This window comes from Eutrema salsugineum, unplaced genomic scaffold, assembly GCF_000478725.1.
Source record: "Eutrema salsugineum unplaced genomic scaffold, Eutsalg1_0 scaffold_22, whole genome shotgun sequence".
Lineage (NCBI taxonomy): Eukaryota > Viridiplantae > Streptophyta > Magnoliopsida > Brassicales > Brassicaceae > Eutrema > Eutrema salsugineum.
Window position 1 is genome coordinate 580,033 of NW_006256812.1, and position 57,535 is coordinate 637,567.

Genomic DNA, 57,535 nt, shown 5'->3' on the forward strand with positions numbered 1-57,535 from the left:
GTCCGATAACATAAACCATCGTTGGAGCTATTTACAATGATGACTGACGCATTCACCTTTCTTAAAAACTTTTAACAAAAAATATCTTTATAATATATGCATACGTATAAGTAATAACTACGAATACACATAAATTTCGATATATAATAAACTTTTAACATAATATCAGATAAATTATGCAGAAACAAAAATTAAATCAAATATCTACTTTTTATATTGGATTCGAACCAATATTTACTATAAACAAATTTGAAAATTGTTTTGTCCTGATTGAACCAATTTCACTTTCTATTCTGCCAAAAATATATATTATTTAGATTTCTATTGGATGGTGAAATTATGTTCTCACTTATGAATCGGATTCACAAAGAAGGCACAATCATCTTTATAATATTTAAAAGAAGAAACTAGTATTATATAATAGCTATCACTCGGAGATCCATTAATCTTTCATGGCCTTCTTAAAAGAAAAAAAAATCCCTTTAGTTTTTGTTAGGTATATACGAGAAAGCCCTTTAATTTTTCCCACAACAACGTGGAAAAATTGTCCCGAAAGAAGAAAATGTCCAATGTAAATGACACTGATATTTGAGCAAAAAAAAAATGACACTGATATACAAGCCCATTGGAAATACTACGAGTGAAAAAAAATATATAAGAAAAGAAATATGTATATATAACAAACTGATGGCTTTTGTGGTGTGAAGTGTAGTAACTTGTGTCCACAAATATATTAATGGTCACGTTGGTTTGATATATCCAAAACGATATTTAAATCGGGCATGCAAGTACGTGGTATAACCAAGAAACCTAAATAGGTGCATGCAATTTTTGTTTATTACAGAATAGGAAATTAGACCCCAATTGGTTGGAACACCAAATCACTTTATTTGTTTAATCACTTTGATCGTATCCCCAACGAAGATATTTTCCATGCATTCCATGTGTATCTTCTCATCCTTAGTATTTATGGTTTAGCGTGTAAAGTGCAACTCTTTTTACAAGTTAGTTTTCTGACTTTTATAGTCTATATCATTCTATTTACTGCAAATAACGTCTAATCCGTGAGAACATTGAGAACCGAAAATTGCTAAAGGTTTTTTTATGACTGGCGAGTTCCACGTGGGTAACATTTCAAATGCATTTGAAACGATGTAGTAATGTGAAATGCATAAAGTATATAGTGTTAAAACATTCTTTCAAAAACCACGAAGGTTATAAATACAATATAAAGAAAATAATCGATAATGTAAAACAGCTAAGAGTCTAAGAGGCTTTATAAATTAAAATAGTCTATTTATAGAATTATAGGTTATCTACAGGTTATTCAAAAGCACGAAACTAATCATATATATATATATATATGCATGTGTGTATGAAAATCAAATAGTAGTAAGTACATCACTCACGCCGCACTTCTTTTATTCCACACATTTTGTCCGAACAACACATCATTCCAACTTTTTAATTTAATTGGACTTGCTATATAACCCGCGATGTAGCCAAATAAACTATATTTCATCGCGACGACCTCTCTTTATGTCTTTTTCATGTTAATTGACTAAAATAGTATGTGTTCGATCTTACATATGATAGTGTTGTGACTTATGAGTAACCAAGGAAACGAAAAAACAAAAATTATAACCAAACTAATGGTTTTTTTGAACAATGTAACCTAACTAATGGTTTCAGTATGGTTCCCTAATTATGTTTATTGATATCGGAATATGGAAAATGTATTTTCAGTAACTATAAAGTCTATAATATCTTATTGCATATAATAATTAAGATAAAGACGTAAGATATAAATTGTACTTTGATTGAATATAATATTTTAAATTTTTAGTCCATTTTCTACTAAGATTATGGGCCTTATGGCTCCAAAAGACTGTTTGGCATTAGCTAACTCTGAAACAATTATTTTGTAGAATAACGAATTCTATTTAAATGATAATTAATACTTGCATCACGTTTTTATCTTCGAACTTTAATATGTCAAGCAGATCATCATCTTTCTTGTATTCTGACAACTATCTTTCTTTTAGTGTTATATCAATTTATTATATCAAGTACGTTAACAGAGAAAAATAGTATCCTAAATTCCTAATGATATACAAATATTATCGTTTATCAAATTTTGTATTGAAAAAGAAATATTATTAATTTCAAAGTTTTATCACCATAATCAATGTAATACGTTTGAACTTAAACATTTGGATTTACGAATAAGAAAGAGTATAAGACTTACCAAAACGTAGTAAATTTTTTGGTTTAAGAACAAAAAAAGGTAGTAAATTTTATCGTAAATTTTGCCTCTTGTAAAGTTATAAGGTTGTGTTTTATCGAAAAGCCGATATGAGCCGAGCCGGCGATACTTCCTCACGTGTCAAAACGTTTATGAGCCGTATCCTTGGAAAACTCCCACGTGTCCACTGCAATCAAATCTTGGTAGGAGGCGACGGTCAGATATTTATCTCCATCAGCACTCTTTTCTCTCCTCATCTCAGCCGTCCATTGCTCTCTCTCTCTCTCTCTCTCTCTCTCTCTCTCTCTCTCTCTCTCTCTCTCTCTCTCTCTCTCTTGTATCTCATTATCATACAATTACTTTTTTTTTCCACCAGATATCCGGTAAATCAATGAATATTGTTATCTTATACTACTACATTTTGATAGAGTTTGCGGGTTAAGATAAGTCACATTATAAAGTAATAACGTAGAAGTATTGGTGATCACTTGATCTCAAAAAATTGATTTCACATTCTTTTTTTGGGTGCATGTTAGTAGTTAAGTGAAAGAAAAAATAAAAACAGAGAGCTTACGTGTTCCACGTAATTATGAAAGACTGTTCTCATTCTTCATTAAATATACAAAACCCAGCTATTGTTGTTAGCTTTCTATTTTGGTGTATTTATTGCTTTTACATACACAAAACTCCTTTATACACACACAATATATGGCGTACCATTGTGTATATATGTGGGCATTAGATATAATTTTATTTTTTTTAATTGTATACTTTTATAAGCACAGTCCACAAATTTCAGAGTCTTAAGTCTTTCCCTTTCAAAGATCTCTCTAACTCCACTATAGATCCCCAAATTTTTCTCACTATAAAAGGAACACATTTCCTCTCTCTCTCTTTTCCATCAACTTCTCCCTACTCTCTTCATCTTCTTACACCAAATACTGTCTTCAAGAACCAAAGAAACTTCACTCTTTAAAAACTTCGATTAATCAGATCAATAAATTAAAGCAGACACACTTTCCCCAACAATGAGAATCTCTCTTTCTCCCATACGTCCGTACAGTGTAGTACACTCATTACCAAACCACGACGTCGTTTCTCACGTTAATGTTACCATGTCTAATCGTCACTGTCGATGCGTACTTACTCTCCCTTCACCTACAATTTCTACTTCCCGATCACCGGTTATGCCCAAACCAGATACCTGGGAGAGTTTGCTGCTAAACCAGGACCACACTGTTCCCGTCGAATTGTCGTCGTCTGGTTCGAATTATCCGGTTAAGCTCGGCCGGAGATGGATGGAGTACCAAGGGCTTCAGAATTGGGAAGGTCTTTTGGACCCATTGGACGAAAATCTCCGTCGAGAGATTCTCCGGTACGGTAAATTCGTCGAATCGGCTTATCAATCCTTCGATTTCGATCCTTCCTCTCCAACCTACGCGACGTGTCGGTTTTCGAGGAGCACGTTGTTAGACCGATCCGGTTTACCTAATTCCGGTTATCGACTCACGAAGAATCTCCGTGCCACATCAGGTATAAACTTGCCACGTTGGATTGAAAAAGCGCCTAGCTGGATGGCTACACAATCCAGCTGGATTGGTTACGTGGCAGTATGTCAAGACAAGGAGGAGATCTCGCGCCTGGGGCGCAGAGACGTCGTCATCTCCTTCCGCGGAACCGCCACGTGTCTCGAGTGGTTAGAGAACCTTCGCGCCACGCTGACTCATCTCCCTGATGATGGGCCTACCGGACCGAATTTAAACGGGTCTAATTCTGGGCCCATGGTCGAGAGCGGGTTTTTGAGTTTGTACACTTCAGGGGCCCACAGTTTGAGAGACATGGTACGAGAAGAGATCGCTAGGCTGCTCCAATCGTACGGCGACGAGCCGTTAAGTTTAACGATAACGGGACACAGCCTCGGAGCGGCGATCGCGACGTTAGCGGCGTACGATATCAAAACGACGTTTAAACGTGCGCCGATGGTAACGGTCATATCTTTCGGAGGTCCACGTGTCGGAAACAGAAGTTTTCGGAGACTCCTTGAGAAGCAAGGCACGAAGGTTCTGAGAATCGTTAACTCCGATGACGTCATCACAAAAGTGCCAGGTGTGGTTTTAGATAGCAGAGATCAGCAAGATAACGTGAAGATGACGGCGTCAATGCCGAGCTGGATACAGAGACGCGTGGAGGAGACGCCGTGGGTTTACGCGGAGGTGGGGAAAGAACTACGCCTGAGCAGCCGTGACTCGCCGTACGTGAACAGCATCAATGTTGCCACGTGTCACGAGCTGAAGACGTATCTACATTTGGTCGACGGGTTCGTGAGCTCCACGTGCCCGTTCAGAGAAACGGCTCGAAGAGTCCTCCATAGATGAAGATTCATCAGACATAACAGTTTAATTTTGTGCAGAGAAACATTAATTAAACCGAGGAAAGAAAATCAATAACCGTATGGTTTGATTCCGGTTAACAGGTTAATTTCGCTACATGCATCTCTAACTGATCATCATTGGTAGAACTAGAAAGTAAGTAGAAAGACAGCTCTAAAAGAGCAAAAAGTGAAATGAAGTTGGAATAATCTGTAATAGTACATATTTTTTATAAATCATAAAAATTTAGACGTATGCGTTGGGCATGTGTTTCTTCTAAATTTTGAACTCCTAAAGTGAAAAATTGTCTTAACTTGACTGAAGGAAGGTGAAAAGACAAGAGTATCCCTATCTCCGTCCAAACTTTAAGAATTTCGCTTTGGTGCCACTGCCACGTAAGCACCGACCGTTTGAAGAAATTGACCGGAAAAGGACATAGCAAAAGATTAGAAAGATTCAGTTACTTGTGAAATCTAAATCCAAATACCAAATAAGAACACGCATCATGCGCCGTCCATTTATACTTATTTTCCTCGTTACTAAGGGGAAATCACCTTCGACGCGTCCAATACAACAACATCGTTTTGGTAATGCAAAAAACAAAAGGCAATCGTACGTGTGATCCAATGTATTTGTTATATCTGTAAAAGTAATTACATTTACTATGATCGAATAATTCATTCAATACAATATTCGAGTACTGCTTTTTTTATTTTGCAAAATTAAGGCTGGCGCCCATATATCATTATTATATCCTCTCAGTCTCTCACAAGTCATAACAATTGCAAATTTCTTGTTAAAAACCAATTTGCGATTCTAATGACTACTTTCCATGTCATATTTTTGTTCAACATGTCTTTTACAATCCTGGCTTGCTTGATTTTTATTCACTTATTAGATTATATTTTATCTAAGTGTCTCGAATATCGAAGTGTATGAATGGGATATCTGAGTATTGGACGAGGCCAGAATTTACAACATGAAAACCGCATTCAAGATTACGGAAGTAATGAAAATCAAGAAAGAACTAGGAAACTGACTATAGTATGCTTCCGGTTTTAGGTCACTACAGATTACTGAAAATGTAATCATCAGAAATCTTTTAGCCATTACCAAAACAACAAAATTATGTAACCCGATAAATCCATGCATGAGAACAGTCAGCGTCAGTGCGTCACTATTTTCTTATGGTGAAACCGTGAAAGCTAGAGAAGGAGAATATATGGCATGCATGATCCAAGCCGTATATGTACATATAGACACGTCGTAGTCTCAAATATATATGTCCAAAAACTGGTTATGTCGCATAACCGACCCATACCTATAATTCTAGATTTTGAAGATATATTCCCTACATTTATATATATATATATATAGTTGTAGAAAGTGATGATCATTACCTGTACTTTGCTAGAGCTACAGCATTCCTCTGTCAAAATAAATAAATAAATATTTGGAATGAAAACCGTTGAAGTTTTATTTGCGTACAATAAGTTCATTCTTTTTTTTTTCTAATAAATACTTGGAATGGAATCCAGTGAAGTTTTTTTTGTTTCTGATAAAAATATAAAAAAATCACGACCGTCCTAAATTGATTGTTCCTATAAATAAATTGGATTTTTTCTTTGACGTATAATAAACTGGTTTATGACATTTGAAAGAGAAAAGAAAAGAGATAATTTTTTTTTCTTTGACATATGATAATAAACCGGTTTATAACATTTAAGGTAATCAAACTACAGTTTCTTGAAATAACAAGTTGTTCGCTGGATACAAATTAACTTGCTGTATTCGAAAAAGTTTATAATTTATTATATACAAATATACATTGGACAAGGACACAATAAAATAAGTTTTTCTCTTAATTTCACCTTTTGTGTGAATCATGTGTGATAGAACCAAAATTTCAATATGACATCTTGAAGCTTTCAGCCGGTTTTTGAACATGGACCAATAACAGCCTACGCTATTCGGAAACCACTACAATAATGATATACAGTATTATATACCACTATATTTTGGATTTCACTGGTCTGTGAGATGAATTACGAAATAACGAAAGCAATAAACAAAAAACTATTATTTTAATCAAACTTAAAACAGAACTGTAAGTCAATTGACTGATATTTGTTTTTTTTTTTCTAAACTAGTAATCATTTTGAATTTACATAGTTTTATGTTCTATCCGTCCATTTATTATGAAAACTATGTACCTAATTTGCTACTAATAACAGTCTGATAAATGGCAGTGATAATTTACATTGAGAAAAAGACAACGGTAGATTTTCAATATACTACAGAATATACATGAATGATGGCGTCTATATGACATAATTATTAGAATACGTATTTGAAAAAGAAAAAAAAACAACTAGAGGGAGAGTTGGAAAAAAAAAAAAGAGTGTGTGTATGCCATTATGCCTCCTACATCTCAACATTATGCAAAATTGCGGCTGCCCAACAACCACCCAAAAGAATTAGTCAAATAATCAAAAATCAATTGATGTCCTAATCTCTCTCTTACCCAATTCTCACCTTCATTTCAACTCCCCTGCACTTTTTCGATCAATCTATTTATTATTATAATACCATGTGTACACTACGCTAAAAAAAATTCCAATATTCTAAATAAATTGGTCAATCATTCGATTAATTTCTCTTGTGTATGTTCAACAGTATAAGTGGTGTGGAGTTCCACGTAAGACCATTTCCATCCTTCATACCCTATGGGGTTCTTAATTGTAAAGTGGTATTAAAAATAAATCAAAAACTTTAAAATTATTAAAAACTAGTGTTTAAAGTTCTAATATAAGGACCAATCTTTAAGAGTTTTTAAGGCAAGTGTCAGTTTTATATTGATTGCTGGAAGGATCACAAATTTATTATGGTTAATTAGTTGTAAAATGGATCACAAATTTGTTATTGAAAAAAACTTAAGAACTCTATAGAGTATGAGGGATGGAAATGCTTTAAATGGTGTGGAGTAAGGCGAAGATTGTCCTAAAGGAGAGACTTTAAAGTAAAGATTAAAAGCAATAAGAAGACGCAACGACATTATTTTCATCTGATCCAATATTCTAAGTTCACATTTCATGGTTTTTTGTTGTTGAACGTGGGTCATAGACTCATAAAGTATATTGAGTAATTACCGATCAATGATTTCCTTCTGACTTTTCTCCACAATGATTCGATCAATGCAATATGTCATGTGTAGATAACTCCCCGATCCCAAGTACATCTTCCCATCAAAATTCAAGTTTTTCTAAACAACCGGAAAAAAAAACTTTATAATCTAAATAATTCCCTACATTTTCTATTAAAATGCCCTATTGCCCTAATATGAGATTTAATTTGTTGAGTAAGGGCAGAGCCGTTATGGAGACCCTAAACAGTAGATAGAAAAATTATTTTTGCTAAAATAATAACAATCGTCATTCCAATTAAATATAAAACTATACTATAAATTTAATGTAAGTTTTTAGCTAAAAAAAAATTAGTGCAGGTGTAATGTTTTGTTGTCAAAATTTTTTTAACATATTACTGGTAAAATAGCTGTGAGTATGATATATGTCAATGGGTTAGTTACTTTATTTTTATAATATCTTTATTTTTAATAATAATTTATACTTTTTGAAGCCTCTCAAAAAATTATGTTTATATTTTAACTTTAATAATATTTTGTCTCTAATATTACTATAATCACAAAAATTTAAGCATAATTCTCTTAAAAAAAAAGGCTCTGAGTAAGGGGTGAAACTCTTGTCAGTATTTAGACATCCTTAACTATTGGATATTACTAAAATAGTTAATTACACTCATGAACTAGATAGCCGTAAAAGTTAAGTCATTTGTATAACAGTTTTTATAGTCACTAACCACAAATTTTTAAAAGTTAAAAATCACATACAAAGTCACCAAACTGAATAAAACGATTGTATAGTTCTGCATCCCAAATGTAATCAAGCTTATGTAAAATTAAATTAGTGGACGTCTATGCAATTTACCATCTATTATTATAGTTTAATCAATGGTATAAGGTTTTATTAAAAAAAAGAAAAAAAAAGAATATTAGCAAGGATATATACATTGTTTAATAGAAAAAATAGTTGACGTTTTTGACAAAACCATTTTAGTCTATCATCTCATTTTCAAAACCATTTTAACAAATAAATCTATTGAAATATTATTATTATTATTTTTGAGTTCATAGCTCCAAATTGATACACTGGAACATTATTATTATTTTTAAGTTAGCCATTCTACTCTGGAAAATAATGCAAATGTCATAAATATTATGACAATCGACAAAAAAAAAGCAGCAAACCTCCAATTGATATGCTTCGGTGAGTAATCTACCATGTTTTACATTACGCTCATGACGTGACATATTGTAATCCTGAAGTTGCAATGTGCACTTTAAAATTTACAAGCTATTCCTGAAATTCGAAGCTAGACGTTTGATCATTCTGTTGGTATCCTAACTTCATACAATGAGTAGCTTTCCATTTCAAAGGCATTGGGTAATCTGAAATATCAAAACAAATCAAATGGTTTTAAAGAGAAATAAAAGAAAAATAGAAGATAGTGATCTTAATGAAATAGATACCAAATATTTATACAGAAATTTCAAGCTTGATTTCCACTTTTCATAATTGGGATATAATGTGTTTGGCAATTCCCTAAATGAATAATAGTTTGCATTTTCGTCTAAGATAAACAAGAAAATTGTGATGAGATACTTTTGACAAATAGTTCAATCTGGAGTTTTCGTGATTCTAAACGTGATAAATTATATTATTGAACGTCTATGGCTCTACGCAATCTTCATCATGAAGTTTTATCAATGGTATAAGCCTTTTTCTTTGAAAAAAAGAAGATAAAAACAGAGAGAGTAAATATTTGGGCTTGGGTCAGATCCAGAAATTAAAAAACTGGGCCACTGTGACCACGTTGCCGTTAAACACGGCGAGTCATAAAATCTAAAAAAAAAATCATTAGATGTTCTTTTTTGTTTGCTAAGTTAATTTCGATGTTCTGGTCTTTAGATCTTTCATTCTCATAGTTTATAAAAATATCATAGCAGTTTTTATAATAGTTGTGGTATGTCGATAAAATTAAACCATGCATGCTAAAATGTTAGAATTAGATTCGAACCCATATCAAATAGTACAATGTAATTAGTTCATTTCATCATTTGATAGGTAAGTTATTTGAAAATTGAACAACGGAATTTCAATAGATTTTTACTTTTAATAACTGGTTTATAAATGTCCGCACCTACAAAATATGAATACAGAATTAGTCGAATTAACAATTCTAAACCCTTCAGATGATCCATCAGGTTAATTCAGCTAAATGGAGTAATATTTGGAATATGAAAGAAAAAAATGATGTAAGTGAGGAGGAAAGAATAAAGTATAACGTGATGAGAATGGAATCAGAAGAGAGTTCAAAAATTAATAAATGTGTTGCTTTTTCCCTTTGTATTGTATCGATAAGTCTATTTTTTCTGTTCAAAGTTTCAAATCCTTCTTTATTTTCTTCTAAGTGCTTTTCAAAAAAGAGGAGGCTCAGATTCAAGCCCCACCTATAAAGATACCATAGTTAGTACCACACATTCACACCCATTAATTCCACATAATTAAATACAAAACATCATCGCCTAAGAGATTGTTATTTAGTAAATGGTTTTCGATTTGGAAAATATAAGTATATAATAGTGAGTCTATGGAAATGCCAAACAAAAATGAATATCGAGATGATCACTTAATGTTCATACAAGTATGAGATATTATTTCATTGAAAGTTAGCTGACTGCATACGTTTCAGAGAACCTTCGACAATTATTCACATAGGATCAACTCAACAAACTTTATAAAATGTGTCTTACATTGATGAATCTAAAGAAACCATCATTTGATGATGCATCATACTACTCCTTGTGTTTGACAATAAGTATTTTTAGACATTTTTTTTGTTGTTGTTATAAATTGTCATTTTATGATTTCAATGTCAAATTTATGAATAGAAAATAATTACTGTAACTGTCCCTAACTAAAATTAACAGAAAATGTATAGTAGTACTATATAAATTATAGCCGCCGGACTGGATTAGTTCGCTTGCGGACAAAAATTTAGTCTGCTACGAGTTTTCGTCTGCCAAAAAATAGAGTAGTCCCGTTCACTATTTAATTCGTTTTAGTCTGCAACGAGTTCGTCGAATTAATCCGATTCCTCCGCTTCAGTAATTCAATATTACATTTAACGGTTTTAACCAAAGAACCTATAATTCAAAAGTAAGTTGTTATTTGAAGTATAGTAAAAATTAGTGACTTGTTTCAGTTTGCATGGAGTGTGTTGAAATGAGAATATGATGTTATACTACGGAGAGATGATTGTGAAACTTAATATGAAATTTATAAATCCCAAAATTGACACTTTAGTATTCCTAATTGGTATATAAACGAAATTACACGATAACTAGCCATCTCTTTATAAAAATTTAAATGATCTATATTAATTTATTATAAAAATACATATATATATATATATATGTATTGACAAGTTAAATAGTTACATAGGAAATCACATTTCGAATAAACTCATAGAAATTTCTTACGATATGAACACTGTCTCTGACACGATTACAAAAAGAAATTGATCCTATCACATATTATATTTCTAAGAACATTAAAATTTGTCTCAAGCGATTACGGAAACAACAAAAGAGAAGTAAATAAAAGGACGAGACACTGCATGTGTTTTGGACCGTTTGGTTAGAGAGATAAATATAAAACTGTCCCAGACATAGATCCCCTCAATCCACGCGCAATCCAACTGTTTTGTATTTACCGATTTAACCCTCCACCCAAACCTTGTCTCGAAAGCGGCTTTCGTTTCATCGTCTCACAAACGAAGGTTATTTCCGTCTTTTACCAACTCTAAGCCGACAACTATCTCTGTTGCTTATAATTTTTGTTCTTTCCTTTTCCCTCAGAGAATTTCTCTCACCTTTCCAAATTATAATTACTCAGGATACACTATTAGCAGTGTTAATCTTTTAAAATACATTCGAATAAAATTATCGTCGCAGCTTTTATTTACTTTGCAGACAAATAAAGCATTACTCACTAAGCCCACCATGATTAGAGCGTCGAGGTCCAACATTGTTATTTTAATAAACACTTCTCTTATTGCTGAAACTAATACATTATTATATGATTTAAACATTTTGTTTAGCGCACAAAACAATGTCCACTAATCATTGCTTTCAAATATAATGTCAATTGAAACTCAACTGTTCCATTATAAATACAGTATTAATATGGCCACCATCTGCACAAAGAGAGTAGTTTCAAGTTTTAACATAAAAAAGTGGAATTGGAATTAACTGAATTACTTTTTTCTAATTATCAAAAAAATTCTAAAATTTTCAGTATTATTTGTCTGATCAAATTTTCAAGTTTAATTTCTCAATAATTCTAAAATTTATAGTAATTTACATGCCACTCACCATAATGCTATTACTATTATTTTAAAGTAATAAAGAATAGTTGTTGATTGTATATTTTTGTAAGTTCTAGGTCTTCTTATTTATCACATTCTATTGCACTTACTCCACTAATTTTGTTTTGACCCTTATTTCACTTGTTCTTGAAGTGGCCTCCATTCAAAGTAAAATGCACAAATGTTCAAATAAAAACAAAAGGGAAAAAGAAAAAGTGATGAGAAATGGGGAGAAAAATAAGAAAAAAGCTAATCAACATATGCGATGGTGGGTCAAAAAAGTGTTTTCACAAATCCACAAGGTTTTGATTCTTTGTCTCTTTCTTTCACTATTCATTTTTCCATTTTTTATTCTATTACACAACAAAAGGAATAGTTTCCATCTCTCACAAACTTCTTTATTTTTATTTTTTAAAATGTGTACAACTATTGTTTCACACTATACCATTGTTCATACTTCATAAAACATATCTGTCTATCTATATATGTTTGACTGTTTAGTAGTAATTATAAAGATTCTTCTAATGTATCAAAAGTGTGTTGATCCAAAGATTGTTGAAACTAACCAAAGTGATAATAGTCGAAACCCATCATGAATAATCTAGATTTAAGACCTTTAAAACCAAAGAAAAAATAAACGGAATCTCTCAAAAAACCTTTGAGCAAACCATAACAAGAAACGTCTCAAACCAAATTGTAGGTTGAAGAAGGAACACATGTAGGTCCCACTTTAATGACTGGACCCTACAGTAATTAGGCCCTACATCATTGTCTCTCCTCTGTTTTATTACTTCTTCCGTTTGATAATATCGTTTTAGAATTCATTTTTTGTTTTAAAAAGAGTGTTATTTTGCATTTTCAATGTAACTTTTTACTTTTATTTTCTGTTTTGTTCCTCATTTCAAGATAATAGTTTTTGTAATTAAATGTTATAAAATTATATTAATTAAACGTATATTTGTATATTTTTAAATTTCTTAATTTATGTAAAATGTGTTAGAATGATATTTAATATGAAACGGAAGGAATATTTATTATTTTTTTTTTTATTTTGATTAGCTTTCTCCCTTACCATCAGTCGTATAGCTTAGATAGCGCCCACACATAAAAGCAAAAGCCATTAAGAGAGCTATACACACACCACTCCCAAAATCCGACTCTCAATTTTCGAGCCTCTCTCGAGGGTTTTCTTTTTGTTCGTCTTCCTTTTTTTTTTTAGTTTTCTCTCGTCTCTGCTTCTAATTGATTTCTACAGTATTTTTCCAGAGAAAATCTCATCACCTGCCTCATTTTCCGGTGTAAAACAATCCCTCCGGCGTCGGCTGCATTGTGACCGGAAAACTCCTCGATCTCTGTATTCTCGGCGACATTCGTCTCTTGTTTCTGGTTCGTGACGATTCCTTCTGTTTGAAATCTCTTTCGTTTGTCGTTTTCTATTTGGGCATTTTCGTGTTTTTTTTTTCTTATCGATTTTGCAAATGCAAAGTTCTTATTCCACATGATGTTTTCGAGAAGCTTTCTGGAAATTCCAGATCGAACAGTGGAATACTCTAGGGACAGACACACACACACTCGTGTTGTATTGTTTGTCTTGAAACCATAAATGAAAATTAGTCCAGAGATTTATTCCCAAATCACGTGTTACGGTTTCTATTCTGTTTGTAGTGAGCTTAATTATATATTCGCCGACACGGTTTCAGAATATGGTCCCCGAAATTGTTGGTGGGTTACGAAGAGATTTGTTTGTATCTCTATTGCTTATATCGATTGAGGTTCAGAGACTGATTTAGCTGAAATTATTTTGCTTTTTTAAAGGGATATAGAGATTTGGATTTGGTGTAAAGATCGCATGAATGCTGGATATGGAAAGAGTTGCTGAGCTCAAGAGGCTTCCTAGTAAAGGTCCTGTCTCTGGTCACTTGTCAAGAAGACAATACTTAGACTTGGAAACTAGAGATACGTTTAATGGCAACGCCAATGGTATGCATCTGGAGTCTTTGAGGGAACGTGCTGCTCGATACAACACGGGAAGACCAGTGAATCCATCTACGACTTTGGGGAGAGAATTAAGCCAGGTTCTGAATGTGCATAGAGAAGAGATGATGATGGGTCATTTTGGTGGTAACTTGAATGATTTTCAAGAGTTTGAGCCTGTGGTAACGTCCGTTCGAACGATGAAGGCAAAGTACCCTTTGCTGGAGATTGAAGAAATCGTGTCTGCTGATGATGATGTGACTTGTAAGGGAAGCAATGATATGTCTGAGGAAGCTGGTTCTAGCTCCTTCCGTGGGGTTAGTCATCCTCCTGAACCTGACGACATGGATCTTATAACAACTGTATATGTTCCCATTAGCGAGAAGAACAAACCTGATTCGGTTTGCTTGATGAAGAGCATGTCTATTACTAAAGGACCATTTCTAGAGGATCTCTCGCTCTGCGTGCCTCCGAAGAAGCCAAGCTCAGGAAGACTCTCACCCGCAGAGAGCCTAGTCGAGGAGCCTGGTACCTCGCTGTCACCGTTTTCTGTGGCTCGTGCATCGCAGAACACAGATAACTCTCTGCTACAGCCAGATTCAGACAAGGAATGTGTTTGGGATGCTTCTCTGCCTCCTAGCACCAATGTGAGCCCACATAGCAGTAGTGTCGAAAGTATGAATTTCGCCCGGGCTATGAGTATTGCTAATAGCTCTTCTGCGACAAGTACTACGCAGAGGAGCGATGTTGTGCTTAGTATGGACAAGAACTACTGTGACAGGAGTATCAGTATGGTTTTGGATTCTTTCGAAAGCGCCAAGACGAGTGCAAGCAGAGCAAGCGATAGTAGCGGCCTAAGCGAAGAGAGCAGCTGGAGCAATTTCACGGGAAGCCTTAATAAGCCACACAAAGGGAATGATCCTAGGTGGAATGCTATTTTGGCTATCCGGACACGAGATGGGATTTTAGGGATGAGCCACTTCAAGTTGCTGAAACGGTTAGGTTGTGGTGATATCGGGAGTGTCTACCTAGCTGAGTTAAGCGGAACTCGGTGTCATTTTGCAGTGAAAGTGATGGATAAAGCTTCTCTTGAAAACCGGAAGAAGTTGAATCGAGCTCAGACCGAGAGGGATATTCTACAGCTATTGGATCATCCGTTTCTGCCAACATTGTACACTCATTTTGAGACAGACAGATTCTCATGTTTGGTCATGGAATACTGTCCTGGAGGTGATCTGCACACTCTCAGGCAACGCCAGCCCGGGAAGCATTTCTCGGAGTATGCTGCTCGGTATGTTTTCTCTCTCGGTTTACTCAATTTTCCCCAAAGCTAAGTTTCATTCACCGTGATCTCACTATCTTTATATGTTTCGCATTATTGTTTTTTCTTTGAACAGATTTTACGCTGCAGAGGTGTTGCTAGCGCTAGAGTATCTCCATATGCTCGGCGTTGTTTACAGAGACTTGAAACCTGAGAATGTTCTGGTTCGAGATGATGGTCACATAATGCTTTCTGACTTTGATCTCTCCCTGAGATGCGCGGTTTCGCCGACACTGATCAAAACATTCGACTCTGATCCATCTAGACGCGGCGCGTTCTGCGTTCAACCCGCTTGTATGGAGCCTACATCAGCTTGCATCATCCAACCGTCATGCTTCTTACCGCGCAGCATCTTCCCTAACAAAAACAAAAAGAACAAGACTCGTAAAACTCAGACGGATTTCTTCAAATCACACTCAGGTTCTCTCCCGGAGCTAGTAGCTGAACCTAACACAAGGTCCATGTCCTTTGTTGGAACACACGAGTACTTAGCTCCAGAGATCATCAAAGGAGAAGGCCACGGAAGCGCGGTGGATTGGTGGACTTTTGGTATCTTCGTCCACGAGCTGCTATATGGTAAAACCCCGTTTAAAGGATCAGGAAACCGAGCCACTCTCTTCAATGTAGTCGGAGAACAGTTGAAATTCCCTGAGTCACCAGCAACTAGCTACGCAGGGCGGGACTTGATTCAGGCTTTACTGGTGAAAGATCCAAAGAACAGATTAGGGACAAAGAGAGGAGCAACGGAGATAAAGCAGCATCCATTCTTTGAAGGAGTGAATTGGGCACTGATACGGTGTAGCACGCCTCCTGAAGTACCGAGACAAATGGAGACCGAACCGCCTCCAAAGTATGGACCGATTGATCCGGTTGGGTTTGGTAGTAACAGCAAGAGAATGATGGGACCACCACCGGTATCAACAGCAGCAGCGGACACGAAATCTGGTGGTAAATTTCTAGACTTTGAGTTTTTCTAAAGCTTGCTTTTCCTCCCAATAGTTTGTGTTTGGTCCCTTAATTAGCATTTTTAGTAGTGTCGTTATATATTGTAACCACGTCTCAAGGCTTTAAAAGGATTGGAAGATGGGTTTTATTTCTCATAGTAACTTAGGTCCTTTTTTTTATCGGAGATTTAATCTTCTTCCATGGAACCAAAACTTTTGTAAGGGACATGGAAAGCTCCAAGTCGAAATTATTTAAGAAAATCTCCTTTTTTCTACAGAGAATAGTGTTTGTCGGAATCCCTTTTCTACCCAAACCGATCGTAATGTCACTGCGATATTTTGGTGGTCCCGAAAGCAAAAAGTATTATGATCTTAAACGAATCAATGATCCAGTATGTTATATATAGTTTTTATATTTTGGAATCCCAAGACTGAACTGAGTTTGGCATTTTGCCTGCAAAATGTTTTATCATTTGTGTGTGTGTTTTGTTTAAAAAAGCCGGCATGATCTTCGCTTGATCTCAACATCACATCTATAAAATATAAGATTACAAAATGTGAATCAGCTATGATCAAAAGATAAGCCTACGCTTGTGGTTTGATTTAAACTTAAGTCTATCAAGAAGAACCCCATGTGGATTCAGACAAAGAAGATATTTTCTCACTTGTCTCAGGGAATCCAATGAAAATGGACCCTCTAAAAAATTTACAACACCGACCAGTTTCATGTCCAATAGAGACAGTTCGAGGCAAGCCTTAGATAGTAATCACCACCTGCTATTACTTATCACAAGATGATTAACGAACAAGCAAGAGACCGTTCTTTATTCATGTGCGTGGAAGCTGAGAATTACATTAACAAAAATCTCCACATTTCATCATACTCACAAATCAAAAGCCAAGTGCTAGATTTTCTTTTAAAGACTCGACATATATATACACTTTCTTTTCAGAAATAAACAAGATCCACGACCGAAATAAGGATACATAACGATAGGAAATTTCCAGCTCTGAAGCCTTTTACCCATCAAAATCTTTAACTATATAGTATTTGTACCTTTTTCAGCTATATAGTAACGTGTATAATATAGTGTGCTATTTGATGGAGTATGAGCGAGTACATACGGTTTGTAAGGACTCCGTGAACAGAGCAGAGAAACTGGTTAAAGCTTGGAACACACCTGGCAAGCCCGTCTGCAAGTTATTCAAAGTCATGGCTCTTGTTACTTCTATCGCCTTTGAATGCTTCAGCATTTCTTCCTCCACTCTTCTCTGGCATGCTCCTAGCTCTAACTTCTTCTCCGTGAGCGGGTCCCGAGCGTCTAGCACGTGTCCGTTGTCTGGTCCTGAATCCGGAAGACCAAACCCGACCGTGGAGTATGACTGATAGTATTTCCTTTCGATGTTTCTAAGCGATGAAGCTTTCTTCTCAAGCTCCTTTGATGCTGATTCGGTTCTTTTCTTTATCTTTAACTCCTCGGATTGTTTCGCTGATATCACGTGAACAACATTGATGAAGCTCTTGATTGCTTCTGAAGCCACTGTGTCCGGGACTCGGTCTAGAGTAAGTTTCCACTCATCACAAAAAGCGTAGGCATCTACTGGCTCTTTGTGATCGGGATTGTCGTCGTGGCAAACTGGGAGAAGAGTTAGCTTGAACCAGGCCTGAACCGAACGAATGAAGTCCCTTTGGAATTTAATCAGCCGACAAAAACTTGAGTGCCATAAAGACACAGCTGTTTCCAAGTCACGGGTTGCTTGACGGTGTAGTTCAGATGTTGATTCCCCTTTGCCTGACCTGTTAATGAGCCCCTGAACTTGCTGTACGATGTTGTTCTGAATCTCGTGGAACTGATGCATTGATTTCCACATGTACATGAAGCTACACAAGAAAATATCAGAGATTAGCGTATAGTACCTACACTGCATAGCTGATGGATCCAAAGCAATTATATTACAGCATAGTTTTAAACGCTTCGCATGAATTTGTCAAAAAACACTTTTTTGATCTATTGATTTTTTTTTGGCATCACTACAACTACAACACTTGAACTTGAGTGACCTTTAAAATGCAGGTTCTAAATCGCCATGTCGCTCACAATGGGGGCTATATTACCAGAATTAACACGGCAAATACCAAAAGATCTTGATTTCCCCTGAACTAGATATTAACCAATAAGGCTAATCATAACACTCAGCTTGTAAACTAGGCAAAGACATGATCACCAATTCAGTAACTTACTTGTTACTTAGTCAAGATGAGCTATAAAAACCCAAAAATCTAACAATGTATAAGACAGATAGGGATCTTTGTCTCGCTCTAAGGAGCAGCTACTCATATCATGAAATCCACAATTCTAAAATATAGCTTCAGAAGGCATTAGATAACTTTTTATCAAAAAATAAACAGGCATTACATAACTAACTGCTGCAACTAGCAAATTTTCCATTCAATGTTGACCTACTTGATGAGTCCACAAGAATCTTTTATAGATGTGAAAGTAGGTGGAAGTGTATATACGGACTTCTACGAGTTAATTATGATAGAGACATGTCAATTGAACTGACAGCGCATTCAATATCTGCTAATCATTGATACAGAATCAGCTAAATCAAACAAAGCAAACTTACCCATGACAGAGTTCAACGAGCTGCGGGACAAGATCAGTATCTCGAAGGCGGATAATTGCAGTAGATGTTGTGCTGACGGCCTGAGAGGTAACAATTATAAGAGACTGTAACCTTGTTATAGAGCCCTTTGTCTTGTCCAGCTTAGACTCAGTCTCCCCCTTGTACTCTTGACTTTGAAGTTTTGACAGCTTCTTTTCATGCTCAATCTTCAACCCTTCTCTAGCCTGCAAGTTCATCCAATTATTAGTGATAAACCAAAACCAATGAGCAAAGACAAAAAAAAAAACGAATTGGATAAACAGCACAGCAGAGACCTTGACTTCCTCATAGAGTTTCTTTTCCCATGCCAAGAGGCGGTCTAGACTGGAACTTAGGCTCTTGGGGCCGCCCGGTTGATCCAGTGCGGTTGTGTCCAGCCTGTACTTCACTTCCAATGGCGGCTTTGAGGTCCAAGTTGAGCTCAGGTTGCTCAATACGCTACTTGAATGAATCACGGTTTCTGAAAAAAGCAAGTTTCACACCAAATTCAACTTGAGACTTATGGCGGATTCTACACGCATATATAATATTAGCTAAAGCTAATTCAAAGTTATCAAGCTCACTCTTCAAGTGGCTGAAACTGCGATCAAGCTGAGCCCTGCCAAGATGGAGCATCTGAGAGACTTGATCGCCGGCGGAGGCCGCCTTGTCGAAATTCTCCTTGATCGCATCAACAATCTCCTTCAAATCTCTGTGCCTCACCACCATCTTCATGTCAGCCATTTCTCCTCCGCCTCTATAGCTGCCGGAAGACGTCGTCGCGTCATCTGCTTTGCCGTACTTCTCTTGAGCAGTGCCGCCATACTCCTGCGGCATCGGTGGGGGCTGGTGGTGGTGGTGGTCCCGTCTCATCGAACTAGTCCTCACGGAAGATCCAAAGTCGGAACGCGTCCCGATCTCGGACACTGACTCTCTATCCTCTTCCTCCTCCTCTTCCTCCTCCTGCGCGGCGTCGGATGAGCTCGTCGTGCTGTAATGATCGTGGTCCTCCCATTCGCTACACTGAACTTCCTCTCTCTCTGTCTCATCCTCTTCCTCCACCGCACTATTCCTGGACTCGAACTGCTTCTGCTTCCTCGAATGGAAAAAATCATGCTCCGATCTCTCTGTTTCGGTGTCGTCGCCGTCGGCCAGATCGCCAAAGCGGTTTTGTTGCCTCTCTTGAGATTTCCTGTTGAAGAATTCGGAGTCAGGAGGGGAAGGAGGGTAGAAGTTCTCCCAGTTCCAGACGGAAGAAGCTTGAGAAGGAGTGGCGGAGTAAGTGGAGTTCTGGTAAGCACTAGGGTAGAAATTCGGCATGAAATTGGATCTCTCGCTTTTCGGAGAAGACGAAGGGCTTGAGAGAATATGAGGCATCTTAGGTTGCTCTTTCCGGCGCCGATTAGAAGGTGCGGAGAGGATGGGAGGCAGCTTGGAGCTGGCAACAGAAGGAGATCGTGAGGGAGGAGCCGGCGGCGGAGTATAGACGGAAGAAGGAGCAGGTGAAGGCGGGACACGTGGAGGTACAAAATTGGAAGACGAGTGTTGAGGCGGCGGAGGAGTGTGGAGAAAAACGGCCGGGGTCTGATCCGATACAGCGAGAGGCTCACCGGCGGCGAAAGAGGAGAGAGCAGATCCAGTGAGACGAAGCGATCGGCAGTAATCAGCGTGAGCTGCAGCAAGTTGATGTCGTGCGCGAACAGATTCCGTCATGAGACGGCGGCGATCCTTGCACCGTCGAACAGTGTCCACGTTATCGAGCTTCGACGCTGCACATCCCATGGTGTCGTAGTCGGATTCTTCTTCTTCTAGTCTGAGACTGCTTAAACGGCGGTTAGCTAACGGTGGCGCGTGAACTCACCTCCGTTCTGCATTTTTCAGTTGGGAATCACACAAAAGGAAAGTTGGGAGAAAGTTCTTAGCTGTTTCCACTTGATCGTATTTTGGACTGTACGTGCTTAATTTGTTATCCCTTTATTAATTTTAAAAAGAAATAAAAAAAAACTTTATATCAATCTTTATTTCTATTTTATATCCCCACTGAGTACACTACTGCTGATAACAAGTCAGTGACTGTCATTAACCTGGACTAATTTTTTACGACAAAAAAAAACCTCGACTAATTTTGTTTTTTACACTTTGTTGTTTTCTGTAAATAATTAATCTGATTTCCCACAGAATTATTGTTAAATGAACATTAAAATTTGATAAGTAGATTTAGCATTTTCATAATATAATTAAGAAACAAAAAGGATCGAAAAGGTATAAAAGAGTTTAAATTTGAAAAATGATTAAAAAAGCTCTAATAAATGCATACTTTATTTTATATAAATCAAAATTGCTTTTGCTTTTGATTATTATTTAAAAATTAAGATGGTGCGTCGGTTGATGTCGATTTAACTAATGGCGAAGAAAACAAATTAAAGGATGCTCTGTGTCGTTTTAGTGTGGTTGGGTATATAGTGGTTTAAATTTGGAAAGACTAAAAGCTGGAGTATTAGTCAGATAAGGAGTATTATTAAAACGTAATTAGGAATCTGTAGACCTAAAACGGCAAGATGTTTTCTATCGGGCGTTGAAAACGGTGTAACATGTCGTCAGAAAGACTGAAAAGAGTCTTTTTATCAAAATAAAAGAGAAAGGAGAATATTTTTTGGAAGAAAGCTGAAACAGAACAAAGACCACATGCATTTTCCAACTTTGTTCGAAGATACTCACCAGCTCCGGTATTTAATTTTCAATTTCAAGTATTTATTTGATTTTTATAAATGATACTTAAATCTATAAAGATATATTTACATTTATAAGATAATAAATATATGGATTTAAATGAAAAGTAAAAACAAAAATAAGTTTATTGATAAGATATACAATTATATAAACTAAAGTAAACAATGACAATATTAATAGTCTAAATAATAAAGCCTTGAGGTTTTACTATTCAAAACCTTAAACTTTAAGGGTTTAAGAATTGGGTTGGAGCACAAAAAACTTTAAATTTGGGGAACATGCTTTGAGCTATTGTGATTAATCTTTTTCGTTTTGGGTATTATTGCCTCTTTTTTTTTTGGTTGAGAAGTTATTTAAGTTGTTAACATAATAGATTTGGTAATATACATTTTGTCAGAAAGCTTTTTTGTTGACATATGGTAATAAGTATAGGTGAGCACACGTAATCCCCTTAATTAATTGTACCATAATGGGTTTTAAAAGTATACTATATATAAGGGGGTAAAGAATTGTCATGGTTAATTATCGGGGGTGAAAAGAAAAGAAAAAAAAAAGCGAAGCTAAAGACAAAAGGTGCTTTGTTGCAAAGGTAAATTATTTGTGAAATCTCTCTATGCTTCTTCCTCCTAAGTCCTAACATAAACATCCTCCTCGTCTAAAAATATCAGGTTCTCTCAAGCGATGATTAAAGCAGCAGGAGGATGTTGTGATCGTCTCCACATACTTGGTGTCGGTGACCATCTTTGTGTTTATAATTTCTTCCTTTCTTTGGCGCCGTCTCAACAAACAGATTCAAGATTGGGAACTTAACAAATTCAAAGTCGATGATCACAAAGCTTTCCTATGTTTGTTCTTCTACGTCTTTGGCGCAACAACACATACACATAACGGCACTTGCGCTCAGCACGAAACTGAACTGTTCGACGTTTGTGTTTAGGGTTCTGACCAAAAGTTGCTGGGACATCGTGTCTTATGCGGTGCTCTTCAAGATTATACGTGGTATCTTACGATCCAAACCTTTGGAATCGACCTGCATGAATTCAATCAATTCTCAGTTAAACGATTCTTAGTTAGCTAGGGTTCATGCTTGGATTCATTCATTTCTAATAAAACGTGGTTTTTATTGATATACTCCAGTTTTGCCTCTATAGTAGATCTCCCTTGCTTCACATTATATTCCCATTTGTTTTTACCACAAATACCAACAAAAAAAAAAAGAAAGAACGACACAATTCATGTATATTTGCTGTAAAAATTATACAAGAATGTCGAAACGAGAGAAGTGGCTTATTTAAAAGATCTTGAGCATCAGTATAGCCAAATTAATGTCGAAAAAAAAGCCAAATTAACTTAATGTACCGATAACAGCAAATGATCTACTAGAGTAATCATATTAACAAGCAACATGTTCCATTCTGTAGCTTTCTTTGATTGGATATTAGAAAATTGAACGAAGAAAAAAAAAAATGAATGAAAGATTGATTCGCAAAGCGCCATAGCTTCCTCTATTTCATTCAAGTCACTGGGGCTTTGTTCTCCAACGGGGTGTGAAGGAGGCATTGCCGGAGAATATGAACTCTCTATCTGTGCATTTACAGAACAGAACATTATAGGAAAGGCATATCAATTTTATCTGCAAATTACAGGCTTCTTAGGTTACTACAAAACTAATAGGATTTGTATGTTGCAGCTAATAAAGCATCATAAGGTAGTGTGAGGTCGGTATATGCACTTGCTAAAGAAAATAGAACCAACATCTCTCCGGACATATCTTGCCATTGCCTGAAACACGCAAGCAGTGTCTCAAAACAGTTTGGTACACAAGGCCTAAATTGGTATGTGTGTGTATTTGTGAGAGAGATAGAGGGTCTGTTCTTTTCTTTCCCGCTGCGTTAGCGTCTGCGTTAGAGTAAAATGGCAGCAAAACGGTTACGACGAAGAGTAAAAGGGCAGCAACACGGTTACGAAGAAGATAAAATTGCCGCCGAAGATGATCGCAGGTGTTGATGAAGATGATCGCAACAACTCTCATACGACGCTGGAATTTGAGGCGTCATTTTTAGGTGATGCGGTCACTGTTGCGACACCACCTGCGACATCTCCTTTTTCTAGCAGCAGCTCCGCCATCGTCGTTTTACTTTGTTACGTATTACGGTCATCACCGTTTTAATTTGACGCTGACGCAGATGCTGCGGGAAAGGAAAGAACAGACCCAGAGAGGGGAAAATCATGCCCTTGCTGCTTTTAAACCTGTCATCAGGCTAATATACCTTTTGTCAGAAAGATATTTTTGTTGATATATGGTAATAAGTATAGGTGAGCACACGTAATCCCCTTAATTAATTGTACCATAATGGGTTTTGAAAGTATATATAAGGGGGTAAAGAATTGTCATGGTTATCGGGAGTGAAAAGAAAAAAAAGCGAAGAAAAGACAGAAGGTGCTTTGTTGCAAAGGTAAATTATTTGTGATATTATTTGTGAAAGCTCTCTATGCTTCTTCCTCCTAACATGAATATCCTCCTTGTCTAAAAATATCAGGTTCTCTCTCAAGCGATGATTGAGTCTTTGGTTAAACTCTTAAAGCAGCAGGAGGATGCTCTTGATCTTATGATCGCCTCCCCATTCTTCGTGACCTTCATTGTGTTTATAGTTTCGTCCTTCCCTTACAGGAAACGTATTCGAGATTGGCAACTTAGTGAATTCAATGCCGCTGCGTCAGATCACAAAACCCTCCTCTTTTTGTTCTTCTTCCTGTGTGGCGCAACAACACATAACGATACTTGTGCTCTGTCCCAAACCGAACCGGTCCTTGTTGTGTTGATGTTTTTAACAAAAAGTTGCTTGTGCATCGTCTCTTATATGCTGCTGTTCAAGATTTGTGTTATTTTACATTCCAAACCCCGATCTTGTAGCTAGGGCCCATGCTTTCATGCTTGATCTTCTATTTAATTAGTAAGTATTTGTACTTTCTTTCTTTTTTTTTTTCTTTCTCCATCCATTCTTCTTTAATTATATTCAGTTTGATTATCCTTTTTACCATTGATAAAGTCGTCCCTTAGATTATGTTTTCTTAGCAAATTAAATACTACGATCTTATTATATATAGAAGACACATACAGGAGAACAAAAACTATAATCTGTCGTCGTTTTGATGGCAAAACAAAACAAAATCCGTAGCATTGAAAAGTACATATATTATAAATTAAAAAAAACTAAGACGACTTAAATTTTATTCATATTCATTCGCATTGAATCATGAAACATTTATAGTTATACCGGTTTGCATTAGCTTTTTCTGAGGGATAGGTTTGGGGGGGGGGATATGTTTTAGTTTGATTTATGCAATGAATTTCGAATTTCCATAAACTAAAAAGGAAGATGGATAAGACATTGATGGATATGAAGGAGGTGGAGAGTGACCATAACTGTTTTATTTTTTCTTCGAAAAGGGCACTTTTTTGTATTATCTTTTTGTTCTAATGTTTGGATTAATATTCCAATATGTTGTATAGCTAGACTTTGAGGGCCATATATATATATATTTGTATATTATGCTCTTAATGCTTCCGAGTTGCGACGCTTGTTCTCTAGTTAGGTGAACGGTTAATCTATTTTGGAAGTTAAAAGACTAAATGTATATCATATATGACCGCTGAAAATATGGAAAAATGTTATACAATATGCATTCTTTATTTATCATTAATTAATGGCTCGTTTTAGTGATTTCTTTTTTTGTTAAAAAAAATCAATGTTTTAATGATTTCTCTGAACTGGTTTACGTGATCTATTGTAATAATTTTAATCAAATGTTGAAAGGAATCAATTGTAACCATAGTTGACTGAAAAATCATACATTTATTAGATTATTTTCGTCTTTAATTATGGTGTGTCCCTTTCCTGTCCCGACCAGCCATGAGTAGTGGACTGCTGTCTTTTCTAATATACAATTGTCTATGACTCCCCCAACTCTTTGCGTTGAATGTTGGTCCTCTTCTATATTAACCGATTTTAGCGGGCTTCTCATAAGGGTATCATTTTTGGGCCTATGACCCATTTTTAAGCACATTTTAAATAGTAGAACACTAGAACTAGAACCTCACGTCATCTTCCCAACGTCCTTTAACTGTTTACAAATGACGATAACTAAAGAAGGAATACTTTAATAGAATGTTACAATGGAGTGCGTAAAACAAAAGTCACAATTAACAAAACGTGTCTTTGACGTACGACTTTCCTTCCCACGTCAGACTTAATAATATTTTATAACATTCGTTCGCACGTGAAAATTATGTTGCTCGGATTAGTCATCTTTTTTTTAATGGGAAATTATTAAATGTTTGATTCCGGGGAGCTTATGCTTTATTCCTTAATGAAAAAGAAATCTTATGTTTTCTTTTACCTATATTCATTCCATTCCATTTTATCAAAAAAAAAAAATATTCATTCCATTCCATACCTGGGAAGACTCGTCGTTGTTTTAACGAATCTAGTTATTTCTACCATTTTATTGACTTCCACAGTTCTAATAGATATATTAGCTTTTTTTTCAAATCAAGTTTGACTATTCAAAAAGTTCTCTTGACATCGATAAACCAATAGTTAAAGATGATCGAGTGAAAAAAAAAAAACTATTCTCTCCATTTAAAAAAAAATATTCTCTCCATTTTAAAGAAAACATAATAATTCAGAATTTAATCTAATTAAATCGGAAAAGAGACAAGTACGTTGAATACAAATATAAAGCTTCTAGGCTAAAGCATAGAACCGATTGGCTCAATAACAACAAAATTTGTATCAAGTAAAAATCAAGTTGAATAATAAGTTTACATATTGCCCCCGGTCATCAATTACCACCCACTCCCACTGTTGGATTAGATAAAAACACGTTTAATCGTAAACTTTGTTTTTCCTATGCTCTGTTTATCATTCATACCAAGCCATACTAAACTTCATCTTTATATAGCTTACACCATATTGCTCTTCAGTTAAATATTAATGCTCCATTATATATATATATTTTTGAAAATATATACAAAAAAGAAATCTCTCCAGTCTTTTTGTTGTTAAACCCATATATCCAAATCAATTATCTACAATATCGACGTATTATCAATTTCTAATTTTATTATAATTTCGGACACTTAATATCCATGAACAATTTAACAAAAAGAATAAAAATCCATGAAGAAGATAGTTTTCAAAATGATTATATAGAAACAAGAAAAGAAAGGACAAAAGTACTGGGAAAAAAAAAAAGACCAAAAGTCCAAATAACTAGTAGTTTTTGTCGCGTTTCGTTTTAAATAACGAGGGAAAAAGAAACGAAGCTTCAGAGAGGATAACACTATCCTTAAGGTACGACGTCGTTTCAAACAGAGAAGAACCTTCCAAGGACCTTCTCATTCCATCATAGTCCATACCTTTATAATCTCCTCCGCAGTGTCTACTCTTTTAAACCGAAGCTTCACACTCTCTAAATCCACTCTCGAAACACTCTCTCCCATTCAGAAGCATTCCAAAATCCATTAATTATATAAATATCAATGTCGGGTTTTGATTACAGCGACTCAACAAGCTCAGCTGATTCCGTCAATAACGGCGTTAACTTACCGGTTTTTTACCGGAACCCGAGTTTCAGCAACGTCATCCTAAACGATAACTGGAGCGATTTGCCGTTAAGCGTGGACGACTCACAAGACATGGCCATTTACAACACTCTCCGCGACGCCGTTAACTCCGGCTGGACACCCACCGTTCCTCCACTTTCCTCTCCGGTGACCGCGGCGGAAGAGAAGCCGGAGACGGCGATGGTAGCGGAGGCGAGTGGATCGCACGCGCCGAGGCAAAAGGGGATGATGCAGTACAGAGGAGTGAGGAGGAGGCCGTGGGGGAAATTCGCGGCGGAGATTAGGGATCCGAAGAAGAACGGAGCTAGGGTTTGGCTCGGGACTTACGAGACGCCGGAGGACGCGGCGGTGGCTTACGACAGAGCTGCGTTTCAGCTAAGGGGATCCAAGGCTAAGCTTAATTTCCCACATTTGATTGGCTCTTGTAAGTATGAGCCGGTTAGGATCAGGCCTCGCCGTCGCTCGCCGGAGCCGTCTGTCTCCGATTACTCATCGCCGGAGCAGAAGAGGATTGGCCACGTGGGAGACGGGTTCGATTTGGATTTCACGATGAACTCCGAATCCGATGGAGGTTTATTGACGGATCAATCGGCATGTTCGTTTTCTGATAGTCGTGAATGATGAATTAAGCGATGTTTTGATCATAATGTAATGTCTTTGGAAAATCAATGTGGGCGTTTTTTTTTTTTTGGTTATTCTGAATTCGATTTATATACTCTAACAAGTTGAATGAAAACTTCTCTATTTGTAACGAACGGCTAGTATTTTTCCATTTTTGGTAACTTTTCGGCATTTGTTGTACCTATGAACATTTTAGGAAGTTGGATTAGGATCCTATTTTTGAAGACATTTCTTTCGTGGAGATTGTCATATATTTATATATCCGGCATGCCATTCCGTCAAATTGTTAAATCATGTTTGTCGGTTGATCGAAAATTATAAAATTAGATGGTACTTATAATATAAATTCATTTTTAGCTGTTTTTCTAATTTATGTATTTGCAATTACAATGTCGAACGAATATAATAACAATTACTAATAAATTAACATAATTTATAGCATGTGCGTTTCTCGGCATACTATTTTTAATGATTAGAATGATCCAAGAATGATCCAAATTTAAGCTTCTGTTAGCAATCTATTATATAATGGGAGAGTTTTCTCTCCATTTAGGGTGTCCACATCAGCATAAGAAGAAAATTACAATTAATGACTCAATTAATTCATACACTTTAAAATATTTTTATTTTCATTTCAAAATAAAACAAAAACACTAATACTAAAGTTAATGCCTTCATTAATTCATGCATTGTTTATAATTATTAATTTTTATCAAAAAGAAGCAGAGAAAAAGATGGAAAAAATAATAAGAATAAATAGTTAAAGAAAAAGATGAAGATGAAAATGAACTCAAAACGATGAAAAAGAATAAGAAAAAAAAAAGAAGAAAAAATCAAAATATAAAAAAAAAAAAAACATGTAGATGAAGATGAAATAGAAGATGAAAAATACATACCCGAGATAAGTAAAAATAAGAAAAAACAAAATTAGAAAAAAAGATGAAGAAAAAAAAAAAGAAGTTGAAGAAGATGAAAATGAAGAAAAAAAGGATAAAGAAAAAGAAGAAGAAGAACTCAACTGATGAAAAAGAATTTAAGAAAATACGAAGATAAAAATGTTAAAGATGAGAAAAAAAGACCGAAAATGAAAATAATATACTATTTTAATATGATGATGGAGAAAAAGTCTAATAAAATTAAGAAAATAAGAAAAAGAATATGATGAATTAGCTATTTAAAAACAAAATATGATGAAAGTCTATACCCACAAAATTTAATATTAATATATATTTAAAATATGCATTTAATACATGTACATTTATATTCATATTTAGTACAAATAAATAAAATAAAAGAAATTTTAGTATAAAGATGCAGAAAAAAACAATAAATTAAAATAACAAATTATGAGAATATGAAAATATGAAGATGGAGAGAGAAAAAATTGTTGTTATATAGAAACACTATTAAAAATAACTAATAGAATATAGGTATTGTTAACACAATGCAAATCATAAAAATTATTTATTAAACAAAAAAAAAAGAAATTTATCAAACAAACTCTTTTTAAGAAATAGCATATAAAAACATGAACATACGTTCAAATCCGCGCGAAGCGCGGACTCAACCCTAGTATAATAAATATTGTAGATCTTATGCAACATCAGCAATGCAACATCAGCAGCCAATGTCCTTAGATTTTATTTTATTTTTCCTTTATGACAAGTCAATGTCCTCCTTAGATTTACAAACTGAGTAAAAAATTGGTAATGCTCCTTATTAGATTGAGAAAAATGATTTAATTTCCTAAAACATTGGATATACTGTATTAGGTAGAAAAGTTTTGATAAACTCTAATATTTATAAAAAAATACTTCTTCTGTTTCATAATACTCCACTAAATTTGGTAATACTATAAATCTGTATTGGGAACAGTAATCAGTAGCGACTGGTGAAAATTTGATTTGATCCTGCGCTGCTCGAACGTTGGGCTCTAGTTTACGAGCAAGTGAGTTCTTTTTTCTTTTCCCGCACGTTGATCACGTTTCTCTTTGTAGTCTCTGTTATTTCTTCAAATTACTTGACTTGCCCACCAGCTGTTCGTCAAAATTCCCACACGAGTGTTTTCAAAGTCACCTCTTTTTTATCGATTAACTCACAGAAAACGTTTCTGCTTTCTTTTTTCTCAATATCGAAGTCAAAATCATGGACCGGTGGTCGCGCGTTTTGAAGATTCCGTTGGATGCTAGTTCTAGCAACTATTACAGAGTAGCAGCATCTCTTTGCCTTTCTTCTTCTTCTTCTTCCAAAATACTAGCTGTGAGTAAAGCTTTCTCTTTTATTCTGGTCCTAATTTTCAGACCCCAAAAACAACAACAAAATTGAAAGATGCTTCATTTTTGAAAATAGCAGGCGCCTTCTGCAAATGCGATATTCTTTCATGGGGACAGAGTTCGAGAGACAGGGAATCATGTGATTGAGAGACTCTATGATTTGCAGAAAGTAGCTGAGATCATAGTTTCTAAGTTCGGGGACTCTGTTAATGCTTGGATTGTTGAGGCGTCTCTGTATAACGGGCCGTTTGCGATCTTCAAGGACTTTGTTCCATCAGTGAATCGGTGGGGAGAACCAAAATCATATTCCTCTATTGGCTTCCCAGCTTCTTCATCAATCGTTTCCCTCTTATCCAATTGCCTTCATGAGGTATTTTCTCTGTTTGATACTAAGCTAGAACAAGTCAATTATGGTATTTTGATTTTACAATGTGAATGTATGAATGATCAAATCAGGCAGAGAGTCTCATTTTGAAGGAAGGTAAAGAAGTGAGTTTGATAAATCACTGTCCAAGAACAATTGTTCTCGGGTTTAGCAAAGGTGGAGTTGTGATTAACCAGCTCCTGAGTGAGATCAGTTCCTTGGATGATCATACAAACTTTGCTGAAACTTCATCTGCAATCCAAGAAAAACCTATGGTGAAAGAATCAACGAGCAAGCATGAAGCGATTCAGATCATCCCAGCCTCCAACGAAAGCTTCCTCAACAGCATCTCTCAAGTTCATTATATCGATGTAGGCCTCAACTCTTTCGGCGCCTACATCACTGATCACAACGTCGTGCAGAGAATCTCCCAACGCCTTGCACGAGGAGCAAGCCCGATACGCATCTTCCTTCATGGAACACCAAGGCAGTGGCGTGATGAACATCGTGGCTGGATTCTCAAGGAAAAAGATGAGCTGCTTCGGCTGCTCAAAGCCGAAGCTGAAAATTCCGGTGAGAAACTAAAGGTCCATGAAAGGTTCTATTTTGCTGATAGGCTTCCTGATCTACAAATGCACTTTGACATAATTGATGCTTTGGATGTCTCCTCAACATCATAATCTCACTTTGAAATTTTCCTTTTTTAAAAAAATAATACTTTATATTGATTCAAAGGTGACATTTTTGAATTTGTCTGCTAATCTTTGGATTCCTTTAAACTTAAATACTTTCCTGTCTATGTGTGGTCGATTAAGAGTTACAGAGCACTGAGCTCGTAGTTTGTATTAAGATGAAGAAGAAGATGATGCAACACGAGCGAGAAACTCAACCGTTATGGCTTCCATTTGAGAGAAAATGCTTTGACTTTCTCCAGCAAAGCCCTCGACTTGGCAGATTCTCTCTTCTTCAAATCCATGCTTTCATGCTTCGGCACGCCATAGATACCAATGTTCAAATCTTCACCAAATTCTTGGTCGTTTCCGCGTCGGCTGTTGGGATTACTCACGCACGTAAGTTGTTCGATCAAAGGCCTCAGAGAGAAGACAGTTTCCTCTGTAACTCCATGATCAAGGCCTATCTCGATACTCGTCAGTATCCTGATTCGTTTGCCCTTTACAGAGATCTTAGAAAGGAGACGTGTTTTGCTCCTGACAATTTCACCTTCACGACGTTGACCAAGTCCTGTACTTTGAGTATGTGTGTTTACCAAGGTTTACAGTTGCATGGCCAGATTTGGAGATCTGGGTTTTGTGCAGATATGTATGTTTCGACCGGAGTTGTTGATATGTACGCCAAGTTCGGGAAGATGGGATGTGCGAGGAATGTTTTCGATGAAATGCCTCAGAGAAGTGAGGTTTCTTGGACGGCTCTAATCTGTGGGTATGCTAGGTGTGGGGAGCTACAGGTAGCGAGTAAGCTCTTTGACGAGATGCCTCAAGTTAAGGACGTTGTGATATGTAACGCAATGATGGATGGTTATGTTAAATCTGGTGACATGACCTCTGCGAGAAGATTGTTTGATGAGATGACAGATAAAACTGTCATCACTTGGACCACTATGATTCGTGGTTACTGCAACAACAGAGACATCGAATCCGCTAGGGAACTGTTTGATGCTATGCCACAAAGGAACCTAGTTTCTTGGAATACAATGATAGGAGGATACTGTCAGAATAAACAACCCCAAGAAGCTATAAGGCTGTTTCAGGAAATGCAGGCAACCACCTCGCTAGAGCCAGACGATGTGACTGTTGTGAGTGTGCTACCAGCTATTTCTGACACAGGTGCTCTCAGTCTGGGTGAATGGTGTCACCATTTTGTGCAGAGGAAAAAGCTCGATAAGATGGTGAAAGTTTGTACAGCAATTCTTGATATGTACTCGAAGTGCGGGGAGATAGAGAAGGCGAGAAAAATCTTTGATGAGATGCCAGAGAAAGAAGTAGCGTCTTGGAATGCGATGATACATGGGTCCGCACTGAATGGGAACGCACGTGCAGCTTTGGATCTATTCTTGGCAATGCTAAAAGAGGTAAAGCCAGATGAGGTCACAATGCTCGCGGTTCTCTCAGCTTGTAACCATGGTGGATTAGTGGAGAAAGGAAGAAAATGGTTCCGCGTGATGGAAGAGTTTGGCCTGATTGCTAAGATTGAACACTATGGCTGTATGGTTGATCTACTAGGCAGGGCGGGACACCTAAAAGAAGCAGAGGATGTGATTACAAACATGCCTTTTGTGCCAAACGGTATAATTCTAAGCTCTTTCCTGTCTGCGTGTGGTCAATACAAGGATATAGAAAGAGCTGAGAGAATTCTGAACAAGGCAGTCGAGCTGGAGCCTCAGAATGATGGGAATTATGTTCTGCTGAGGAACTTGTATGCTGCAGATAAAAGATGGGACGATGTTGGGATGGTGAAACGAATGATGAAGAAGAACGAAGCCAAGAAAGAGGTCGGATGTAGCACCATTGAGATAAATTCTATTGTTTCGGAGTTTATATCAGGAGATACAACACATCCTCATCGGCGAAACATACATTTGGTTCTCGGGAAGGTGCTTATGCACATGAAAGACGAGGAAACCAACTGGTGAAAGCCAATCACAGTATTCGTTTTGGGACATCATATGCATGGGAGTGAGCAGCAGCATTCTTAAGAATGTTCCGACCAACGACTTAGAGAACCAAGAATGTTCAGACCAACGACTCAGAGAACCAAGAATGTTCAGACCAACGACTCAGAGAACCAAGAATGTTCAGACCAACGACTCAGAGAACCAAGGCACACAGATCATCAAATTGTATGACGATGTCTTTTGCGTTTCACATTACCCTTATAAAGAAAGTTTATTTAGCTTAAAGAATCTCTCGTTCTCTTGACCTAGGTATGTTTTGGATCTGCCTAAATCAGAGCTTGTAAAAGTGTTGTAGAATTGTTGCAAAATAAAATGTTACTATATTTATTAACGATGAAAGTCATATATATGTATATGAGATACAGAGGTAATTCTAAGTAAATGGGACTCTTTTCACTATCACTTTCTAAAAAAGAAAAAAACTTATATGGATGATTCTGCCTGGTGATGCTCGAGATTGCGAAGGATAATCTTGGCAAAGATCTTAGCTTCCCGAGGCATATTTGCAGCAGCAGCTGCAGAACGAAGGACTCTTGCTTCTCCACCATTCTGCATTAAGCTTGCATGATGCATTGCATGACGACCACCCGGTATTGTAAACTGAATGAGAGAAAATAAACAAAATTCATTGGTTATGTTTCTCAACTAACTTAAAAAGCCGCCACAAGGCCTTTCACGCATTTACATACCTGAAGAAGCGCAAACGCAGCACATGCTTTGAGTATCGAAGAAGGATTGCGTAACATAGTTACAAATCTTCCAATTTCAGCACCACTGCAAATAAAGCAATATGTTAGAAAAAAATTTCAAATATCAGTTTTACGATGAAACACAAGGCACCGAGATTAACCTGCATCTCAAGTGGCCAGCTTCTTGTATGCGAGCTCTCTCTGTCACTTGTGCCAACATAGTAGGAGTAGATGAAACAGCTGCAGCTACAAAGATTTGAGGATCCATGAAAGTTATAACAAAAGCTTCAACGTGTTTAAGAGCCATTCTTCTTGCTCCATCTAAGCTAATGCTTTTCGATGTGCTCTCTGATGAAGAAGTTCCTATCATCAGAGCGTATTCATCCATCCTTTTGCAGATTGAAGATTCAGGTCGAAACATATCAAAAACCATAAAGAGTCAGATTGAATATAGGATGTTCATTAAGCCGAGTTATATACATATATATACCTTCCATCAAACATGTATGCTAAAGCCAATGCAGCCATGAATCGAGCCATTTTTGAGACGGAAGACAAACACAAGTGAACAAGAGTTGGAACTCCTCCTTCCTCCACAATGCGAAGTGCGTTACCAGGGTTAAAAGCAAGATTCCATAGCGCTCCTGCTGCGGTTTCATGTACATCCTGAAAAAAAAAAAACAAAAAAACCAATGCATTGAGGAAAATTTGATCAGATAGCCCAAAAGGCTAAGCTCTCTAAGCCAGAAGACTTGAGGACAAAAATGTTTACCTCGGCTTCAGACCGTGCAAGTGCAATTAGAGGTGGAACCCCACCTTCACGTCCAATCGCAATGCTGATGGAGATTCAAAAGAGCAATGGCAAGATTGTTATTAAGAAAACAAAAGTAACAATAAATTTATCTTGACCAAAAAAATGTATAGATTGATAAGAAACTCGTTTAAAATTTCCCTGATCTCAAACAGTTCATATGAGACATGTAAATTAGATTCAGATGTTTCTCACCTATTTGCTTCGGACACTGACAATCCCCAAAGAGCGCCAGCTGCTCTTTCTTGAAGACCTGTGGATGCATTTGAACAAGACTGTGCGAGCGTCACCTAAATATCAACAAAAATGATTAGTCCCCTAAAAAATCCTCCAGATTAGACATGTAATCATATTAAATACACTGGAATCATACCAAAGCTTCAACACCACCAGCTGCAGCGATAGATTCTCGATTCTTATCATCGAATGACAAGTTCCATAGAGCACCAGCAGCTTCTTGTCTAACACCTTCATGAGGCGCTTGTGTAAGTTGAAGAAGAGCTTCTAACGCACCTGCCTCTTGTCCAACAGCAGCATTATTATTGTTGCTATCACCATGAGCAGCCAAATTAGCTAAAGCACGAGCAGCCTGAAAAAAAAAGTTAATAACACAATTAGACCACAAACTCAACACAATAACAAAAATCAGTAGCATAGCACGGAATATTGATAAAGCAACACAATGAACTTACCTGTTCTTGCACTCCCTCGTACTTGCAATTGCGAGCTAGCATCACAAGGGCATGCACGCCTCCCGCTGTTGCGACTTCCATGCTGCATTTATCATCTGCTGCTAAGTTTGCTAATGCTCCTGCAGCTCGTTCCTAATCACACAAATCAGGTGAAATCATCCATAAAGAAAGAATGGAAATATCCAAAAAATGACACTTTTGACTATCATCACGCATCAAAAAGAATTATTTATCAAAACTAGGGGCACTTGTTCAGAAATGGATTTACATAAAATACTCTTGGATTTATCCGTTTGTATTAAAAAGGAAAAAATGTAGAGATATCTGGTCATAAAATATGAAATTTTGCTTGACTTGTTAGAGAAACATTTTGTGGTTTTCTCCAAACGGGTTATTTTGATTATATTTCTAGAAGGCAACAAAAAGGGTGAAGCTTTTAAGGTGGTGAAAGCGTACCAAGACTCCATCACAACCATTCGGCCATCTAAATATAAGATCGACTAATGCCTTTACTCCTCCAGCCTGAGCAATAGCATTCTTATAGAAAAACAAATCCAAAAAAAAAAAGTAAAGTAAGCTGAATAATCAAGAGCAATAACAAGAATTAAATAGATGATTAGAAGACTTACCTTATGCTCTTCTCCGACAGAGAGATTCCATAGTCCACCAGCAGCTTCCTCAGCCACAAGTCTGTTCATTGACTTTGCCAAACCAGCAAGAATTCGGATTCCTCCTTCTTCAGCAACAGACTTTGCAACATTAGCATTTACCGACAAATTTGCAATAGCCTATAAAAAAATCCGGAAAAACAATAACAAAGAGAACAATGTAAGTGTGTCCAGTCAAAAGGATCAGAATTTCAATATAGAAAATGAAGATTAGCAACCTTTGCAGCTTCTGATTGAAGCCCTTCTCGCCATGATTTCGCAAGTTCTAGAAGGAGACGGATCCCTCCGTCTTTCATAACTGCTTCAGCTCTTCCACAGTCTATACTAGCATTCTCATCATCGATCACTACAAAAGTTGCAAGACCAGTAGCTGATCTCTCTTGAACATCTTCCTGTGAGCTTTGCATCAAAGTAAGTAACAATGCAGCTCCTTGATTCAGCCAGAATTCATCCAATCCCTGTGGATTGCTCTCTGCAGTCCGTAGAAGCGTATGAGAAATAATCCATTCGATCCATCGCATAATGTCATCAAGGGCTTTATCCTTGGTTTTTATCATCAAGTCTCTCCAGTAGGAAAATATATCCTTTGGTTTTTTTGTATTATCGGCGAATATAGAAGCAACTCCATCAAAAACATTAGTAAACAAAGCAAGTAAGATTTTTCCTTTGAATCTATTGGAGCTGACGAAACTTTTATCCTCTTCGAGGACATGACAGTTTAAAGCACACAAAACTTTCAAGCTCTGCGACGATGTCAAGAACCTAGAAACTGCGGTGGGACCAATGTCGGTCCTCGAGACATCCAAACCGGTCAGTTTTGGAAGCTTATCCCATTTACTTGATGCAACTGACCATTTTATGTTCGATGTCCCAGCAACAGAGAGATATCGAACGGATACAACTTTTCCCAGTGCATCCTCGTCGATGTTTAAACAATCTAAAAAGCCGAGATCACTGAGCTGTGGACAATATTTGGCCAGAGCTTCAATGGCTTCGGAAGTAACATCTCTGATCCCGGAAAGGCGAAGCTTTTTAAGCTTTGGACAACAAAAGGCTACAGCTTTGATAGCATCACTAGTGATCTTCTCACAAAAGTCAGGTCCAAGTTGGAGACTCTCGAGTGCCTCGTGGCGCGCCACAATCATCGACAATGTAGCATCTGTAATCTTCCTGCAGTAGTCGCCGCTCACTTCACGCAGATTCCTTGCTCTGAGATGTATAATGGAATCAGCTGATTCAACGCCACGAAACCTTAAGCTATGGAGATGAATACACCTAGAAGCAAGAGAAGCTGCCATTGAAGCATCAAACTTGTGAGCGCGAAGATCCAATGAGGTCCACAAACAAGAAGAAGCAGCAAGACCTCTCCATGTCTTACAAGTCGATGCCAAGCTAGCTCGATCGCGATAATTCAAACAAGTAAACAACTGAAGCACTGTGTCATAAGGCAAACTAGTCCAATCAACAAAGTCGTGTATCTCAGGCGCTACTAAATCATCAACGTCGCTAGTCTCGGGAGAAGTTGGCAACGAATCAACCTTATCTTTCCCATTTTCCTCTAATTTTCTCCGTACCCTGCGGCTCATTATCTTGATCAGATATAATCTACTCTCTAAAAATCGAAACTTTGTGAAACTCTGATCACAGAGAATCAAACGAAGACACAGATCTTCGTAGCACAACAAAAAGACCCAAACCTTTCGCAGAGAAGTCGTCCCGATTTTGGCAATTAAGATACTTGGAAGACTATTCAAAGACCAGCTACTATTATCGAATCAACGACGCATTTTACACAATATGATCAGATAAAAAAAACGAATTCGAGAGCTCGACGCAAAAACCCTCAAATAGAAAAGATGATTAATTAGAGAAGAAACGAACAGGAACAAAATCCCTCAATGGATTTGCATTGACAATAAACTCACAATGGGAATTTCAAAGTGAAGGAAAAAGAGAGTGATGGTCGGAGAGAATTCAGGCAACCCGAAAACTGGCAGAACAAAAGAAACACAAAGCCGTCTCTCAAGTAATTCCGTTAAACTCTCTCTCTCTCTCTCGCTCCCGAAAATTCCTTATTTCGTGCGGCACGAAGAGAGAGAGAGAAAAGAAGGGGAATTGAGGAAGACAGACGAAGAAGAGGAGGAAATTGCTAAATTCCGGGCCAAGGCTTTGAGAGAGGGCTTCGTGTGATGAACATAACACAGCTCATAATATGAAATCACCTCCTTTCTTACATTTTGCTATATATATATAACTGTGTTATTTTGCATATTTTGAGTGTTTAAATTACAGTGTTATTGTTCGACCAAAAAAAAAAAATTACTGTGTTATTTTCATATTGTATATAAAAAATGTCGACAAACGCACCTCCTTTTTTTTTTATTATACGAAAGTATTTGTTGCCTAAAGTTACTATATTTGCTTGAAAAGGTTAAAAAATAAAAGTGTGTTTCTAAATACGTTGCTATTATGCGTTCGTGGTTCATGAACCAAAACGAATTAGGCAAAACAAGTTCGTAAAACCTCTTCTGATTCACCCAAAGTTGGCAACTCCTTTAGTTCTTAAACCATTCAAATCAGATCTCCAAGAATTTGTCATGCTTTATTATGGAATTTCATTGTCTTTATTTATACACTCAAAAAATTGTGCTGAAACTAAAAATATCCATCAACTTCTTTGTAGTTTAAAAAAATTAGTCGTGCCATCTTAAAGTTACTATATCTGTTTTTTTCTGGGTGTTACACTTTAGTAGTAATACCATATATCTTTCATCTGTTGTTACAACAACAAGAAAATGTTAGTAAGAAGCAAAAATTTGATGAAATTGGTTTCAGGGTAAATCGAATGTGCCAAAGAACGAAACGGAAGAAGCCTGTGCTTCAGATAGTTGTAGGTCCAACACCAGCACCAGAAGAAGCTTATACCGGAGGATCAGTTTGTCCTTTCCAACAGCGCAAAGGCTTGACCACCTTCAAGAGCGATTAGGGCAGAGTGATCCAAGCAAAGCCATTGATTGGCTACGAGAAGCAGCAACAAGCTAGGAATCGGAGAATCATCATCATCAAATGTATAGAACCGGTCTGTTCTGGTTTAATTATTTTTGTGATTGAGTCTTTGATTAAAGGACAATCAATTCTATAACCAGAGTCTCGACGGCGTCCATTATATGACAAACCAAAACTGGAATTTAAAAGGACAATCAATTCTATAACCAGCTCGTTTTTTTTGCATTTTGTCAAAGAAGAGCCTGACGTCTTTTTCAAATTTCTCGCATAAAAGCTTTCGAGTTAATTTCAATATTCATACTTATATTTTTATGTATTATACTATCAATATCTATACTAACGAAAAAGACCCCCTACCCCTAGTGAGCTAATCTTGACTGGAGAGAAATAGCTGCGCAAGGAGTTGGTCGTTGTGGACTTGGCCGTCCCACCACCGTAGGAATCCATCCACCACCGCCAGATGCAGCGGAGGAAGACGACGGAGGAGCAGCAACGGCGGTGGAGGAGGAGGAAGCCGAGACACGTTCGCAAGAAGGACACATTGTAAGAGTAGTTGGAGGAGTCATGTGCATGTAGAGATGTGGAGACAGCTTCAACGCTCTGAGCTCAGATACTTCCTTGTGCAACCGTCGATTCTCCTCCGTTAGATTATCGCAACATCTCTTCAAATACTCACAATCAACCTCCGTTTGTTTCAGCTTCGTCCTAGAGTTGTAATCAAGTCCAAAAACATCATCTTAATATTACTTAAGTACTCTTCCAATCATTTACAGTTCTTGTTTTTGAATGTCTTCTAGATGAATTAATAAAAAAACAAATTAACATAATGTTTTTAAATCCTCGCAAAAATAATTAATTCTTTTTTGAAGTTTGTTCAGTTCATAAATTGAAATTATAATTTTGCGTTAACTAGCTATGTGGGATCATTACATTGGCCACTACTATTGATTGTTTTAAAAGAGAAAAAATAATAATAATTGAAATAGAGAGAATCCCCTAACAAACAAACAAAACAAAGTTAGATTTTTCTTTAAATATACGCATGCATCTCTGAACTCTATTTAAGGCTGTAGTAAAAAGTAAAAACTCCATGTGACAGAACAGAGCCAGAAGATCCTATTAGGATTTTTCTTTTAGGATATGGAAATGAAATCTTTTTTGGGCCATAAAGGGACAATTATATCCCCATCATAGCAATTACTAAGGATATGTAAAGTGAATTTCCGTTAATACCCCTAGAGATAAAGGAGGAATTTCTTTACCTTGCCCTTCGGTTCTGGAACCACACTTCTACTTGCCTTGTCCTTAGATTCAACTGTCTCGCTAGGGCCAGCTTTTGCTTCTGCCCAATCCGATCATTCCAACCAAAAGAAAAAAGAAATTTTAGGTTTTAAGTGATAAACTACGGAAAAATCATGATAAAAAGGATAAATTTTACGAAAATGCCACTAACCGGATTTAGAGTGGTATGTTCTTTGAAAGTCTCTTCGAGAACCACAGCTTGTTCCTTAGATAAACGGAGTTTCTTCCTCGATCCGTCGCCGTTTCCGCCGTCTTCATCGTCGCTTCCACCGCTTCCGCCGCCGTGTGAGCAAGAAGCTCTCTCCCCCTCGTTTTCATCTCCTCCTCCTCCTCTCGCCGCCGCAAGATCTCTCTTGTTCCCACTAACACTCGAGACGGTGCTGTTCGGCGACGACACGCCGGTGCCGTCTTCCTCTAAGTCAACCACCGCCGCCGCAGACGGAGCTCTGTTCACGTCGAAACCTCGTCCAAAAGATCCGGCGTCGGGATTTTTCTCTACAGTTATACGAATAATTCCGTTCGATAATGAAAAGCATTTTAGCTTCAGTTTCGTAGATATCTAAAATTAATGATCTTTTTTAAAAAAGAAAAATAATAAGATCGGATCTGAAACATAGATACGTATTAAGTAATTAGGACTACATGAAATTTACAGCGAAATCGTCAAAGAAACATAATAATGTTTTGTACTTAAACAGAATTCCCACACATCAAATGTAAGAAAAACTCAGGGAAATAAAATAGAAAGAGAAACCAACAAAATTACCAGAAGATTGAAACAGATGAGGCCAAGAGTTGTGTTGAATCTTCTTCTGGAGATGGTTATTGTTGTGATTGTGCATGTGATGAAACGAAGATGAAGAAGAAGAAGTTGTCAAAGGTAGTAGATTCAACCTCGGACATGGTTCCTTCTGTTGACTAAACCCCAAGCTTAGACTCAGACCCAACCCATCATCTCTTTCACCCATTTCTACAAATAAAAAAAAATTGTTTTCTTTTTCTTGGTCGTCTTTCAAGATTTTCTCAAGAAAATAATGAAGTTGTGCTGGTTAATACGACTAATATATATTCAAAATGTTGACAGGTAGAGAGATAGAGAGAGAGAGGGGGAAGGGTTATGTGGGGGCTTGGGGTTTCAATGATGACTTGTGTCAGAGAGACCCTTGTCATTTCAATGATGATATATACTGTTACCTGCTCTCTCTTTTTTTTTTTTTACTATACCAAATGTTAGAAAATAAAAACCCATTTAACTACAATACGTTGAGATTTTGAGAAATTTAATTTTGTTCATTTTCTTCATAAAAGTCAATAACAAACGTTAACATTTCAATACGTCAAGATTTCAGTTTTCTGTTTGTTTGTGTTCGACTATTATTTATTTTCTTTGTTTCATTATTTTATATACAAAATGCTTTAATTTTTACCCTCCAAACCTAAAAGCTTTGAGATGAAGTTTTTTTTTTCTATGAGAAGTGATTGTATTAATTTGAAGCAAGATAAGCTGAATACAAAGTATTGGTAAACCAATAGGGTTGATAAATACTATCCGAAGAATAAATATTCACAAAAAGATCTTTAAGTAGGCTTAATTCAACTAATTAAATGTTTAATGTTTCGGGTGTGAGCGCAGTGATGCATTTGTGAAGTGGTATGTACACACGCTTCGTAGATCTACTAAATATAGTCCCGCAGATCATTGTTTAAATTGGTTTATATCTTAAGACTTGAAAGAATAATTCAAGAGGAAAAACCAGATATAGAGGGGTAAAGTTGGGGACGGTAAAGTTGGGTCGAACGTGAAGTACAATAGCGAGTATAAGCGCGTGGAGACGAAGAGAATGGCGTTGGGCTCAAAATGGGTATGGGAGTAGAAAAACGATGTCGTATCGATAGGTTACACTGACTTACACAGAGCCTAACACTGCATGGGGTTAAACTTTAGAGTTACCTGTGAACCCAACATGAATTCGATTCTCTATCCTCAATCTATTTATTATTCCCTTTTCCAAAACTCTCCTTGATTGTAATTTGTTTGGGTCAACTAATAATTGCTAAATTTCAAGTTTTTCCATTGATTAATTGTTATGGTTCTGTCTAATACAAAACAGACATTTGGAAAAGACTAGTGGTGGTAGAATTTGTTTGGTATTGTTTTTTGCTAAAGTAGTGGTGGTAGAATTTACTGCTACTTCTTGTAGCTGAGACAATAATTTTTGTTCAATTTTTATTTAATTTTTATTGTTTTCAAAGTTGTTGATAATGCCACCATTATTACTGCTTCAGTTTCTTTGAGAGTTATTACAGACAAGACAGGTCGGGTTTGTTAATTAAATTAACGTTAAAATGGGAATAACGTTCGACTCTTCTTACTTTCCAATTTATTCAAACTGTTAATGAATTTGTATTTGACTTTGACTTTTATGACTTCTAATATCTTCAGTTAATGTGGTCATGCTTTTCGTTGGTTTCAAATACTTGCTTTGACCTTTCTGGTAAATTTTGTTTATTAATTGATTCCATTTGGAGCCTCATTGGTAGTTTTGACTGGTTGTTTTCTTTTAGTCAACGTTTTGACTGGTTGTTTATTGCGAATAATACTACTAAATTTATTCTAATATAGATAATAATAATATGGGCTTAAATTCATAAAACTCGTTTAAGAGAACGTTAAACAAATAAGAAAACTAAAAAGAATAATTGGATACATGTTACGGTCCATAAGCAATGATAATTTAGTTCTTTATATTCCCAGCAGGTTCGCTGTGGATCTGAAACTGACGGCTTCATTTCTCGAGGTAGACATTTTCATGTCATCATTATTCATATGAGAATAAGAAAGTTCAACGTGTGACCCGTATTGGAATTCGATCATAAAGGACCTTCTCACTAGTTTCCCGTGTTTCATATAATTAGGAAATGGCAATGTTTGGGTTTGTATAAAACAACAGTTTGATAGGAACTATATTTAGTAGATCTACGAAGCGTGTGCATACCACTTCCCAAATGCATCACCGTGCTTCTCGAAACTTTTGATATTTAATTAATTAAATTAAGCCTACTTAAATATCTTTATTTTTCTTTGCTAAAGTACTTAAATATCTTTCAGTTAATCAATATTGAAATAGTTTGAATTTCATATAATTAGGAGATGACATTCTTAAATGTCGTAAGAGAAAGACCAAAGGTTAAAATAGTTATTACCATGGTTGTATTTAACCAAGTGTGATAATGCATTAGTAAATCCACATCTTGATGAAAATTGGCATTCTTTAGATCAGGATCCTCTCAAACGTAAAACTTACTGCGCCATTTTACCACCTATATCCCTTTTAAATAGTAAAAAACACTTAAATTTTGATGGTCTCCAGAATCAAACCTCGAAAATATAAAAAAAAAACAGTCGTTATATTTCTAATTCATGGTAATCATCATTACTGTTGTAAACTATGCTCCTTTTTTTGTAGTACCGTAGTTTGAATTCGTATACGTCAGTATATTACCACTTAGATTTACAAATAAACAAAATTGTAAATTTTTTTATTTTTTGCTATGAAACCAAAATTAAACAAAATTGTAAACTTTATAAAATGGTCTAGACAAGCCGCAATGAAGTTCACAATGAAACTAACATTAAACTAAACTGTTTCTTCTTATAATCCATTACTACTAAAATTGTTTTGAGATTATAGAAGCATGTTCAAGTATATAATATTCGAAAATGTGAAATTTTGGAAGACAGAGTGTGACGGTGTGGGAGTGTAGTTCTGAAGCAAGATTAAAGAACAAGAAGACGTGGAGGTAAAAAAAAAAAAAAAAAAAAGAAGACGTGGAGGTCACGTGGGAGATGGGAAGGAGTTCACGTGCACAAAGACGTAGGAAGTTGCCAACGTGGCAGCACGTGGTCCCTAGTGACCACACTCGTGCGGCGTAATTTTTGTTCCTCCACGACCAGACATCCACTTCTCTTTAATCATTGGATACTCTCTCTTTCTCACTCACTAGATCTCTCGCGTGCACACCACGCTCTTAATTGTTCATGGGTAAAGTACGTTGCGAGATTTTCAAGAATAGAACGCTACAAGCCCATAACAATACAAAGATATAGGAGTACAAATCAATCTACACAATTTATATGTGTAAGAAAACCAACAACAGTATTCTAGGATATTTGATGAGACATTTTTATTTTTCAATCACATCTCTTTTACTTCTTTTCTCGACAACTATTCATTTGTAAAACATGGAAATATATGCTAAACACACTGCATAGATATATGATCTGAATTGTAGATCATATATGTTTCTTATAACTATATGTGGATGAAATTAAAGACTAGTCACATGATTTTTGTAAGAAACAGCTTTAGAAAGAAAAAAAAGAACAGGATCCGTCGAGAACCGACCAATGCAACCAAGCCCATGTTTCACCAAAAACTAGTTTCAGAGGTAATCATGCATGAATATAAATTATTATTTTATCATATAATATACTTAAATTTCGAAATACTTAATCATGGGTTGATCAATTCAATAATTTTAATTTTTTGACACACTTTATTAAAAAACGATAAAAATTCTGGCCCCGCGTGTGTGTCCATATCCATGTGCAAAAGCTCTTCCATTGCATGTGTTCTCTCATTTTCTAGGTTCGGTTTGAACTGACATTTATCACCGATCTCGACCCTACATAATAATTCAGATTCTAATTTATCTTAGTTCTTATAGTTTTGAGAAACCAATTTAAGAAATTTCACAAATATAACAATTGAATAGTTTTAACCCCAAAAAAAAAAAAAACAATTGAATAGTACCTGAGTGTATCACTATTAATTTCGAGGCACATGATTACAAATGTGCGTGTGTGTGGGTGAATTTTGTCCACTTCGATATAATGATTTTTCTGACATAATTGTAGGTACCAAATTTATAATCTGTAACATACTATTAATTATATGTGTTTTATATGATAAATCATTCACCACCAATGACGTCAAAAAGAAAGAGAAAAATTATTCAACCATAGTACCACTGTAGAAATATACTCCATATATCCATCAGTAAAACACGTACCAAATAATTATTACAAATTAATCATTACAAAATAATTATTATATTTTTCACGTACCAAATGATTGTATCGCCGTACCACAATACACGATTGTATTGACATAACACAATACACACGATTGTATTGACGTAATCTAACAAATTACTCGAATCATTAGTTTCACATGTCCACGTGGGAAGCCCGGCACTTATTTTGGTCCGTTCTAAGATTTAATCGTTTCTTATTCATTTATTATTTGTAATCGATCCGTGCAATTTGTATCGATAGATTTAATTAAGCGACAATTCAAAGGGATTTTTCAAAAACACATGCTACGCTTCGAAAAAAATACATTGCTAACTGTACATGAGTATAAGGTTTTAGAAACAGCTGTTCACATGCATGCAGAAATTAGATAACTAAAAAAAAGGAAAAACATATATCTAATCTCTGTGATATTACTTAGGTGATTGAATCCTAGCTAGAATGAGGATAGGAGAGACCAACGAATCTAATTAGTTCTGTTACTTCTAGAGAACTTAAACTTTCTTCGGACCAAAACATTAATTTGATAATTTTATTAAACTTGAAAAGTTTCTAGTTATTATATACAGAACATAAAATCTTAGAAAACATATCTCTAAATGTCCGGGTTATAATTTACGAAAGAAAATGAACAGAAAAACATAACAATTCATTTCGGAAACATTTATGATATCCTAAAGTCTAACAAAGCTGAAAAGCAAGACTGAAAAAAAAAAAAGGTAGCAAGGAGACAGGGCGAGTGAGAGCCACGTGAGTAAGATGTGTAAAGAATGGGGTGAAGTGAAAAATAAATTGCAAAGGAGTAATGGAATTAAAAAACAACGCCAGTTTTTCACGTGGGAAGTCACGTGAAAGAGTGTCCACGTGTCATCCTTACAAGAAAAATAATAGAGGGAGACATTGTCCCACCTTCTCAGTGTCCCTCTCACCGGACACCAATCATTGGACGCCATACTTGAAGTTACATTTATGCCCTTTTCCAAAGGCTCCTCCTCTCATGATGTTATTATGATCAAAACCTCGAATTCTTTCGTCGTTTTGTGTAGTCTATCTATGAACATCTGTATGTTATCCATGTGACTTGCACGTGATCTCGCTCTATTCACAAAACTTATTGTTTGATTTTTTTAGTAAAACAACTTCGATCTGTGGCTTAACGGAATAATTAGATGGATTAAAAAATTCCGAATTTAGATAAGAGAATCCGGTTCATATATAACATATTTTATTATTAAATTTAAATTCATTATGTATAGGTAAAAACTTTCTTGTATACAGAAAAAGGATGAAGTTAAGATGGTAGAGCTTACCAATATATATTGGGCCTATTTTGGCCCATTAAAGGTGGGCCTTCCTCAAGTCGCAATTTGCACCGGTCAAACTGTAATCAAAATTTTATCCACAAGCCATTGGCTCATCCACTGAAACAGACGGACTCTCATTGATTTGTGAAGAAGAAGAAGAGCAAAACAAAAATGGTAATTCTAAGCAACGTCTCGTATCTCTGCAGCAAACCATCTCTTTCTTCTCTCCCTAGTTCTCCTTCTTCTCGTTCTCATTTTATCATTCGCTGCTCACAGGTAATCTCCAGTTTTTCTTTCTTTCTCCAACCTCTGAAACGCAGTGTTGAATTGAAACCCAGAAGAAATATAGATTCTTTTTGCGATTTTTCTTAGCAGGAAGGGAAAGAAGTGGTTAGTCCTTTGGGGAGTTTGTTATGGTCGTTAGGAGAAGATATTTCAAAGAGAAGTCTACTTGCACTTGTCTCTGCTTCTCTCTTCTTTGTTGATCCTGCTCTTGCTTTTAAGGTAACTCTATCTTTTTTTTTTCTTCTTTTTTTTCCTTTTATACTGTAAGCATCATATTCATTTTCGAAAGCTCACAGTGAAATTTAAGGAAGTTCAAAGATTTTGGTATAAAATCTTGGAGTCTTATCCCAAGACAATGTGTTGATTAGATCACCATAGAACGGTTATAAGAAAATGCGGTTAAGGGGAATTAACAAAATAGTTGATGGAAATTTCTCAATAATCTGAAAATCAATGATTACGCTTTGGCTTAGTTTAACAAATGATGTATGGGTGATGAAATATATTTTGCCCTGAAATAATCCAGCCTAAACTTGCAAACCATTGATTGAGTGTAAAGGTAGGCACTTTCGTATGTGAAATGGAACTTGAATTTCAATTGGTTGTCTCTCGAGACATTATGCAACCATTGTATGTAGAGACTAGGCACTTTCTTTGGTGGAATGGAACTGATATTATATTTGGTTTAGTCGGGAGTTTCAGTACTGATTTGGTTCTCAGTTAAGTTATGTAGAAATGTCCTTCAACTTATTTGATGTCTTTGTAGAAACAACTCAAACCAAAAAAAGTGCTTCTTAAGTCTTTATATCTATGTTCTTTGGTGAAAGCAACTCCTTTTGTGATGTGATTTGCATCTACTTGTGACTCAGATATGTATTAGTATCCAGTTCACTTGGAATTATATAGCTGCAAACAACATAAATTCACCGTATTTTCTCGATTTCGATGAAACTGAAAAGGGTGGAGGTCCATATGGACAAGGAGTCACCAGGGGACAGGACTTATCCGGCAAGGATTTCAGCGGCCAGACTCTGATCAGGCAGGACTTCAAAACGGTATTATTCAAATGTTGTAGATCATCATGAACACCAAAGCTTTCGTTTGATCATCCTCTATTTGATTGATATCTTCGTGCAGTCCATCCTAAGGCAAGCCAACTTCAAGGGTGCGAAGTTGTTAGGTGCTAGCTTCTTTGATGCAGATTTAACAGGTATGTTTGATTCTGTTTTCTATGTCGAAATAGATAAAAGAACTGTCTGTAATAGAAGAAGGCTTGTGATTCATGGATATTAACTCTTTTTTATCATATCGTAATCCAGGTGCTGATCTATCGGAAGCTGATCTTCGAGGTGCAGATTTCTCCTTGGCAAACGTAACAAAGGTCATAATTCTATGTTATCTATGTGCATTTGTCCATAATATATGATGTGTCTAAGTGTGTGTAAAGCTTGGAAAACAAAAAAAATGATCCTTGACATTAATGGCGAATAGTTTAACAACTTTTGCAGGTGAATTTAACGAACGCAAACTTGGAAGGAGCGACTGCTACTGGAAACACATCATTCAAGGGATCAGATATCACAGGCGCAGGTAAAAAGAAGAAGGCTTTCATTTTTAACTATTAAGCACAACCCTTTAATTAATACCTTTGAGCTTCACATAAAGTTTGATACTTTTTTGTTGCATAAAGTTTGATACGTTTTTTGTGTGTATCTTTTTTTTTTTTTTTCCTTTTGTTGAATTGGAATTAGACTTCACTGATGTTCCTTTAAGAGATGATCAACGAGCATACCTTTGCAAAATTGCGGATGGGTAATATTCTTCTGCTCTCATCTCTTAGAATCTATCTTATTCCAAGTTCTAAGATTCACCAGAATGTGATTGAATTCTTTTGTTTGTTTTCCTTTTTTTTTTTTGTTTGATTCAATAGGGTTAACGCGACCACTGGGAATGCAACGCGGGACACATTGCTCTGCAACTAAACGGTTTAAGTGTAAAGCTTTGTATTGTGAGGAGCCTTCTTCATCTGAGTTTCTTAAGGTTTGACCATTGTTAAAGCTTTTTGTGACTGTTGTTGCAGTCTGTGTATATATTTACTAATCTCAGGCTTTGACCTTGAGAGATTAAGTATGCTAATTATCTCCCGGCGTACAGAACATTAATATCAAAGAAACGAACTTTCTGGTAAATCAAAAAACGATTGTGACAAATAGTTTACTTGAATCTTTCATGAGTTTTCGCTAACAATACCTGTTGAGGGTTTATAAAAATTTCATAATGCGTTGTAGTAATCTGAGTTGATTCCTTGAAAAGAAGCGAACATTTAGTCCTTGTTACTTTTCTTCAACCAACTTTCAGTTGTTGAGAAGTGAAAATTGAACGAGAAGTGACGTAATCCTTATACAAGCTTTGACTTAACCAAGGTGGAGAATAAATACAACTTTGAATAAAAGAGTAGATTCGGATCAGTCCTTGCTTGGCTAAACAATGCGCTGGTTCATTGTTAACATCTTCTTGTGCTTCTGTGGTACTGATATTTAGAAAAAGCTCACTGGTTGTATATCATTACCCTCAATATTTTGCCACTCCCAAATTATTGTCCCTTGAAGAGCTCAATTAAAACACGTAAGTTTTGATCAGTTTTAGTCTTATCGTTTAGATTTGCACACAAAAATAAATTAGAAAAGTTAAAATTGACACCAATGAATACTGAATGCTATACGTAGAAATTAAATAATATTTTTTTCCTTTCTTAAAAACGAACTTTCCATTACTCGGAATTTTCTAACAATGATGCATAAGGAAGATAATTTATAACCTAAAACATAGTACGTGGTCTCCTGTGAACTACAAATTTATGACATATCAAGAAGTTTTTGATATTATTCCTTAAAAATCAAGATATTATTCCTTAATTAAACCCCAACCGTTGCATATGCAATGTACCCTTTCATGATAAAGATATATGCAAAACAGATAACAGATTTCTTTTTTGTTTGTTTGTTCATATCTTGTTGGACGAAAGGAGAGAGAAGAAGAATTGAAGTCATGAGGAGCACCTTGAATCCATATGCGCCACCGTTTAAACCGGTGGAATACTCTGACGAACGCTGCCTTTTCCTGACCTTCTCAAGAGGCTTCCCCCTCACGGAAAGCCAGCTTTTCAACTTTTTCAACAGGCAAGTAAACTAACCCTAACTAATGTCCAAAATCCACTAAATCTAATAATTGGATAATAGTTCTTGGTTTTGTGTTAATGCAATTTGTCATCAGATCTTAATAACTTGCAGTTCCCGTTGATTACATTGTAGATGTTCGCTATGTGTACCCCAGTATCCTACTTTATGAACCAACTCTCTCTCACACACATTCACACATACACGAAATCTATAGATATGGATAATAATTTTGGTTTTGTATATATGTACATATGCTATATTTCATGTTAGGTTACATCGCATTTCGCAAGACAATATGCATAAATTTTTTTTTTTTTTAAAAAGGTTGTCTAGCTTGTCACGTTTGGTGATTCATATCATACGGTTTTGTTATTATAGATTTGATGCTATCCATATGGTTATTTGATGTGTAAATATGTGATGGTGATCATCAGGATGTTCCGACCGTATGTGGATCAAGTGATAGTGCACAGGCCTAAGGAAAGAAGGATGCCTTCTTTGTTTGCGAGGGTGATGTTCAAGGTTTCTCTCATACCAGACCTTGTGATGGGAAACCATGAAAAGGTTTGCTATTTCGTCGATGGTAGACATTTTTACTGCAGGAGGTTTGTTAGCCAGAAGGACAGAAATGCAGCCACCCGCGCAAGTAACAGCCTCCGTGGTGGTCGTGGTGGTAGCCACCACAGTGGTCACCACTGATCCGAGCCTGTCTATGGACTTAGTGACCGGTGAATTAAAACCCCTTTTGTTGTATCAATGAAAGGGTTTTTAATTGGACATACCGAGTTCCGAGTCTCATGTTTCTGGAGTAAAACTTGTTGTTGTTTTTTTATTGTATGAATAACGGAGTCTGTTCATGTGGGAACGGATGTAAAACTTTAATCTCGGTTGAGAGACATCTTTAATAATTATTATGAACTATTTGAAATATGTTTTTTTTTTTCTTTTCTGAACTTTCGTAATTTGCTTGAGATATGGTCTCTGAAGTAGACTCGCCGGAGAGTGGCCATGGATCTGTTGAGAGGCTTTTCGTAGTGTTAGCTGAGGCTTTCTGTTATATCTCGTAATAGTAATAGCCATAGTCAACAATCCCTAAACACAACTTGTTCACCATTTCCGCAATTGACCCTTTACGTCCCAATCAGTTCTTTATAAACCCTGTGTTATGTAAATATGTATTAGGAATCACGCGATCTAAACATCAAACAAAAACTTATTCGAAGATATAAAACTGTGCCCAATTTCTTGATTCTTAATAACTGCTTTTTTTTATTGTTGAGAAAATTGAAATCAATATTACATCCAGTCGAACCAAACGATATTTATTTTTATAATCCATCGCTATCTTATAAACTTAAACATGAGCAAGTAGAGTGGGCAGCCCCACAGTAACTGTTGCTTGTACAATGCTTAAAAAATTACGCTTTTTTTTATAAAATAAACAAAAGAGCTTCTAAAATTATATATACCTTAATTTGGTTGACGAGCAGGTCAACGTCTTTCTCGGTTTCAATAAGAGAGTCCATGAAGTCGATGTAGTTACAAACAAAGGCTCTGTAAGTGTAATAACATTGCTCGAGTGATATTATGTTCCTCAAATCCCTTTCAGTGTCATCGTCTGCTTTGAAAGCAAGGCATTGTCAAGATTTCACCTTCAAATTTAATCATTAACGTGTCTTTTTATTCTTCTTCTTCTTCTTCTTCTTCTTCAAAAACATCAAATTCTACTCTTGCACTGTCTAACATGTCTGCATTGCGGAGTCACGCTATCGAATCCATTCTCACAAGTTTGTGTAATTCTTCTCTTCTTTCATTAGAACAAGCGTCTCAACATGGACAAGTCGACGCATATCCGTGAGATGTAGGAATTTATTTTCTCTTGTGATATTTCTTGGCATCCGAAAACCTCGAAGGATAACGGAACGTTATGTTAGTCTATATGATTATATATGATAAAAGAATAATTCATCTATAATGTGTGTATGTGAAGATATATATAACTTAGGGTTGTAAGGTGATATTTTATGGAGAGAGAAACTAATTAGAAAGCAAGTATTTGTTTTTACATTTTGTTTTTACTATTTCTTTCCGTTCTCTTGGATTTTCATTCTCCATTTGATATATATAAGTAAGTATGTACTATTCTTAGTCTGATCGGCTGATCCTAAATGATTCTGTGTTGTTTCTTTTCTTTTTTTTTGGCAGAAGTGGAACGTCGTTTTTCTTTATCGAAATAATTTTATTGAATTAAAATAAACTGAATGACGGAGGCTGGGAGCTTTCGAAAACCTAGGAGGGGAATCGAATATCTTATTTGTATTTTAAACTATTGCTAGCGAAGATCGGTCAAAATATAGAACGTTTGATTATAGATTACAGATAAAATAATAGATACATTACATAAATTTTTCATCGTTTTCCAAATTCGCTATGAGGAGAAGTGAGTAAGAGAGAGAGAAAAACAAAGTTAAAGGATAGTTTTGTGTGGAAAAGAAAGAAAACAATACCTAGATTTGTTTCTTGTTATAGAAGAAACAATCTACAGTCCTTGGGGCGGAGCTGGAGGCGGCGGAGACTTGTCGTTATTCTGCGTCACTTGGAGATTTTGAGCACCTCAAACATATTGCTGATTAAATAATTAGTTATGAATTAGATCTTTTTGTAAAAGTGTTTATTTTTGTTTTACCTTTCTTGACGAGCAAGTCAACATCCTGCTCAGTGTCGATGAGGAAATCCAAGAAGGCAATGTAGTTACAAACATAAGCAGAGAAAGGGTAATGGCACTGCTCGAGTGCCATTAAGTTCCTAATAACCTTCTCGGTGTTATCTTCGGCTGTGAAACAAGGCATTTTCAAGATTCCTCCTTGGAAATCAATCACCAACGATAAATCATTTTCTTCACCCACATTCACAAAATCCACACTCTTGCGCTGTCTAGTTTGTCTGCATTGTATAGAGTCATTATGCTCCTCGGTTGCTCAGCCTTTCCTCTACTAGGCTCTTCTTCTTTCAAACCAAGTGTTACGACACGGACACGTCGCTACAAATCGGTAAAATGTCGTAATTTTACGTCCTTTTGTAGCTTTCCTTCAAACCCAAAAACTCGAAGGATAATGTCACGGAACGTTTCCTCAGTTTTAAGCTGAAAGAGAAAAGGTTCGAAAAGTTCTTCTTGGTTCTCGAGCAAGATTAGGTCTTCTAAAATAGTGGTTATGAGACAGGGCTCCTCGAACAGAATATCTTCTTTCCTGTTACACTTTTGAGTTCCGGTCTGAATGAAGAATCCTAGTATGAATACCGAGTCATGTAGGATCATTTCAACGAAATCTTGGGATTTGATCCAACCCGTTGATTCGGCGTAGCTTTCTCTTATAAATTGCTCGTCTCTTTCAATGATTCTCCTGAACTCTTCGACGGTTTGTAATTGTACCCCATATTTATCTGCGATACCTTTAAGGTACCTTTTCTTGCGAAGCTCCATGTTCATATAGTCCAAATATCTGGAGTATTCCAACCGTATTAGCATAGTCTTAATTTTCATCTTTCGGGCAAAGAATTTTTCTGTCAGGACTCAGGCTCTGAACAAACAAAAATATCCCAACGCGGAACACATCTGAAGTTTTGGAACATTTGATATTTTTTTATAACACAAGTTTCTCAAGCTCAATACTATAACATTCGCCCATTGGGCTTTAAGTCCAGCTTTAAAGTTCATTTGGATCGAAGCTAGAATAGCGTAAACACAAACTACAGTTCGTCACTTTTTCTTTTATTTCCAGTCAAATTATTTTGTCAGGTGATGATACTTACGAATATCATGAACTATTGTAGTCATCTACATTGGATTTATGGATTAGTTTGGTGGAGAAAAGATATCAAGACTTAAATAAAACAAATTACTCATACAGGTACGGTTCTCAATGTGACAAAATAGTAATTCGGTTTTAAATGAATTATACTTATACCAATCGTATGGATGAAGGACACCTCATTGATTGTTTATAATATTTAATTTTCATTGGCTATAAATATTTATATTTCAAGTACAAAGAACAGCAAAAGTTACAACAGCGAGCATATAATCCAAAATAAAGATGAACATATAATACTAAAAAGTAAATAAAGAAGCAGAAACTTCAAGAATTATTCGGGGGTGGAAAAATAGGAGAGGAGAAAAGTGGATCATTATCAAATTTTGTCTCTTTAATGATGCAATTTAATATGGCAAATTAAAATTATGGAGACAAAGACAATTTGTAGGGCATCCACTAATATACGTACAAATGATGTGATGTAGGTCTGGTCTTCTCTTAAATTTGTTCTTCCTACAAATTATTACCTTTCCCTTGCATGTTGATAACTATATATAAGATTGAATCTTAAATTTATCTTCTCCCCAAAGAAAAAAGGTATTTATGAAAGGTCTTAAATCTTAATCCCCATTTCTATTTAAAAGTGTGATTGGATTTTTTAAAAGTAATTTTTCCGTTCCCAATTAACTACACAGAACTTTCACACCGCAAAAAAAAAAAAGAACATTAATCGGTCTAAGCCATGCTGATCGTTCCCTTTCATTTCGATTCAAGCTTCCTCCAACCAATACTGAATTTGTTGTATAGTCCTCTATATTCAACTACTCATTGGCATACTTCTTTGAAAAAACCAAATCTTAATGATGAAATTTATTTTACAAAATTGCTCTGTAAAAATGAAAATAAAACTAGAGTTGAAAAACGTTCTCCGACAAAACGTTTTCGAATTCGATATACAATATGTTTTTCAAACAGTTTGAAGATAGATCGAATGTTACTATATCAAAAGTGAGAAACACTTTAGTACTCATCATGTGTAAATCGTTTGAGAGACTTTGTTTTCATTCACTTTTCATCATTATAACATAGAAAGCATTTGTGTTTGTATTTGTAAATATGATTTATACCGCAAAAAAACTATTTTATTATTTCAAAAATGTAATTTTGTTTCTCATGTAAACGCAAGTTCAAATGCAAAAGTGATCGATTTGAAACAATGAGTCCTGATTCTAAGTAGAACATAAAAAAAGAATACAATACATGCTTTGACAAAGAAATTACAATACGTGTTTTTTTTTTTGTAAAGGGTTTTGCAATCACAATGCGTCTGAATAGATATATTAATTCCCTAATTATAATCGCTGTCATTATTATAATTATAATGATATTCAGTCGGACCAAAAGCAAGATTTGGAGGATCTGATTTGGTGTGGCCCAAGAGATGTTACCACTCAACGAACTTCCACAATTACCAAAAAAACTATGATAGATATATCATACATGAATGATTTTATAGAAGCCCTTTAACAAAAACAAAAAGGATTTTAAAGGAAAATACCAAAAAATTAAATATTTGTTGTTTTATTACTATATCGTGTTTTCACTGACAATGTTTTTCTTATCATCAAATGTTACAGATCATGGAACGTTTATAAAAGTAACATGGCTTTAACAATTTTTTCTTGGAACTATATATTATTAATAATTATGTTAGATGCTATATAGTATAATATTTCGAACTTTGAAATACAAATACATTTTTTAACAAATTGGATTTTTAAAATATGATTTTCGCTACTAATCTTGTCTAAATATTTTATTGCTTTTATTTATTTAGACGTTCTTAATTGAAGTGCAGACAAAGAGTTAATCCTTTAATATTGCCATTACGGGGGAGTTGCTTCCTCAAAGGGAAAGTAAACTAAGTTTTTTTTTTTTTGGTGCAAGAAAGTAAACTAAGTTGCACTATCAAATAACACAAAGTACTAGCTAGCTCAAATTATTTACTCTCCATGTTTAATAGAATATAAAATTAGATAGCAAATAGTACTAGGTGTTATAAAACAAAATAAAAACCAGCTTGATTTACGAGAAAGTAGTACATCTCTCATGACCCTTGCGGCCTTGCCCATCACATAATGAAACAGTTCCGAATTTTGTTTTATCATTATTTTAATGGTTACCTCTTTTATGGGGAAACAGAGAATTGAATGAACAAAAGAGTGAGAGGGAACATCATATTTAAGTTTCTGAACCGCTCCCCTTTACCTTTCTGAATACGTATATATGCATTATATGATAATGATTAATGCACATATTTGTACTATAGTACATGTTTACATATACACTGCAATATAGTATAAATGTATTATGTATAGAGTTTCTATACGTAGAAAAACAAAGCATTTTGTTTCCACGAAATAGAAGGTATTTAGATTCAGGAACTAGGACCACTTTTTTTTTCCTTTACCGTTGGGTTACATTCACAAAATTTTACCTTTTATCATATGTAATTGTCAGTATTTACTTGCTCTTGTTTGCTACCTATTTGATCCACTTGCTGACATCGTCTTAACTTCTATAGGTCCTAAGTGGTAAAACAAAAGAAAAAAGAGAATATTTTTTTAAGATGAATGGAAATCAATAAACGAAATATGAAGTCATATGTATATATATATATATATTTATTTTTATTTTTTGTATTCACTCATAACAATATATTTTCTGGATGCAAATTTGTTATTTTTAACTTTTTCCAAGTAGAATAAACAGAATTATTTTTCATAACAAATGGTGAAATTTCAACTTGTTTTTAAGATCCTCTTAAGAAATTAACCATAGTGTAAGCATTTTACAGCAAAATAACGTATTGCATATTGTTTTGTTGTATCTAGGCTAGTATAAGCACATTTCTATATATACAAACCTTTTACTCTTTCGACAAAAGAAAAATAAATAAAAAATATTTGTAGACTAAAACAATTACATTTCTTAATTTAGTCGTTGATAATTTATTTACAGAGAATTAAAAATGAGTGGCATGTGCGCCATGTGTGCTCATTGACTTATATAAAATGTAATGTTAAATCTCGCATCAATCATCGTATATCGTTTGCAGATTTTCCAACAATCTCTGCTCTCTCTTTCTTAGTTTTTAGACTTTTATTTTGTATCTATCTGCACAATTACAACATAAAATTATGTAAATAATACAAAGTTTATTCTCTTATAATCGATCAAGCTCAATCAAAGTTGCGTTGTTTCTCATTTATCTTCCATGTTTTCTCTTGCGGCATTATGTCGTCTTCTTCCTGCTCTTAACAGCTAGACTTTGAATAATAAGATTTTGAAAATTGCTGATATTTTAAACCACGG

The 57,535-nt window shown here is 35.7% G+C and overlaps 10 protein-coding genes across 11 annotated transcripts; 6 read left to right on the forward strand and 4 right to left on the reverse strand.

The window, feature by feature from the left end:
• Positions 1–3,273: 3,273 nt before the first annotated feature.
• Positions 3,274–4,620, forward strand: LOC18015691 (phospholipase A(1) DAD1, chloroplastic). Its single transcript, XM_006397599.2, has one exon. The coding sequence runs from the start codon at positions 3,274–3,276 to the stop codon at positions 4,618–4,620; it is 1,347 nt and encodes a 448-aa protein (XP_006397662.2).
• An 8,633-nt stretch (positions 4,621–13,253) lies between these two features.
• On the forward strand, positions 13,254–16,643 carry LOC18015692 (serine/threonine-protein kinase D6PKL2). Its single transcript, XM_006397600.2, has 3 exons — positions 13,254–13,506; positions 13,936–15,385; positions 15,492–16,643. The coding sequence occupies exons 2-3, from the start codon at positions 13,974–13,976 to the stop codon at positions 16,390–16,392; spliced, it is 2,313 nt and encodes a 770-aa protein (XP_006397663.1). The 5' UTR covers positions 13,254–13,506; positions 13,936–13,973; the 3' UTR covers positions 16,393–16,643.
• A 520-nt stretch (positions 16,644–17,163) lies between these two features.
• Positions 17,164–20,790, reverse strand: LOC18015693 (nitrate regulatory gene2 protein). Its single transcript, XM_006397601.2, has 4 exons — positions 19,593–20,790; positions 19,305–19,489; positions 18,991–19,214; positions 17,164–18,241 (listed from the first exon to the last, which is right to left on the reverse strand). Exons 1-4 carry the CDS (start codon positions 20,788–20,790, stop codon positions 17,455–17,457), a joined length of 2,394 nt encoding a protein of 797 aa, XP_006397664.1. The 3' UTR covers positions 17,164–17,454.
• Positions 20,791–27,215: 6,425 nt separating this feature from the next.
• Positions 27,216–28,038, forward strand: LOC18015694 (ethylene-responsive transcription factor 13). Its single transcript, XM_006397602.2, has one exon. It carries the CDS (start codon positions 27,284–27,286, stop codon positions 27,986–27,988), a length of 705 nt encoding a protein of 234 aa, XP_006397665.1. The 5' UTR covers positions 27,216–27,283; the 3' UTR covers positions 27,989–28,038.
• Positions 28,039–29,823: 1,785 nt separating this feature from the next.
• On the forward strand, positions 29,824–33,451 carry LOC18015695 (pentatricopeptide repeat-containing protein At2g44880). The gene is made up of 5 exons (XM_024154990.1): positions 29,824–29,936; positions 30,126–30,247; positions 30,338–30,631; positions 30,718–31,198; positions 31,449–33,451. The coding sequence occupies exons 4-5, from the start codon at positions 31,100–31,102 to the stop codon at positions 33,273–33,275; spliced, it is 1,926 nt and encodes a 641-aa protein (XP_024010758.1). The 5' UTR covers positions 29,824–29,936; positions 30,126–30,247; positions 30,338–30,631; positions 30,718–31,099; the 3' UTR covers positions 33,276–33,451.
• Positions 33,452–33,621: 170 nt separating this feature from the next.
• On the reverse strand, positions 33,622–38,337 carry LOC18015697 (protein ARABIDILLO 1). The gene is made up of 11 exons (XM_006397605.2): positions 36,396–38,337; positions 36,139–36,297; positions 35,966–36,046; positions 35,510–35,641; positions 35,191–35,406; positions 35,013–35,107; positions 34,779–34,842; positions 34,497–34,672; positions 34,168–34,395; positions 34,007–34,091; positions 33,622–33,917 (listed from the first exon to the last, which is right to left on the reverse strand). Exons 1-11 carry the CDS (start codon positions 37,761–37,763, stop codon positions 33,741–33,743), a joined length of 2,781 nt encoding a protein of 926 aa, XP_006397668.1. The 5' UTR covers positions 37,764–38,337; the 3' UTR covers positions 33,622–33,740.
• Positions 38,338–39,433: 1,096 nt separating this feature from the next.
• Positions 39,434–41,595, reverse strand: LOC18015698 (homeobox-leucine zipper protein ATHB-4). The gene is made up of 4 exons (XM_006397606.2): positions 41,252–41,595; positions 40,637–40,980; positions 40,446–40,525; positions 39,434–39,888 (listed from the first exon to the last, which is right to left on the reverse strand). The coding sequence occupies exons 1-4, from the start codon at positions 41,451–41,453 to the stop codon at positions 39,543–39,545; spliced, it is 972 nt and encodes a 323-aa protein (XP_006397669.1). The 5' UTR covers positions 41,454–41,595; the 3' UTR covers positions 39,434–39,542.
• Positions 41,596–46,963: 5,368 nt separating this feature from the next.
• LOC18015699 (thylakoid lumenal 15 kDa protein 1, chloroplastic) lies at positions 46,964–49,351 on the forward strand. Of its 2 annotated transcripts, none has more exons than XM_006397608.2 (8): positions 46,964–47,160; positions 47,260–47,388; positions 48,129–48,224; positions 48,307–48,379; positions 48,489–48,550; positions 48,678–48,759; positions 48,921–48,981; positions 49,100–49,351. In XM_006397608.2, the coding sequence occupies exons 1-8, from the start codon at positions 47,056–47,058 to the stop codon at positions 49,149–49,151; spliced, it is 660 nt and encodes a 219-aa protein (XP_006397671.1). In that variant the 5' UTR covers positions 46,964–47,055; the 3' UTR covers positions 49,152–49,351. The 2 variants fall into 2 exon arrangements, with proteins under 2 accessions (XP_006397671.1, XP_006397672.1); XM_006397609.2 differs by having other exon boundaries at positions 46,995–47,160; positions 47,257–47,388.
• An 866-nt stretch (positions 49,352–50,217) lies between these two features.
• LOC18015700 lies at positions 50,218–51,047 on the forward strand. The gene is made up of 2 exons (XM_006397610.2): positions 50,218–50,348; positions 50,783–51,047. Exons 1-2 carry the CDS (start codon positions 50,218–50,220, stop codon positions 51,045–51,047), a joined length of 396 nt encoding a protein of 131 aa, XP_006397673.2.
• A 212-nt stretch (positions 51,048–51,259) lies between these two features.
• LOC18015701 lies at positions 51,260–53,889 on the reverse strand. Its single transcript, XM_024155087.1, is given in 4 exon segments — positions 51,260–51,409; positions 51,412–51,506; positions 53,035–53,272; positions 53,275–53,889. Coding segments are annotated over 4 exon segments (1,098 nt in total).
• Positions 53,890–57,535: the final 3,646 nt, after the last annotated feature.

What these genes read in the sequence shown, in the direction of transcription:
- LOC18015691 (XM_006397599.2), top strand. Translation starts at nt 3,274, where the DNA reads ATGAGAATCTCTCTTTCTCCCATACGTCCGTACAGTGTAGTACACTCA.
- LOC18015692 (XM_006397600.2), top strand. Translation starts at nt 13,974, where the DNA reads ATGCTGGATATGGAAAGAGTTGCTGAGCTCAAGAGGCTTCCTAGTAAA. An exon ending in TTCTCGGAGTATGCTGCTCG is followed by an intron (nt 15,386 to 15,491) that starts GTATGTTTTCTC and finishes TTCTTTGAACAG; the next exon opens with ATTTTACGCTGCAGAGGTGT.
- LOC18015693 (XM_006397601.2), bottom strand. Translation starts at nt 20,790, where the DNA reads ATGGGATGTGCAGCGTCGAAGCTCGATAACGTGGACACTGTTCGACGG. An exon ending in AACTCTATGAGGAAGTCAAG is followed by an intron (nt 19,215 to 19,304) that starts GTCTCTGCTGTG and finishes ATGAACTTGCAG; the next exon opens with GCTAGAGAAGGGTTGAAGAT. An exon ending in CTCGTTGAACTCTGTCATGG is followed by an intron (nt 18,242 to 18,990) that starts GTAAGTTTGCTT and finishes TTTCTTGTGTAG; the next exon opens with CTTCATGTACATGTGGAAAT.
- LOC18015694 (XM_006397602.2), top strand. Translation starts at nt 27,284, where the DNA reads ATGTCGGGTTTTGATTACAGCGACTCAACAAGCTCAGCTGATTCCGTC.
- LOC18015695 (XM_024154990.1), top strand. Translation starts at nt 31,100, where the DNA reads ATGGAACACCAAGGCAGTGGCGTGATGAACATCGTGGCTGGATTCTCA. An exon ending in AGCCGAAGCTGAAAATTCCG is followed by an intron (nt 31,199 to 31,448) that starts GTGAGAAACTAA and finishes TAAGAGTTACAG; the next exon opens with AGCACTGAGCTCGTAGTTTG.
- LOC18015697 (XM_006397605.2), bottom strand. Translation starts at nt 37,763, where the DNA reads ATGAGCCGCAGGGTACGGAGAAAATTAGAGGAAAATGGGAAAGATAAG. An exon ending in ATGGTTGTGATGGAGTCTTG is followed by an intron (nt 35,642 to 35,965) that starts GTACGCTTTCAC and finishes TTGTGTGATTAG; the next exon opens with GAACGAGCTGCAGGAGCATT. An exon ending in CTGGTGGTGTTGAAGCTTTG is followed by an intron (nt 35,108 to 35,190) that starts GTATGATTCCAG and finishes GTTGATATTTAG; the next exon opens with GTGACGCTCGCACAGTCTTG.
- LOC18015698 (XM_006397606.2), bottom strand. Translation starts at nt 41,453, where the DNA reads ATGGGTGAAAGAGATGATGGGTTGGGTCTGAGTCTAAGCTTGGGGTTT. An exon ending in TCATCTGTTTCAATCTTCTG is followed by an intron (nt 40,981 to 41,251) that starts GTAATTTTGTTG and finishes GTATAACTGTAG; the next exon opens with AGAAAAATCCCGACGCCGGA. An exon ending in TTCCAGAACCGAAGGGCAAG is followed by an intron (nt 39,889 to 40,445) that starts GTAAAGAAATTC and finishes TTACAACTCTAG; the next exon opens with GACGAAGCTGAAACAAACGG.
- LOC18015699 (XM_006397609.2), top strand. Translation starts at nt 47,056, where the DNA reads ATGGTAATTCTAAGCAACGTCTCGTATCTCTGCAGCAAACCATCTCTT. An exon ending in TTATCATTCGCTGCTCACAG is followed by an intron (nt 47,161 to 47,256) that starts GTAATCTCCAGT and finishes GATTTTTCTTAG; the next exon opens with CAGGAAGGGAAAGAAGTGGT. An exon ending in ATCCTGCTCTTGCTTTTAAG is followed by an intron (nt 47,389 to 48,128) that starts GTAACTCTATCT and finishes GAAACTGAAAAG; the next exon opens with GGTGGAGGTCCATATGGACA.
- LOC18015700 (XM_006397610.2), top strand. Translation starts at nt 50,218, where the DNA reads ATGAGGAGCACCTTGAATCCATATGCGCCACCGTTTAAACCGGTGGAA. An exon ending in CTTTTCAACTTTTTCAACAG is followed by an intron (nt 50,349 to 50,782) that starts GCAAGTAAACTA and finishes GGTGATCATCAG; the next exon opens with GATGTTCCGACCGTATGTGG.